The sequence below is a fragment of the Rattus norvegicus genome, chromosome 6 (assembly GCF_036323735.1).
Source record: "Rattus norvegicus strain BN/NHsdMcwi chromosome 6, GRCr8, whole genome shotgun sequence".
Taxonomy (NCBI): Eukaryota; Metazoa; Chordata; class Mammalia; order Rodentia; family Muridae; genus Rattus; species Rattus norvegicus.
In genome coordinates, this window is record NC_086024.1 from 92795494 (window position 1) to 92867582 (window position 72089).

The following is a 72089-nucleotide window of genomic DNA, read 5'->3' on the forward strand; positions in this document are numbered from 1 at the left end:
AGTATGTCTCCCACCTGAAACCCTAATCCTACAGAAGTTTTCTCTAAGAGAACTACCTAGATGAACACCAGTACATAGAGTTTACAAGAACATTCCCTCTGTCTCTGCTCTATCTTTGTCCCAGCACATCTTATATGCAGGACACATATGGGGTTGAAGGTTTTGTGGGTGGGTTGCTGTCCTTCCTTGTTCCTGACTACAGAAAATGGCCACTTAAAAGTCTATATGCCCCACTGTTAGGAGTCTCACTCCATAGACACCCTTGAGCTTCCCCATATCCCAGATCTCTGGCACAGCCTAGAAATTGCTCCCCACCCCTGCCAATTTCTGTCCTTTCAGAGACAGAGGGAATGCCAGCAATGACTGGCCCAACTTGAGATCCATCCCATGGGCAAGAATCAATCTCTGACATTATACCTGACACTCTGCTATGACTGTAGACAGGAGTCTAACATAACTGTCCTCCGAGAGACTCCACCTAGTAGCCAAAGAGATGTACGATGGAAAGATATGTAGAGACCCACAGCTAAACATTAAATGGAACTTGAGTCTTAGAGAAGAGTTGAGGGAAGCATTGAGGGACTCAAAAAGGACAGAGCCTCTACAGGAAGACCAACAGGTCAACTAACCTGGACCCTTGGGGCCTCCCAGTGACTGAACCACCAGCTAAAGACTGAGCACAGGATAGACCTGGGCCCCCTGCACATATGTAGCAGATGTGCAGTTTGGTTTTGGTTTTCATGTGAATCCCCCAACAATTGAAGTGGGAACTGTCTCTGAATCTGTTGCCTGCCTGCCTGCCTGCCTGCCTGCCTGCCTGCCTGCCTGCCTGCCTGCCTGTGGATCCCATTCCCCTAACTGGACCCCCTTGTCTGGCCTCAGCAGAAGAGGATGTGCCTAGTCCTGTACTGACTTGATATGGCATTGAGGGGATACCCCTGGTGGGGGAATTCCCCTTCTCAGAGTAGAAATGGAGGAAGGAATGGGGGAGGGTCTTCCTGAGGTAGTACTTGGAGGAGGGGGGCTGATATTGGTATGTAAAGTGAATAAATAAATACATTTCTAAATGTAAAAGAATAATATAAACGTCATTAAAGAATTCAAGGAATTTAAAGAAACAAACAAAAAAATTCATCAAATTCCAAGAGTATAATAAGAATGCTTGAGTAATGTCCAAGCAAATACAAATACACCTGAGAAAAATAATGGAGAAAACTCAAGATTTGAATTCAATTAGGAGATAGAAACATTGAAGTGAAGATTAAATGAAGATGGAATTGAAAATATCAGTATCAAGAACAAAACTTAGGGGAATGAATCAGTTTAACAGAAAGTAGATTGCTAGGACTTAAAGTAGAGGATCTAAATAAAATAGACAAAAAATGTGAAATTTTTAAATAAGTGCAGGAAAGAAAGATGTATTAATACATGAATGGAATATCATCAAAAGATCAAATCTGCAAATGATAGGCAAAATATGAGAGAGAAGAATGCCAGGTGAATGGCATACCCCAAATCTTTAACAAGATCATATAATAGAATAAACTTTTCAGAACAAAGATGGGAACTTTTTTCAAATAAAGAGATCAGTTGAGCAAAAAGATATTACAATGCTAGCATAAATGTACAAAACTTTGGTGTATCAAATTTTATAAAATGTACATGGTAGTGAAATTTTTGGTTTCTCAAAAAACACACAAAGGTTAGGTAACTATGTTTTTGTTTTAATCCCAAGTGTGGGATGTGGACTGTTTCAGATTGTCCACAGTAGCTAACTGTGATTAGTCTCATGCTCTAGTAGAGGCATGGTTTTCCAACTGGAGAGGCTTTATGTTTGAAATTCTGAGGACTCTTGAGAGGTTATAAAAATGCCAGAGCCCTGAGAGAAGCAGTGGCTGCTACTGCCCCTGCTGCTCTTGCTGTTTGCTGTTTCCTGTGTACTGGATTGTTGGCTACGGGTTGGAAATATCCTAATGACAAAGATTAAACTTTCCCAAGGAACTCGATTCCCCTAACCAGCAGTATTGATATCCCCTTTCCCTTCTAACATTCTTTCTCTTCTACCTAGTGTTGGGGGGAGAGGGGTTGGGAGGGATAAAAGTAGAGTGGTAGGGGAAAAAAAGCCAATGAAGTAGCTAAAAGTTCAGTTGCAGAACACTAATGGGATTAAAAACACAAATTAATCCAAACACCAAAATAGCAGATAATTTCGATCTCTGCTTTCTCCAATAGAGAGGTTATCTGGGCAAACCATCAAGAAAACAAATGATCTAATTTTTAAAAGGGGATCATGGCCCAGGGGTCATGAGAACATGAGAACTATCCCTGCCCCTGAACTGCTGCAGCAGTCAGGAAAGTAGGCCCTCTACTTTGCTTAGGCTGCACAGTAAAGCTTGCCCTGGATGTGGGATTTGCAAGTGAGCTTCCCTGACCCTGGGACAAAGGATAGATGCCCTTCTCCCCTCCCTGGTCCCTCAGTACCTATGGCAGTCAGTAGAGTTGGGCCCAAGATCATGAGAGTTAGAGAACTGGCCCTATCCATCACCAACTGCAACACTTAGGAGAGTGAGCCCTGCACGAGGCAGCAGGGTTTAGCTGGTCCTGGTTGCTAAGGGTTTCTGGTGAGCCAGCCTGAGGGCATGAGAGCAGGAAAGCCTGCTGAATGACTAGCTCAGATAACTCTCAGACCCAGATCCAGGGCTTTGAGTTAGCCCACCCCAACAGCTTCCCTATTGATGAACTGCTAAAGTGAAGAGGTCAGCCTTTCAGTATGTACTATTGACTGAAGACCCTTCTATGCCAAGCACTGAGGAAATGAGAAGTGTTCTATAATATTGTGTATTGAGGTTGTAAGGATTATAAGACTAAAAGATCTTTAAGGACAAAACGCAATCAATACATGTCTTATGAATATTAGCAGAGTGCTGAAGAGAGACCCAGTGTTCGAACTTTATAGTTCTTTTTATATAGAAATGGTGACTACTAACACATAGAAAACTTTTTTCTATACTCTAAAGTGTACTATTTAGTAGCACAAAAGTATAAGAAACTCTTGTAGTTAGCAAAAGCTCAGTGGTTGAGAGCAGTGCTTCTCTTCCAGAGATCCTGAGCTCATTTCCCAGCACCTACATGGTGGCTTATAGCCATCTATAACTGTAATCCCATGAGATCCAATGCCCTTCTCTGGTATGCAAGTGTACATGCAGACACAGCACTCATATATGTAAAATACACAAATAAATAAATCTTTGGGGAAAAAGAGGAAAGATTACCCTATGTCAATGGACAGCCACCACTGCTTGCCTGACCCATGGATATAGGAAGTCTCCTAATACCCTACAAAGAAATTCTACACACACCTCTTACACCTTACCAACTTTAACTTGTCAAACACATTTAAATTTTAGTCTTCTTACACTAGCTGCTCTTTGAGTAGGTATCAGACTGCATTTTGTCATTCAATTTATTATTTATATCTCAGCTATTTCCCGAAAGGATTTAGGATGGTTTGAAATATTAAAATATGATAGGCCACTAGAAATCTAAATGGACCTCACAAACCATACCAGAGTAATAAATAAACATGAATAAGCAATCTTTATTGAAAATTAGTTTCTATGAGAGGACACTAAATCTAGCTTCACAGGAGTTTATATGTTTTAATTCTTTCACAGATTCAAAGACTACATAAATATCTGCTGTATAAGCTAGTAGGTATCTACCTGTTTTATTCTTCTGTAGGAATGAAATACTAACTGAGCTAAGAGTATGGAGTGTGTTCTTTAAAGACATTTTATTTTTAATTGTGAACACAAGTATGCATCCGTGGGAGGTTTGTACATGACAGTGCAAGTGCCGTGAAGGACAAAAGAGTCTAGATCTGGAGTTACAGACATTTGCAAGCTGCCCAGTGTGGGTGCTGGGAACTGAACTTGGGTACTTGGCAAGAACAGTAAACACTACTGATGAGCCAACTCGCCAGCCTAGGGACTGAATTTTATTTATTCCCTTGCAACGCAGACAGTTAATAGGACTCTCCTCCCACCAAGCATGTGTAAGTAGAAGTGGCTCGTAGCTTTCCTGCTTCGTATGCCTAAGAGGGATTCTATGGTCCTAATTTCAGTTTTGCATCTCTCTGCTAGGTAGTATGGTAAGGACAAGGGTGGTATAGAATCATATGTTAACATATAATAATGAATCAGAGGGACTTCCCTTATCCCAGAAAATGTCACCTTTCACTTCTGAGATCCAGAACTTGATACCTTTCGAACACTTCAAAAAGTTCAGTCCAAACAGGTACCTCTGAGGAAACTCAGTTATCTGCCTCTCAAACAAATGTAAATGGCTATCAGAAAAGATGAAATATGAGGTCACAGCTGGTATTTAAGAGAAGTCCACTTTAAAATTGGGAACATTTTTATTAATAGTGTACTTTATTTGACACCTGTTACCCAGGATAGCACAACTGGGCATTGTGGAAGCTGCCCACGTGGGCTGGTACCATTTACTGCATGGCTTTCCAGGCTACTACTCATAAGATTCCTGTGGGTCAGCATGAGTGCCCAGTGATTGTCGCATCCAATTAACTTGATCCTGGATAAATGTAAAATTGGTCAAAATTCATATGTCCTTCTCTTTCCTATTTTATATACCCACCCCTATGTGTTCTTGATCCCTGGGCTGAATCCCGCTGCAGCACACAGACTGCCTCTCATATCAGAGCCGTGTAGCATCATTCTTTAATTCCCACTAAAATTTACTGGTCTTAGGCTACCATGTATTTAGACACTTACTATGAAATAATTTCTGGTTAGATGATAATCCAACATCAAATAATGTTGCTATAACTCTTGTTAATGTGTCTTCCTACTCAATATTCTATTTAAACTGTAAATTGATTTAAATTCCACACAATACACATACAGAGATTCAAATACAGTATAGGGAACATTTGGAAATTAGAGCATGTTGGCCAGTGAGGTGAAAGTTTGGATTCAAGGGGAAGAGGGGAGACTAGTAAAACTAGACCATTATTATTATTGGTTTCAAGATCCCATTATGACATTTTAAAGTATATGGCAACATTAGATAAGCTTTGTTCATTTATGGGAATCTTGGGAGGTTTTATTGAAGCTCTGAATGGCCCTTAAAATAACTGTCTTGGCTAGCTTCTGACAGTCTAAAAAATGCAAGTAAAAAATAATAATATTCCATTTCTCTATTTTACTATGCAATGTAGACTTAATCTTTTCTAAAATAAAATCTTTATTGATAAATATTTCACATTGCTTATCAATTTCCCCATTCACACAATTCAGTGATTTTAATGCAGCTATTCATGGGATCATGAAGCCTTTGCCACTTTGTATTTTAGTACACTTTTTGACAATTTCATATATACATGCAAAGTATTGTGATCATATTTGCCACAACATCCTCTTACCCACTCCTTCTTCCACTAATACCAATATTCTTAGGATTACTGCCCCTCTTACTTTCATGTATGGTTGGGGGGTGTTACATTTCCACATCCTTCCATAGCTTAGGTCCCAGAAACCTAACCTTGGGTTACCAGAAAATGAAGAAAGGGCATGCACATAGATACATGGCAATTGGGATTGGGTGGTCTATGCTCTCTAATGGAGAACCACTTTTCTACCTTCCTCATCCCATACCCTACCATATCCCCACACCAACCCTGAAGGCAGAACATGTTTATTATTTGCAGCTGAAAAAGAAGGTAAAGTTATTAAATATGGATAAGCAAGAAGGTGATGTTATTATATACAGTTAAATGAAGGAGGGGGGCAAGCTTAGCTAATCTCAGTAGGAGCAGTCTCTACACAGGAAGAGTCTTCACAATGTAGACATCCAGAAAAAGAAAGCTACTGTGGACATTTTCTGCATACTGTCCATATTCAGACAGAAGGAGGGCTCTTTTAACCCTCTGAGATTCATTCAAGAACCTTGTCTCTTTCAGAAGGCATTGAGGTCCTTGATATGATTGTATCAGTGTTCATACTCACTGAGGACTTACTTTATTTACAGAAGGTATTGTGCAGGTAGCCACTGCTGATGTCTATGGGCTCATGGTTGCAGCAACCATATCCAGAATATAGCATCTCAAAGTACTCCTTGTCATCTTCTGGGTCTTATAATCATTCCACACCCTCTTCAAAAGCATTTCCTGGACTGTGAAAGTGGTAATATAGATGTTATATTTATAGTTAAGAACTCAACAGCCATTTATTCTCAAAGTTTGACTAGTTAACAATATGAATTAGCTGTTATATAACAATAGAAAAAGATTCTGTCATCAAGGTTGAGATTTGAACTAGTCTATGAGTAGAAACCAAAAAAAAAATTATAGAAGACAATTTGACACATATCTATCAGTAATAAAATATCGGTAATATGCTCCTTCTTAGGGCCTGTGACCTCCCAAGCCACAGCCCTTTTATTGTGTGTATAGAACTGGACAAGGATTCTCTCTCAATGAACCAGGCTGCAAATCGAATCTGAAAGTAGTTGGTTACCCCATCAACACCAAACACTCATGCCACTATTGCATACTCTTCACTGTAGGTCAGATACAGCACACAAAATCCACATCTGGGTAAAACCATTGGTTGATTTTTCTCCCACAGATGCCTGCATAGCATCTTCCAGCAGTAAGTACATAAGCTGCAGAGAGAGAAACTGACAATTTGATTAAAGCTGTTTTCTCTGTGTCCTGAAATCTAAGTATGTGATGTCTTCATCAACAGAGTCTTACCATCTAGTTCTAATGGGAAACCAAGAGCAGTGGTGATAAACTATATTGTTTAGAGGATCTCTAGGACCTCTCTAAACAATAACTAAAATGGAAATATCTCACGAGTGGAATGAGAATTTTCTCATTAGTAACCTTTGACTCTGGGACAACATGGTCTACTCATGTAAAATACTCTATCCAAATGCTACCTGCCATATCCTCACAGGGATAGTCTCTTTCTAAACCAGTGGTTCTCAATCCACAGGTTGAGACCCCCAAAAAGACCATCAAAAAATACAGATATTTATGTTACATCTCATAAATGTAACAAAATTACAGTATGAAGTAGCAACAAAAATAATTTTATGGTTGGGGTCATCACAGCATGAGGAAAGATTGAAGCGTTAGGAAGGTTGAGAACCACTAAAGGTTTAGAAAGACTAAAGTGGATTCAGAGCAACAAAACCAAGAAGCATGCACCATATCACATTTAATCCCCAAACATATTGCAATCCCTTACACAATATGAGATCATTTCTCTTGGCATGTGAAGGCATCCACGTATAACGAATAACACAAATCCTGCCTAGGAAACACCACCCAAACTCTGATGAATTCAAAACTTATAAAGAGCACTCATCAGGTTTGGATATGGTTCTTTAACACCCTGAACATGATGTCCAATCATGTAATTTCAGCTTCATTTGCAAATATAGAAAGAGAATATCCCCCTTTGTGAATAAGAGAAAAAGAAAACAATATTTAGTGATTAGCCTTCTAGTGCATTGCCAATTCTGCTAGACAGAGGTGTCACAGTAAGGATCCACTGCCTTCCAGGTAAAGTGATACCTTCAGCCATGATCCATTCAACGGTAGTTACCTACAGATGCTGCTGTTCTCCACAGACCTCCACAGGAACAGCTGACAACATAATGGAAGAACCCCCTCTTTTATATAGAAAAGTTCTGGGCCTTATTTGAAGCAATGGTTCCAAGGACTTAGACAATCATAAGCTATACGCCAGGACTGGCTTCTTTCAGTGCATTCTCCTTAACAGCCTAGAGCATCCTGTGACACATGGGACTGCTCCATGCACCTCTACTTGAGCCCTCATCTGAGCCCTTACCACTAACACAATAACATTTTTATGTCATCCCCAGAACTATAGAATCTCAGAATCAAAGGGCAGCACCCCAGTATCGACTCCTTTTTTTCTTCTCCCTTTTTTCTTCCTCTCTTCCTCATCACTGTTCTCCACTGGTTTTCATGCTGGTGATAAAAAAAATCACATAGGGATGCTAAGATCTAAAATCTCCTGAGTACTTTAGACAATGCTCTTTAAAATCAGCTGGGAATTGTTTGATTAAATTTACCCTGCTCCTGGTAAACAACGCCTAGATTTTGGTTTGAAAGCCAGGTCTCCACAACCACCAAGGCAATGGAAACCCAACAATTTCCAAAAGCGAAGGCCAATATGACTTCAGTCAGGATTTGTCTATAAATAACACCCTTGATTCCAAATAACCTGACTTCCGTTTCTGTGAGACAATTTTGCTTGTGTTCATTTTCTTTTCTAAGCTAAGCTGTCTGGAATGATCTCCAGCATTTGGCTTGTAAAGCACTGTTTTGCTAGGGAGTTAATAGTGCCTCTACTCATTCCAATGAACAGTGCCTGCTACACAAACCCAGCAAAAATACTCCACCTTGTTTCCATCCTTGTAAGCAGAGTCTTTATACCTCCAGTTCGTTTCCACTCTAACTTGTTGAGTTGCTTCATTTAGGAGAACTGCTTGGCAAAGTTGCAATTTTCCTTTTGTACAATAACCGAAAACTTTCATTATATATTGCTACATTGGGAGCTGCTAAAAAAAATGCTATCTCAGGAAAGAGGAAGCTATCTAAGCATCCAGAAATCTTTAACTATGCACCCTGTGGTCACATTAACTATGTGCCCTGCAATCACATTCTTCCCTTAGAGACACCCATCAATTTTTCATGCAGAGAATGTGTTTGGAGCTGTGTTATTTACATTATATTTACCACATCCCAATAATGGAAAAACAATGCTTAAAATTATCTATCTCTTCTTGTGGGTTGGTTATAATTAAAATAAAGTAACAGTTATTTCAGTGTTTCAGAGAAGACTAGAAAGAAAGGTGAACTTGATTTGAGGGAAGGTTGAGGAAAAATCAGAAGAAAAGATATTGTTGGGTATGGAGATGGGTATGGAGAAGAGTGGGAATAAACACTGAACCTAATTCTGACCTTAATGAAGTTCCATTCCACTGTGCTTGGCTTTGGATTAGTATATGACATTAGCTTCTCAGAAACTTCAGGTTGGAAACTGAGCAATAGAGGTTCATTTGTCAGACCCTGATTTGTTCAGACCCTGTACATTCTAAGGAGTCTATGTTTGGGAAAGTCTGGCTCTTGATCTGTGCCAGGAACAAACCTCTTGGAATATCTAGCCTTATAGCATTGTCTGCATTCCTGATGCCTAATGCCACCTTATTTAACCAGATAGCTTACACAACATGTGTGACTTGTATAGTAAATGTTGATTTTTCAATACTGTCTGTATTGCTTTGACCCAGGTAAAAAGGAAGCTTGGGTAATAGATATTCAAGTAGGTAGATCAATTGCATAGGCACCTCATAATTATGTGATTGTCTCCAGCAAGAATCCTGGCCATCAGGCTCTAGTGGACTTCACTGGTTGTCATACTTTATACAAATTGTTTCATGGAGTTGATAGGACACTTGTGCAACTCTATGGAAAGGCCACTTGCAAGTTCACACTAGCTTACTCTTGGACATGGACATTTTCCCTTTATTGATATTGACCTGAGTTCCTTCATTCTTAAAACAGAAAAGAACCATAAGCTTCATATGAAAGTTTTCTCAACCCTTCTAGAGACTACTCAAGTCTAAGGATAGTTTTACAGCTTCTGAATACAGAAGTGATCAAAAGGAATTCTTTAGAAAAATGTGTCCCTGAATATTTATCATAGAGAAATATTTTGGGCAATCCAACAGGAATTGCAAATGTTGAAAGGTTCACTTCCAAATGTCCCCTTAGAGCCACTCTACTTTCATAATGGCTTGTTATGAAAATGAAAGATCCACTGACCAAGACAGGTATTCATATGTCAGTTTTGTTCCAGCAAAACATTTTATCGTAGACTCTTTTCCTCTGCTAATTATAGAATCATCATACTCCAGTACTCTCAAAATACTGGCTTGCAGGGCAGAGGGGGTGATGCTATGGAATAACTCCAATTATTTTGCAAAGTAATTAACACACAAATAGTACACAAAATAAACATTTCCTCATTTTTGTTGTTGTTGTTGCTGCTGCTGCTGCTGCTGTTTTGTGGTTGTTGTTTGTTCGCATGCTTGTTTTGGTTGGTAGGTTAGTTGGGTAGGGTGGTTAGGGTTTTTTTTTTTTTTTTTTTGGCAAAATAACTACAATACCTAAACATCTCTACTCTTTCTAAAAAAAAAAATCCTAATTTTTAGCTAAAAATGCCATTTAGCTTTTATACTAAATCTCACTATTCCTGCCCACCAGTCCCTGATTTGCATTTATTTCTTAGCCCTAAAATTCCTTGAGATGGTTTTTGTGTAATGCACATTTTAAAAATCCCTAAATCACCTAGTACAGAATCCACCATCATCTCCCAATTGGGACAAAGTATAAAAACCCCATCTGGTCTAGCACATCTTACAAACCCTGTAACTTTATCTTAAGCAGCCCAGTTCCACAAGCTGGGTAACCCCATGCCCAGAGCAGTCTGTTAACACTGGTCTCATGCCAGCCACAACCAAGATGAGTGTTTCACACAGAAAGATTACAATTTCTTCCCAAATGGAAAGGCGTCTTTGAATTATTATGAGTAGAGGACATGATAAAGAACCATCAAAACTTCACAAACTTTCTTCCAAATTCATCTATGAAAGTTTAATATTAGCTAATCATTTCCGAGCCTTTAAATTCTGGCAGCATTAAATTCACCCCAACTAAGCCATGCATAGAAGCAACAAACACCATGTGGGTTGGGAAGCCTGTGAGTTTGTTTTATGAACTCAATAAGAATCAGCAGCTTAGCCAATCTATAGGCCCATTACCACTTAATAAACTTACATTTAAAAGGCAATAAACCTGATGCTAGGGAAGAAACTGCCTCTTTCTGTGAAGCAGTTTCTAAAGGTGCACAGGTGTAGAACCCCATCAGCTAATTTGCCTATAATCAGTTGAAGCAAAACTTCCCTTGACTAAAAATGGAAAAGTTAAGTTGCCTTCAAGATACAGCCCTCAATTCTTTTGGATAAAGGTAAAGAAAAAAAGTTTGGATATTTTTTTAATGATGCTTGGTTTTGTTCTTGTTGTTTGTTTAGTTTAGTTTAACTTTTTTGAGACTACAATATCATTACAGCATTTCTTCCTTCCTTTTCCTTCCTTCAAACCCTCCCAAACACTGCTCCTTTCTCTCTCCCAAATCCACATCCTCCTTTTCGATTGTTATTGTAAGCATATATGTATATTATGTGGATGTATATGTATGTGTATGAAGTATATGTGTATATGATGTATATGAAGTATATGTATGTGTATGTACATGAAGTATATGAGTGTATGTGATGTATATGTATGTATATGAAGTATATGTATGTGTATGTACATGAAGTATATGTGTGTTTGTGATGTGTGTATGTGATGTATGTGTATGTGTATGTATATGAAGTATATGTGTGTATGTGATGTATATGTATATGTATGTATATGAAGTATACATATGTGATATATATGTATGTATATGTATATAAAGTATATGTGTGTGATGTATATGTATGTGTATGTATATGAAGTATATGTATGTGATATGTATGTGTATGTATATAAAGTATATGTGTATGTGATGTATATGTATGTATATAAAGTATGTGTATGTGATGTATATGAAGTATATGGGTGTGTGTGATTTATATGTATGTGTATGTATATGAAATATATGGGTGTATATGATATATATGTATGTATATGAAGTACATGTTTGTGTATGATATAAGGTATATATGTATATTGTCATAAGTGTGTGTGTGTGTGTGTGTGTGTGTGTGTGTGTGTGTGTATTCCTAAATGGAAACTGCTCAATCTGTACAATGTTACTCATATGTATGTTCCCAGGACTGACCATTAGGTATTGGATAAATAAGTAGTGTGCTTTTCCCTAGGGAAGATTATTTCTCCCACTCTCGGTATTTCTTAGTTGCCTTAGTTCTTTGCCTGGGGTTGCGGTTTTTCCACCTCTGCCTTGGTAAATCTATTGGTGTTGTCTGTGCTCAGCTCATGCTTGGTCTGATGATACTTTATAGGTGAAACTTCTAACATTACACAATCATGCAGGTTATACTTAATAAGTAAAGCTTCTGACATTTCTAGGAAACACAATACCACAGTAAAATCCCTGTTCCTCTGACTCTGACAGTCTTTTCACTCTTGCTTCTACAATATTTCCTAAGCCTTACATGTTAAGTGCAGAAGTGTTTCACAGATGTATCCATTGGAATAGAACTCCACAATCCTGTATTTGGTAGGCTGTGGTTTTCTGAAGTGGTCTGCATCTGTTACAAAGAAATGTTTCCTTGATGAGTAAGGACTACATTTATTTATGGACATAAGGACAAATGTTTAAATTGTTAGGGATTATGCTGGTTTAGTAAAGTAGTGATTGTAGGTTTTCAGGCATGGTACCCTCTGGTTGAGCAGGTCTTAAATCCAGTTAGAGATCTGTTGGTTACAGCCGAAGTGCACATGCCTTGTAGTATTGATGTGAGTTTACAGACGTCAGAGCTCACTAGGATTGCTGGTTGTCTCCATCCCTTGGAAACTTGCATGCTGCTTTCTGGTACACTGAAAGATAATTCTCAGGTAGTGAGATATCAAGTCAGTTTCATCTCAGAGAGCTCTGGGTCCTGCTTCAAGGTGCCTTCAGAAGCAGGAGAGACAACCAAGGACAACAGAAACAATCTGTATGTTTTTGGAGTTTATTGGGCAGCCTGGGCAACAACTCAAAAAAGGCTTTCTTATGTCTGGTATCAGAGTTTTGTTAGAAGGTCTCTTGGGGGAACACTGTCAACCTAGATGGTAAAATTTTATTAAAATTCTACATGTATGTTATACACAGAATTACATGTATTATAGGTTTTTTTAAAAAGTAAATAGTTAACTATATTATTTCTTACAGCTTTTTTAGATATCATTGTTATTTTATGCCCCTCCTTCCTTATTCTGTATCTAGCACCTCCCTCCTTCCTCCCTAAAGAACCAACCCCCTTTTCTTTTGGATTTTAGAGATAAAAAAAACAGCAGGAGAAACTGATAGAGTGGTAATAACCAGGGCCCTCACAGAGTCATTGTTGAGAACGGTGTTGCTACAAAGCCTTTGAATCATAGTACAGCTCAATATTCAGACAAGAATGTTTTCAATAAATAGCAGAAGAATTTTCAGTATGTTCACTCAGATCTCTAACGACTAGAAATCATGTCCTGGTGTCAGATAGCTCTCAACATTCATGCATTTGAGTTGTCTCATCAGTGTTGATAGAAATCCTTAGAACATTGAAGGAGAAGAAAGTATCTGCATGACATAAAAAGTTTTTGTTGCCAGGGTCATGAGAAAAGAGGAACCGGACAGAGAGAAGGAAGCATAAATTTGAAGCTTAGAATAATATGCTGACCTCAGGAATAAGACAACTAACAATGCTCATGGAATAGGAATTGCAAACTTGCCAGGACACATATTCAACCCTTAAATACATGTAGAATAAATGTTAAAATCCTGTGGGCTATTTTGAAGATAAAGATCAGAAAATCCTAAAACAAATGGGAAAATTCAAAAGATCTAGCATCGATAAGATCTTATATTTTTAGCTTCTCCAGAGAAAAGTAAGAATGTGTGCTCATTATGTTCATTTGCATGTGTATGTGCTTGTGTGTGTCAGCATTTATGTGTGTACACTTGTGTATATGTGTGTATGTGTATAAGTGTGATATGTATCTAATTCCAACAGGTTTATTATGATACCTTAGTCACAGAATTATAGAAAACAAGAACTTCTACCATTTCCCATCTAAATCTTTACTCAATCCAAATGCTTAATATATAGTGGTGAAAGAATAAAATGTTTAGATAAATGTTCACTATCTGAAGGGAGGGCACTATGGCAGGTCATAATATGTCCAACTGATTAAATATTACACAATAAATATTATGATTGTAATTATGGTTGTAATTATAGTCATTTAAAAAGGAAAAAATCTATGCATGTTGCTCAAATATTATTTAACATATGTAGCATTTTCATATGCAAATATTAATAAATATATAAAATAATAGTAAATTATTTGGTGGAGAGATTATAAATCTGGGAGGAAGTGATGATTAATCTCATTCGTTAATCTGGTTAAATTGAAAATCAATTAAAAGCCACACCTCTGAGGAAACCTGTTTGAATATATCCTGAAAGAATTAATAGAGAGGAAAAGACCCTTCCCCAGAGTGGGCAGCCCCTTCTAAAAACCTCCTAGATGGAATGAGGTCTGAGAAGAGAGTTGTACATTTTTTGTGTCTGTCCATCGTGCTGGGTTCTTAGATTTCCCAGCATGCACACAGTCATTGTTGTAATATTCAATCCAAAAATTGAGTAAGGCAATTTAATAAGTCTCCCCAGTTTTTTCTTTGTATATATTCATTCTATCAGTTATATACCTCTAAAGACCCTGGACTAACTTGGGCAGTGGCATTTTGTTTTTCTTTGCCTTTTCAATTAGAGTTTTATTGCTATGAAAAACACCATGACCACAGAACTGTTAAAAAGGTAACATTTAATAGGGGCTGGTTCACAGTTCAGTGGTTTAGTCCATTATCATCATGGTGGGAAACCTAGTGGCATGCAGGCAAACATGGTATTGGAGAGGTAGCCAAGAGTTCTACATCTGGATCCATAGGCAATAGGAAGGCAGAGAGGTGGGGGTGGGGAGGGAGACTGGGCCTTGGCTTGAGCTTGTAAAACTCTAAAGGCCATCCCCAGTGGCACACTACCTATAACAAGGCCACACCTACTCCAACAAGGCCACACCTATTCCAACAGGGCCACACCTACTCCAACAAGGCCACACCTATTCCAACAGGGCCACACCTACTCCAACAAGGCCACACCTATTCCAACAGGGCCACACCTACTCCAACAAGGCCACACCCCCTAATAGTGCCACTCCCTATAAGTCCATGAGGCTCATTTTCGTTCAAACCACCACAGCATTCTTATCCTAATATTAGAAATGTATCTACATTTTAATGTGTATTCCAGTTTGTTTGTTCTTTTTATTCTATGGCTAAAGTTTTGAGACAGATTAGATGCTGCTGGCATTGCAGTTGGATGACAATACAACACTGACCAATGGGAGTTTATGATGCCATTGTTCTGGTGTTACCAGGGAAATTGGAGTTCTCTCTTTGGGGTTCCTAGTCTTGTTAATAAGACAATTTGAAACATTTGTAAAAAAAATTAAGAATATCTTTCTTAGCATTTAAGAGAAAAACAACAGGGGAGGCAAGGTGTAAATTTTAGGAGCTGCTTAGATCAGGGAAATTGAGAAGAGCAGAGAAAGTCATGCTTTAAAAAAAAATTAGAGATAATTTTTCAGAGAAAGAATCAGAAAGCCCAAATTCTTAAGGAAAACAGGTTTAGCTTTGGCCAGTATCCACAAGAAGAGAAAGTGTGGTAAGGGACAAGTTATGCTTTTCTGATAAAACAAGCAGTCTGCGGTGTACCACATAATGAAAGCTCTGTAAGCCACTGTATCAAAGAGGGGGCTTTGGTGAAGGGTAAGTACATTGTGTCTTTTAAGAGATGAATATCCCTCCTCTCTCCTTAGCACATCCTTAGATAAATAAGATTTCCTAGAGGGTGGACTCCCACCCATGTAACTGACAGGCTCAGCTGGATTAACTCTTAAGGGAGGAGACAATAATATGTGATGTTCTAACCTGTGGGAGAACATCAGAATGTCATGTCTCCACCAAGGGCCAATGGGATTCATTCTTCTGATTGGAGGCCTAAAGAGTAGTGAAGCTGATGATTGCCTTTCTAGTGTTACCATGGAAATGGGAGGTAGAGTCCAAAGCAATGAGGGAGAGGTCTATGCTCTCCAAGGCTACTAATCCCTGTAATACTGGTAGAGATGTGGGAGCATGAGCACATATGCAGGTACACACACACACACACACACACACACACACACACACAAAACAGAGGTATGAGAAATAGTACACAAGTGGGACTGGGTACAGCCTAGTGACTCCTTGTGAAAAGGTAGGAGATAAAAATAGTAAGGCAGTTATGGAAATGTTGGCCATCACCTCCTCCTCCTCCTCTTCTTCCTCCTCTTTCTCTTCCTCCTCTTTCTCCTCCCCGCCTCCTCCTTCCTCTCTCCCTCTTCTCCCTCCTCCCCTCCTCTTCCTCCTCCTCTTCCAGTTCTTCCTCCTCCTCCCCGTCCCCCCTCCTCCTTCTCCTCCTTCCCCTCCTCCTCCTCCTCCGGCTCCTGCTTCTCCTCCTTCTGCTTCTTCCTGTTCATTGAAACAGGTTCTTATTCTGGAGCCCAGGTTTGCTTCAAATTCCTGGCAAGCTTCTTGCCTCAGTTTCCTGGGAGATAAAATTGCAACCAGGAGCTACCATGCCTCTTGACATTTCTAATTAGTGTTCTCAATTATGCCTGCATGTGAGAATCATCTGAGAATCTTCTTGAAAATTCCCACCAAGCCTCTGTCCAGACCATCAGCATCCGAATCCTTACAGATGGGACTGGATGGCTCCTATGCACTTCTGCATTGAAAGCCTCTGTTCTGAAAGGTGGCTACAGCATTCAACCCTGACCCTGGATTGGAGGCTTCCACTGCCTCTGGAACAGCCCCTCTAATCCTCATTCTGTCACTGACAAGTTACCTCTGGTAATAGCCTATCTATTGGCAAGAACTTTTCATGCCAATCTTTAAAGACTACCTGTGAGAGTAAGTGCAGCTATACAGGTGAATGTCTATATACCAAAAAGCTCTCCTATCTGACAGCTTTCTGAAGCCACATAAAGCAAACTGAAACCATCTCTGACATAGCAATCCTGAAATATCTACAAACAGCCAAAAGATACCTCATTACTATTAGGCAGTTTAAGCTAAAGTGAGAACGTATTGGGAAGTAGCAATCAAAAGGAAATAAACACAAGCAGTTTGGCCTGGTGTACATCAGTAGGATATAGCAAGGACACTGTCATTCATTAATTTCATAAACACTGTCCTAGTCTATTTTCTGTTGTTATACCTGAATGCCACAGATGGGCTATTTGTAAGGGACAGGGAGTTATTTGCCTTGCAAATTCCGGTAGCTCCGTGCCAATATTAAGGTGTATCATCTGATAAAATAAGTGGCTTCCTCTGCATCATAACACTGCAGATGGTAACACCTGGTGAGCAGAAGTGTGTCCGCTGAGTCTTTTCATCTCAGACAGTCACTAATATGATTACGAGGACCTCATTCTTCTGCCTTCATATTACCTTAATTATCCTACTTTGTGCGATTTTATCACAGCCACAAAAACCATGTCTATTTGGTCATTAGGTTTCTAACCCATGATGTTCTGGGGTCATAGTCAAACCATCACTGTTACTAATTATCTGTGATATGCCAAACACCTCTAGATGGCAGGGACATAGCATCAAAGAGGGACATTGAAAACACTTATTTTCCTCTTCTCAAATGCTACAAGGTTTCACTGCATTCTCTTGGGCTGTCATTCAAGCTATAGTCCCTGATCATGACCCCTTGGTTGCATATCATTGTCAAGGTCCATGGAGTCTTACAATCAAGGTATCAATTGTCTCAAAACTATGACAGTATTCTTTCTTATTTTATACCATTTACTACTATGGATCTTCTGAGGTTGCCAGGAACTCCAATTTAAAATGTTTGGGCTTAGTCTGATGTCTTCTTTCTCTATGTTAACACTAGTTGTGCTTCATATGGGCATTTATTGCAAAGTGTGTTACTGGTCCAAAGGTACTCTCAGGTAAACAAGCTACATAAGACAAATCAAAAGTAATTCCCAGTCCCGCAGGTGTTGATAGTCCTGTTTATCAGCCTGATTCTTTACTCCAGGGTGCCAACTCGATGTCCTCTTATCTACAGTGGGCACATCCTAGAGGTTCAAGTTTTGGTCAACAAGAGAAATACTTTTGAAAAAGACACACAAACATTCAAAGGTACTTTGCAAAACACAATGGAAGGAAACAGGATAAGGTAGACAGAAAAATTCTCTGTCCACCTCAATTCTGAAGAAGTGTCTAATGCCAGATGAGCTATTAAGACAGTTCTATGCAATATAAGGTTTCATAGGGTCAATATATGGATGTACATCATGGGGAGCAGTGGTCAACCACAATGAGGATGGCAGGGTGACAGATGATGGTGTAACAGATGATGGCAATATATAAAGGCTAAATTATAATTGGAATCTAATAGTAAAACGTTACCATTTTCTATTAATCACAAATTGCAGTAAAAAGCTGTATCATTGCATGCATTGCCCAATTTTCCACCATCGTGACAAAAAGAAAAAAATCAGTGTGCAATTCTTTCCACGCTTGACCCAATTTTCCTAGCAGAGTGAGGGCATTTACAAGCATCCCTTGAAAGATGGTGAATTATGCAGCCTTAACCACAGCTGTGATCAAAGAGTGACCCTCTGGTAAAACTGGACCAGGCACAAAAGTCTAAACTGAACCCTCCCATGGTAAATCTTCCCTGAAGTGATATCTTGCCTCAAGCCCTTCCTTCAGCCATTCCCCAAGTTCAGAGGATAAGTCTTAGGCTGTCAGATAGCTTTTGATAACTTGGGAAAGAATAATAAAAATTGAAATGCACCAAAGTCCTGTTTCTCCATCTTTCAAGAGAAAACATGATGTCCCGTCACCTTCAGGAGAGGCAGAAGACCTGCCAGTAATCCAGTATTCTACCTGTATTCAAACCAGCTCGTTTCATCACATCAGAATTTATTTCTATTCCTGTGCCCTCCTCATCAGTGTTCCTAAGCTTTCAATATGGCGCAATTACATGGCTGTTACCCTAGAACTCTGCAGAGCAGGTCCTTGAACACACTTCCGTTGCTCTCAGATTCAGACTGTCTGCTGTGTCGTGAATCTGCATTGCTGCTCTTGTCTTTATTTGACGAGGATTATGAGTTTTTGAAGAACAAGGAATATGTTAACGAGCGTGTTAAATCTACAGTAAATGAAACTTTAACTCCAAGTACAAGTAGTAGTATTTGCTGAACCATAGACATTAGCTTTCTGTAACCACACTCGGAGTTATTAATATTAGATTCCCCAACTGTGGTTTTAGGATTACCATTGCAATGTAATTTCACTGTGTGTGATGATGTAATTGCAGCAAACCCATGTGGTTGGCAATTACACACTGCAATGCACGGAACTGAGCTAATGGCCTGAAATCGATTTCTTGTTTGATTATTTTTTCCTTTTTATTAATTCTACTGCCTTATTTCCACTTTCAGTTTAAATACAATATGCAGAATCCTATGTAGCCTGTCGGTAAGCCTTTGTTGAGTGAGAGACTGTGAGCGTAGATAAAGATACAGTTGACTTTATTATTCTCTGTTATAGCAGAAAGCACAGTAAAGGTCTGTCACACTGAGTCTGTGTCACTCATCCCTGCTGCCGATGACTTGGTGCTAACACTATGTTCAACTACCAGTGAACTGTGCTGAATGTGTATAGATAAATAGATGGTAGATAGATGATAGGTAGGTAGGCAGACAGACAGGCAGACAGACAGACAGATGAGAGGTATACAGGTAAGTTGTTACAGTCTATCAGATTCCACACATGCTCTTGTAATTCATGTAACAGTCAACTGGAAATGGTTTTTTATAATTTAGGAAAAGCTATAATAGACAATTAGTCATTAATTACTCTGTCATACTTTTACTTCATATGCAAATTAAGATATATTTCCACACACTAAAAGAATCATAGTTGTAAAAATCAGTGCAACACTTTGATTTCTCTTGGCACCAGACCATGCCTCTTGCCAAGCCGTTACATCTTTGGGTCAATCATCTATGTCTGCACGTCAGAGGTTGAGTAGACAGAGAGAAAGTCTGCCAGGGCCTACATCCTGGTCCAGTCATTCACCATGTGCTTTGGTGAACATCACATAGGATTATAAATTAGACATGGAACTATGCATCTGTAATCCGAGCATTCAGGCAGCTGAGACAGGAGGATATTGAGTTTAAAACTAGCCTGGGCTATCTAATGATAACAAAATGGCAGTGTATAATTTGTTCATGGCATTGCTGTGCATACTAAATGAGTTTTGTCTATACCATGCTTTGGACATTATAGAGGGATTGTAGACGCTCGTTCACACTTGTTATTCGCTATAAGTAATAAGATAGGCTCTGGCTCACTCTGAAATTAATATACTGAAAGTACAGGACAAAGTATGCATAATTGAAAGGTGGAGCACATAAAACAGGCAGAGAAGACAGAAGCGCACACACATAGGACAAATACACACACATACACTCACACACTCGCACACACACACACATACACACACACATACACACACATATGACAAATACACACACACACACACACATAGGACAAATACACACACATACACTCACACACTCGCACACACACACACATACACACACATATGACAAATACATACTCACACACTCACACACACACATAGGACAAATACACACACATACACTCACACACTCGCACACACACACACATACACTCACACACACACATACACTCACACACTCGCACACACACACATACATACACACACACATACACACACATATGACAAATACACACACACTCACACACTCACACACACACATAGGACAAATACACACACATACACTCACACACTCGCACACACACATACACACACATATGACAAATACACACACATTCACACACTCACACACACACACATAGGACAAATACACACACACTCACACACTCACACACACATATGACAAATACACACACACTCACACACTCTCACACACACACACATAGGACAAATACACACACACACACACACACATAGGACAAATACACACACATACACTCACACACTCGCACACACACATACACACACATATGACAAATACACACACACTCACACACTCACACACAAACACATAGGACAAATACGCACACACACACACACACATATGACAAATACACACACACACTCACACACTCTCACACACACACATAGGACAAATACGCACACATACACACACACACACACACACACACACACACACACACACACACATATGGAGGCAGTCATTTCAGCTGGTCCAGTCTCTACTACATTTCATGCTCTTGTAACCCAGTATCGCAAGGTATCACCCACAGCATTCAGTTCTTAAAAGGGCTCTGTCCTCGCCGCAGGATTCAGAACTATGGAGAGCTTCCAAATTGGGAAGAGTCTTTGGACAGAGAGTAGAAAAATGCAAAGTCAAGCCAAGCAGAAGTCTACTGTGTTGAGTTGCCTAGAAGAGAGTTTTCTGGGTTGTAGGAACCACCAAGGAAGAAAACTAAGAATGAGTGATGTCAAAAAAAAAAAAAAAAAAAAAAAACCAACAACAAAGTCAGCTGCATCCTGGGAGATCAGGCCTGGATCACAGAGGGGTCAGAAGGATATAAGCTAGCACTTAGCTAAGAATCAACAGAGCTGTAAGAAGACAAGCCTGTAGGGTTGGGGTGGGGGGTCCCCGTGTCTGCAGGCAGGATGTAGAAGTTGACTGAGCTTACCCCACGCTGTAACCAGATGGGTGTTAGGATGTAGGGAAGCCCTGAGACACCACTAGGGGTGGGGAAGCACAGTCTGAGGTGCTGGGACTAGCCGGAGCTGGTTTGGGATTCGGGCCTGCAAGGAGGCCAGGCTGTCTGGTTTTCAAGCTCTCAGACACCCAGGCGCTGCTGGGAGCCATGAAAGAGCTAAGAATGGAGTTGGGGCCCACGGGCTGGATCTAGCCTAGGGCAGGGAGAGTCCTTGACTTGACTGCAGCAGGCTTGATCTTGTTTTTGGTGGTGGCCGAGAGCACAGAGGCCTTCTACAGGAGATTAGACAGCGGCTCTGTAGGCGAAGACCTTTTCCGTGGCTCCCCATGGCAGATCCTAATGAAAAGACGCAGTCCATGGTTTTAAGGCATTTATTGTCATGGCGGAAAGTGCATGAGTAAAACCGTACCCCACTTCTCAGGTGGGCCCGAGGTTAAATACTTTTTGCAGGGAGAGGTGTCTGAGAAGGAAAGCTTATTGGCTAAGCCTCCAGGCCTTTAGGTACCTCATTAGAATGTTGATCTCTGTCTTGAGCCTATGTGACCACAAGTCACATCCTCTACCTGTGGAGGGGCTTGGGGCATTGCCCTTATGTGACTGATTGCCACAAATCTATGAGGGCTGTGGCTAATGACAGAGGCCTGGTGCCCAGGAATCAGGTGAAGTGCCTACCGTCCCTTCAGGGTCACCAGGTTTCTAGTCTTAGCTCAACCAGGAACCAGGTTGCCTTTCACCGTCCCACCACAGCCAATCTGAAAAGCAGCAGATTTCCCAGGTTCAAAGTCAGGGAGCCCATCTCTAGGCCTCAGATCCCTCCATAACCTTAAAAGGCACTGAGTATTTCTAATGTTTTTGATTTAGGTGAGTTATCTAGGGGTTCTCACCATATTGGAACTTAAATTGGAAATTATATTATAATAATTCATTTTATAAAACCCATTACATGCTAAGATAAAGGGCAGATTTTTAAATTTTGTGTATGTGTTCTGTGTCATGAGTATATGATCTTGTGTGTGTTCATATGTGGTTGTGTTTGTGAGTGACAGCACACATATGCCACAGTACACATGTGAAGGACAGAAGACAACCTCACATGTCCTTCCTTGCCTTGTTTGAGACAAATTTTTTCTTGTTTACCACTGCTTAAAACAAAACAGCTAGCCCATGAACTCGCACAGATGTTTCTGTCCTGCCTCCTATCTTCATGTAGGAGCAAGAGGATACTGCATCCATATTTTATGTGTGTTCTGGGGAGCAGAACTCAGACTATTAGTCTTGTACAGCAAGGACTTTAACCACTAAGTCATCTCCTCAGCTCAGTGACAGATTTTCATATTATCACTGTCTTCTCCCAAAGATATACTAGGTGACAGGCTTTAATGGAGACTTGCATATCTGAGTAGTGTTGCAAACCTCACAACTGCCTGTGTATGCAATGTGTTGTAATAACACAAACCTTGTAACATAGAAAACTCCAAATATTTGAGAACAAGTGACACGAAAATAACACATTAGTATTATTATAAAACGAAATTTGACATCGCAGGCCCTCTGAAAGCTTATTGGGGTAATAATAGCGTAGAGTAAGGATATTAGCCTTTAGAGTTGAAAAAGCAAATACAGACTTCACGAAGAAATACAAATGACAACCTATGATTATAATTATAACAATATACTCTTATCCTATATTTATGAAACACTTTGTTGTTGGCAAATAGCGTGTGTGTGTGTGTGTGTGTGTGTGTGTGTGTGTGTGTGTGTGTGTTGCCTCACCACAGGCCTGGGAGGCATTTTTTCCATTTTTATGAACAAGAACTCCAAAGTTTAGGGAGATCCCTTAACATACTTAGCATCGCATGGCTTTTAATTAGAGAGCTTAATACATTTTTTTCACTGCCCCATATTGAAAATCACCTTTTTCATCAGGAAGTATAGATACTGCCATAACATTCTCTATTTGCTATTTGCAAGTTTGCCAAATGGTTTGCCTTGGATCTGTAAATGGAATCGAGCTAAGGCTGGATCCAGACTTGTTGACTCTAGACTGGGCACCAGCAACTGAGGAAGTCTAGGTTAGAGTTAGAAACATCTATGTGATTCTTTAAACAAAGACAAAGATTCTGAGACCATATAACCGGTGAGTGGCTGCCTAGCAGATATGGGCTGAGGATTGATTTATTCATCACCCCTTAATCATTTTAACATGTTAAGAGTTTTTAATGGGCATCAATAACCGAATTAAAAGAAAACTGTTTAAAGGGTTCTAGCTAGCTCCTGGACAGAGGCTTGCTATAATCTGGTCCCAGGGACTTTTGTTGATGAGGCCACCCCCATCGTGGTTGTGGGAGTGGAAGAAGTAAGGAAAGGAAGGGTGGGATTGACTGAACAAAATTAAAGGATACAGCTATCCTCTTACCTCAGAAGTTAGGTACGTGGAGGCGACACTTCCAGGAGAGGCTGATCCAGAAGGAAACAGCACAGATGTGGCTTCTTGTCCTCTTTTCAGTCTGCCACATTCAGAATGAGAATTCTCCTGGTGGCCTTAAAACAGTTATTGAGTTTCAGCTGTCACATGTAGGCATTCCTTTAAAGACTGCTTCCTCTGTTTCCTCGTTATAATATGGGTCAAACCTAAACACCTCAACTTTTTGAGAGTATAATAGAATTGTAACATTTCTCCCTTTCCTTCTGCCCTCTTTTTTCCCATAAATTCCTCCCCATTCTCCTTCAAACTCATGGCCTTTTTTTCATTAGTTATTATCGCATGTATATATGTAATCTACAGAGATATATATTCCTAAATATAACCCGTACAGTTTGTAGAGTATCACTCGTAAATATGCGTATTTTAATTTTATTTTTCCAGAGTCCACCTGTGGACTTTGCACATCCCTCTATTCTCTCCTACCCATGACTGACAATGAAAGCTGACTGACCTAAAGACGCACAGACATCTAAGATCTCCCTCTGGAAGCACTGACAGATATTTATTCTACCTATTTTAATTTTATTTGGGAGAAACTGTGAGTTTGACTGTAAACAGAGCCACGAGGAAAGCAAGGGTACCAAAACCTATATGAAAGCCATGCTTTGTGGATATAACACTAATAAATGTACATGACTGGCTTGATATAATGGAGCTAAGTAATTGTTAATTTACTAAATGTAACATGTTAATTTTTTCAGTGTCTTCCATATAAAAGTTGTCACTGAACAACACTCTAGAGCCCCATTAAAATCACTGAATGTAAGCAAATTCAATTAGTGCTCGCTTTCAAGGCTGAGCATGCTATTCATATTAGGTCTGTAGATGTGGTAATGCAAGCATTAAGGAGTGCCCAAAAGCAATTTGGAAAATAAATGACCAGACATGGGGCAACTAAGAATGGAGAGAGAAATTAGAAGAATTATTATGAAAGGAAAACCATCAAAACAAAGCTAATGGTGGCATTCTAAAGCCAGCCCCTCAGAGGACCATAAGCCACTCAGATCCTTAAGTAGAGAAATAGCCATCATCTCGACTATAAATCATAAACAGCCATAAACATTTTCAGTAAAAGCCTCCTTATTCCTGGGGTCAGTGAATTTAGTGCCTTTGATTGAAACTAATTACCTCTACTTTTAATACGTATATGCATTTGGTTCTTCAAAAGATGTTAGCTCGTGTGGCAATGGATACATCTGAGGAGATCTTTGTAGATCAGTTCTTCTCAGTAGCTGAGTAAGAACTGTACCACATGCTGGCACACCAAAGTCACTTTGATATAATTCAAAAGAACACCTATTATCCTTCCATTGAGAAAATCTCAAATAGATGGAAGCAATCCAGGACAGATTTTAGTTCATTATGATTTTCTCACCCAACAAACCTCTGAAGATAAACACAGCAATTGACACTAAAAAAGTCAGATATAAAAACAAAATGTCTCAAGGATGTGACCTCCTTTCCTGCCGAGCAGACTGAACAGAGACACATGCATCTGGAGACACTCTCTTACCCGAGATGGAGCTGATTTCATTACCTCACATGACTCAAACGTCCTGACCAAGTGTGGAGAGAATGGAGGTTTCCTTGTTTTTTTTTAAGAACCCGTAACTTGCATCTTAGTCATAGGTGATGTCAAGCTCATAGAAGCTCACTCCTGAAAAGATGCTTTGCTAACAGTTTTGCTGCAGTCTCTGATTTGCCTCTCCCATCAGTGGATGCCAGTGGCCATAGGCTAACAGGCCCTATAATGAGGACCATGGTAAGCAAGAATAAGATACAGCCTCCAGAATCTTTGATGAGCTTCTGAAAAACGTCGGCAAGATTTGAGAGCCTTCATCCTTTTGGCTCCAAAAGCAAGATACTTCTCAATGGCGCAAGTACAACTGAAACTGGCCCACTGCCCTGGCCAATGCCTTAACTATAGCATCATCGAAGACCCAGCTTGGTCTTGTTGGCCCTCCTACTCCACAGAAGGTGTGAAGTAGTAAGCAACCTCTGCTTGCAGTCATTTGCTACACAGCAGTGCAAGAGCAAAACACTATTTGCACTTGAAGAAAGCAAGACTTTGGGTTACAAAGAATGCCAAATGTGCACAGTCAGAACCACATAGAAACCCAGGGTCTTCTACCCATGTCCTGTTCCTCGGAGTCTCCCTGCCTCTCAGTTGCTAATCTAAGCAACCCCTTTGTGGCTTCCTTCTGCACTGTCTTCCTCCCCTCACAAGCCACCTCTCTTTTCAGCTAATGGGAAACCATTTCATGCAATGAAACAAAATTTATTAAACTGTGTCCAAATGACTTGATAGAATTTATGCACCACCAAAGTGAACCAATTTATTTTTCATTCAGACACATCATTTTCATTGTCCTTACACCCATTAATATGGTATCCATCACTGATGTTTCAATCCCCTCTAAGCTGTACCATCTCTCTGCGATATTTTATGATGTACGAATGCTGAGAGAAGAACACCACAGATGACTTCCAATAATTTTTTCTGTCTCTTTGTTTTAAATATATAACTACAGAACCATTAACAAAAGCTCTATTATAGATGTGGCAAAATGACACCGTGTTGGCTTTTATACTATGTGTGCTTTTTTATTCAAAACACCTTTTGTAAGTGATAAATGAGGTTGACTTTTAGGTTCAAAAAATAGAATTGGATGGGGAGATTTTTTAAAAATATATGGCTATCTCATGTCTTACTCTGCAAATAAAATAGTATGTGAATGAATTTAAGTTAGAAGGACAAACACAGAGCCACAAATAGGAATGAGGGAGATAAATATTCATGGAAAGCAGAGAATCAAGTTTAAATAACCTACAAATTGTAAATCTACCCAATTTGTTATGTAAAAAGACTAAAGCAAAGTTTACAACAAATCAATGCACCATCTTAATTGATCTGTGATGGACCTCAGTGCAGCTCATTTCGTTCATATAACTCTATTGCAAGAACTCGCAGAACAGGGACAAAACTCAAAAGACCCGGGCTGGGGATTTAGCTCAGTGGTAGAGCGCTTACCTAGGAAGCGCAAGGCCCTGGGTTCGGTCCCCAGCTCCGAAAAAAAAGAACCAAAAAAAAAAAAAAAACTCAAAAGACCCAAGGACACTCTAACAACCAGCAATGCTGCAGAGCTGCAAACTCATCAATCCCTACAAGCCCAGTGACCAGAAAAGGGGGAACTTAGCTTGCAGAACACAAGAAACACTAAGAAAATGCTATACAAAGCAAAACTGCCCCATGTCATCAAAATGTGACTTTATCTATAAACTCTGACTCTCATTCAGTTGAACCAACATGTACATAAAAATCAAAATATGTATTAAAAAGTAATTGCATGCACTTGCTAATGCTTGGTCTCTCTTCTCCGATTTCTAGGATGCCCAGTTCATCCATCACTTCCCTTTCCTGGAATTCTCATTATCTTTAGAATGAGTTTCCAATCCCTGTAAGAAACCTGTTTTCAAGACCAAGAATTCTAAAAATAAAGAGGAAAAGAAATACCATAAAAGCTCAAATGAATACATCTTACACAATAGAGACCCAGGCTAAATCCCTTCGGAAGTCACTTTCCTCCACCAGTTTTCTAGGCTACGCAGGGGTGGCTGAAGAACTTCCTACAGTGGAACAAGAGGTGGGCCAATGGCTGGCAGGGAAAAAGGTTAGAGTCTTGTCTTCTGTTGTGTTTCCCTACACCTTAGAATTCATACAAATATTAAGAAGCATCACTTGAGTGTAGAGAGAATGGCAATAGATAAACCCAACTGATAAGGCGAAATTGTGCCTTCGATGCCCAAATTTTAGCTGTGTGGCAGGATGAGAGGAAGGACTCCTTGTCCACATGGTTCTTGTCAAAGTGGTATCCTATCAAAGTCAACTAATAACCAGTGCAAAAATACTTCAGCTGAGAATGAACAAAGAACAGGTTTGCAATCCAAAACCCCTATCCAAAAGCCCTTGGAGTGTCCAAGGAACAAAGAAAACTTTGGGAGTTTGTTGGCAAAAGAAAAGCCATACACTGTGGGTTTTATTTGTTTATTTGTTTGTTTTGCTTTTTGTTTTACATCTTACCTGCAGCCACAGCATTTCCCAAGACCTCGGGAGCTCTGATTTAAAGGGTGCCACAGTTGCCAGGTGAAACCTGTCTACATTGCTGCTCTGTGGGATTCAATTGGCAAGATGGGTGCAGTCAATGTCCTGTGTGAGCAGATGTCTGTTTCTGTGACTCATATAGTAAACTGAAGCCTAGGAAACTTTAAGATAATTCCTGTCATCAGAAAATTATTCCTGAGAATCCATCTCCCCTTTGTGTTCTTCTCAAACTCCACTTGCCACAGTTTGACATAGGTGACTCCATTTTGAACCTACCAACTTTCACAAGACATCTATATACCAGGTAGTATCAAATATCCCCAACACATAGCCTCGGTTCCCTCAGATTACCTGAAGATGAGCCATGAGGCCTGGATCATTTTAGTGCCTTCTTGGAAGACACCGTAATCTTTGCTAGGTGGATGAATTACTCTCCTATTTCCTAACTGGCCATGGGAGTTCATTGTAACTTAACTTTTCCTCAGTGCTGTACATGCTCCTCATCAATCTCTTCATCAAACAGAAGCTGACAGAAGAAGGACATCTATCCTCTCCACGCTGCTCTGGAACTCTGCCATAGAAGTACAGGGTTTTAAATAATGCATTGCTGTCATAAGATGCACTTGTAAAAAGGAAAGCCAGAGATGAGCATGGTAGCACACGCCCATAACACCTGCTCACAGAAGTATCCTGAGTTTGAGGCCAGCCTGGATTACATCATGGAGCCGTATCTCAAAATATATATGTGAAAATAAATGACTGAAGTAAGAAAGATGTGTATCAGTCTTTCTCTTCAAAACGTTGTATTGTTCAGCGATGAAAATTCTAACTTTTACTTTGGAGAGCTCATACAAACAAGTTCTAAATACAATAACAAAAAAAACCTTGGGCCCAGCCCTGAACAAATCCTACGATGGATAATAAAAATCTTGGGAACAAAAGCAGCCACTAAAGTAACACAGAAAGTTCTTAGGGTAATAAGCACCAAATAGGAGGTAAAGGGAAAACATGGGATTCAGTAACACCTTGTGCTCACTGAGTGGCATCCTTGCTTCTGGGTAAATGTGGCGTTTTGAAAGTAAGAGCAAGATCTTCCTGGTTGCTGCTGCTGCGGAGAGCTCGTAGGCAGCACCCCATGAGCAAACTTGAGCCTCGGACCACAGGTAAGACCATCTTTTCTGCTGCAAGAGACCTGCCTGGTGAACTCAGGACACACAGAGGCAAAATTCCTCTAGGACCGGGCACTTCCGGTGTTTACCAGGAGTCCCAAACCGGCAGATCCCTGCCTGCAGCAGCTCTCTGCTCCCAAACCCCATGGGAGAGAGACCTCACTGCCTGGTCAGGTGGGCACTCCTGAGGCTGCAGAGCAGAAGAGACCACCAACACTGCACACCCCTGCTCACATCCCTGGCCGAAGAGGAAAGTGTATAAGGCCTCTGGGTCCCCGTAGAGGAGGGCCCAGGAGCAGCAGATAGACTGCGTCTGAGACACTGCCAGAACCGGAAGGGACTGATGAGATAAACAGTTCTCTGCACCCAAATCCCATGGGAGGGAGAGCTAAACCTTCAGAGAGGCAGACATGCCTGGGAAAACAGAAGAGACTGCACTCTGCACACATCTCTGACACCAGAGGAAAACACCATCTCCATCTGGAACCCTGGTGCACGGAGGCTCCTGGAAACTACGGCGCAGATCTTCCTGGTTGCTGCTGTCGCAGAGAGCTCGTAGGCAGCACCCATGAGCAAACTTGAGCCTCGGGACCACAGGTAAGACCAACTTTTCTGCTGCAAGTGACCTGCCTGGGGAACTCAAGACACAGGCCCACAGGAACAGCTGAAGACCTGTAGATAGGAAAAACTACACGCCCAAAAGCAGAACACTCTGTCCCCATAACTGGCTGAAAGAAAACAGGAAAACAAGTCTACAGCACTCCTGACACACAGGCTTATAGGACAGTCTAGCCACTGTCAGAAATAGCAGAACAAATTAACACTAGAGCTAATCAGATGGTGAGAGGCAAGCGCAGGAACCCAAGCAACAGAAACCAAGACTACATGGCATCATCAGAGCCCAATTCTCCCACCAAAATAAACATGGAATATCCAAACACAGCAGAAAGCAAGATCTAGTTTCAAAATCATATTTGATCATGATGCTGGAGGACTTCAAGAAAGACGTGAAGAACTCCCTTAGAGAACAAGTAGAAGCCTACAGAGAAGAATCACAAAAATGCCTGAAAGGATTCCAGGAAAACATAAATAAACAAGTAGAAACCCATAGAGAGGAGACACAAAAATCCCTGAAAGAATTCCAGGAAAACACAATCAAACAGTTGAAGGAATTAAAAATGGAAATAAAAAAATCAAGAAAGAACACATGGAAACAACCCTGGATATAGAAAATCAAAAGAAGAGACAAGGAGCTGTAGATACAAGCTTCACCAACAGAATACAAGAGATGGAAGAGAGAATCTCAGGAGCAGAAGATTCCATAGAAATCATTGACTCAACTGTCAAAGATAATGTAAAGCAGAAAAAGCTACTGGTCCAAAACATACAGGAAATCCAGGACTCAATGAGAAGATCAAACCTAAGGATAATAGGAATAGAAGAGAGTGAAGACTCCCAGCGCAAAGGACCAGTAAATATCTTCAACAAAATCATAGAAGAAAACTTCCCTAAACTAAAAAAAGAGATACCCATAGGCATACAAGAAGTCTACAGAACTCCAAATAGATTGGACCAGAAAAGAAACACCTCCTTTCACATAATAGTCAAAACACCAAATGCACAAAATAAAGAAAGAATATTAAAAGCAGTAAGGGAAAAAAGGTCAAGTAACACATAAAGGCAGACCTATCAGAATCACACCAGACTTTTCGCCAGAAACTAGGAAGGCCAGAAGATCTTGGACAGACAGATGTCATACAGATCCTAAGAGAACACAAATGCCAGCCCAGGTTACTGTATCCTGCAAAACTCTCAATTAACATACATGGAGAAACTAAGATATTCCATGACGAAACCAAATTTACACAATATCTTTCTACAAATCCAGCACTACAAAGGATAATAAAGGGTAAAGCCCAACATAAGGAGGCAAGCTATACCCTAGAAAAAGCAAGAAACTAATCGTCTTGGCAACAAAACAAAGAGAAGAAAAGCACACAAACATAACCTCATATCCAAATAGGAATATAACAGGAAGCAATAAACACTATTACTTAATATCTCTCAACATCAATGGCCTCAACTCCCCAATAAAAAGACATAGATTAACAAACTGGATATGCAACAGGGACCCTGCATTCTGCTGCCTACAGGAAACACACCTCAGAGACAAAGACAGACACTACCACAGAGTGAAAGGCTGGAAAACAACTTTCCAAGCAAATGGTCAGAAGAAGCAAGCTGGAGTAGCCATTCTATTATCAAATAAAATCAATTTTCAATTAAAAGTCATCAAAAAAGATAAGGAAGGACACTTCATATTCATCAAAGGAAAAATCCACCAAGATGAACTCTCAATCCTAAATATCTATGCCCCAAATACAAGGGCACCTACATACGTAAAAGAAACCTTACTAAAGCTCAAAACACACATTGCACCTCACACAATAATAGTGGGAGATTTCAACACCCCACTCTCATCAATGGACAGATCATGGAAACAGAAATTAAACAGAGATGTAGACAGACTAAGAGAAGTCATGAGCCAAATGGACTTAACGGATATTTATAGAATATTCTATCCTAAAGCAAAAGGATATACCTTCTTCTCAGCTCCTCATGGTACTTTCTCCAAAATTGACCATATAATTGGTCAAAAAACGGGCCTCAACAGGTACAGAAAGATAGAAATAATCCCATGCGTGCTATCAGACCACCACAGCCTAAAACTGGTCTTCAATAACAATAAGGGAAGAATGCCCACATATACTTGGAAATTGAACAATGCTCTACTCAATGATAACCTAGTCAAGGAAGAAATAAAGAAAGAAATTAAAGACTTTTTAGAATTTAATGAAAATGAAGGTACAACATACCCAAAATTATGGGACACAATGAAAGCTGTGATAAGAGGAAAACTCATAGCGCTGAGTGCCTGCAGAAAGAAACAGGAAAGAGCATATGTCAGCAGCTTGACAGCACACCTAAAAGCTCTAGAGCAAAAAGAAGCAAATACACCCAGGAGGAGTAGAAGGCAGGAAATAATCAAACTCAGAGCTGAAATCAACCAAGTAGAAACAAAAAGGACCATAGAAAGAATCAACAGAACCAAAAGTTGGTTCTTTGAGAAAATCAACAAGATAGATAAACCCTTAGCCAGACTAACGAGAGGACACAGAGAGTGTGTCCAAATTAACAAAATCAGAAAAGAAAAGGGAGACATAACTACAGATTCAGAGGAAATTCAAAAAATCATCAGATCTTACTATAAAAGCCTATGTTCAACAAAACTTGAAAATCTGCAGGAAATGGACAACTTCCTAGACAGATACCAGGTACCGAAGTTAAATCAGGAACAGATAAACCAGTTAAACAACCCCATAACTCCTAAGGAAATAGAAGCAGTCATTAAAGGTCTCCCAATCAAAAAGAGCCCAGGTCCAGACGGGTTTAGTGCAGAATTCTATCAAACCTTCATTGAAGACCTCATACCAATATTATCCAAACTATTCCACAAAATTGAAACAGATGGAGCACTACCGAATTCCTTCTATGAAGCCCCAATTACTCTTATACCTAAACCACACAAAGACCCAACAAAGAAAGAGAACTTCAGACCAATTTCCCTTATGAATATAGACGCAAAAATACTCAATAAAATTCTGGCAAACCGAATCCAAGAGCACATCAAAACAATCATCCACCATGATCAAGTAGGCTTCATCCCAGGCATGCAGGGATGGTTTAATATACGGAAAACCATCAACGTGATCCATTATATAAACAAACTGAAAGAACAAAACCACATGATCATTTCATCAGATGCTGAGAAAGCATTTGACAAAATTCAACACCCCTTCATGATAAAAGTCCTAGAAAGAATAGGAATTCAAGGCCCATACCTAAACATAGTAAAAGCCATATACAGCAAACCAGTTGCTAACATTAAACTAAATGGAGAGAAACTTGAAGCAATCCAACTAAAATCAGGGACTAGACAAGGCTGCCCACTCTCTCCCTACTTATTCAATATAGTTCTTGAAGTTCTAGCCATTGCAATCAGAAAACAAAAGGAGGTCAAGGGGATACAGATCGGAAAAGAAGAAGTCAAAATATCACTATTTGCAGATGATATGATAGTTTATTTAAGTGATCCCAAAAGTTCCACCAGAGAACTACTAAAGCTGATAAACAACTTCAGCAAAGTGTCTGGGTATAAAATTAACTCAAATAAATCAGTTGCCTTCCTCTACACAAAAGAGAAACAAGCCAAGAAAGAAATTAGGGAAACGACACCCTTCATAATAGACCCAAATAGTATAAAGGACCTCGGTGTGACTTTAACCAAGCAAGTAAAAGATCTGTACAATAAGAACTTCAAGATACTGATGAGAGAAATTGAAGAAGATATCAGAAGATGGAAAGGTCTCCCATGCTCATGGATTGGCAGGATTAATATAGTAAAAATGGCCATTTTACCAAAAGCGATCTACAGATTCAATGCAATCCCCATCAAAATACCAATCCAATTCTTCAAAGAGTTAGACAGAACAATTTGCAAATTCATCTGGAATAACAAAAAACCCAGGATAGCTAAAACTATCCTCAACAATAAAAGGACTTCAGGGGGAATCACTATCCCTGAACTCAAGCAGTATTACTGAGCAATAGTGATAAAAACTGCATGGTATTGGTACAGAGACAGACAGATAGACCAATGGAATAGAATTGAAGACCCAGAAATGAACCCACACACCTATGGTCACTTGATTTTTGACAAAGGAGCCAAAACCATCCAATGGAAAAAAGATAGCATTTTCAGCAAATGGTGCTGGTTCAATTGGAGGTCAACATGTAGAAGAATGCAGATTGATCCATGCTTATCACCCTGTACAAAGCTTAAGTCCAAGTGGATCAAGGACCTCCACATCAAACCTGATACACTCAAACTAATAGAAGAAAAACTAGGGAAGCATCTGGAACACATGGGCACTGGAAAAAATTTCCTGAACAAAACACCAATGGCTTATGCTCTAAGATCAAGAATCGAAAAATGGGATCTCATAAAACTGCAAAGCTTCTGTAAGGCAAAGGACACTGTGGTTAGGACAAATCGGCAACCAACAGATTGGGAAAAGATCTTTACCAATCCTACAACAGATAGAGGCCTTATATCCAAAATATACAAAGAACTCAAGAAGTTAGACCACAGGGAGACAAATAATCCTATTAAAAAATGGGGTTCAGAGCTAAACAAAGAATTCACAGCTGAGGAATGCCGAATGGCTGAGAAACACCTAAAGAAATGTTCAATATCTTTAGTCATAAGGGAAATGCAAATCAAAACAACCCTGAGATTTCACCTCACACCAGTGAGAATGGCTAAGATCAAAAACTCAGGTGACAGCAGATGCTGGCGAGGATGTGGAGAAAGAGGAACAGTCCTCCATTGTTGGTGGGATTACAGACTGGTAAAACCATTCTGGAAATCAGTCTGGAGGTTCCTCAGAAAATTGGACATTGAACTGCCTGAGGATCCAGCTATACCTCTCTTGGGCATATACCCACAAGATGCCCCAACATATAAAAAAGACACATGCTCCACTATGTTCATCGCAGCCTTATTTATAATAGCCAGAAGCTGGAAAGAACCCAGATGCCCTTCAACAGAGGAATGGATACAGAAAATGTGGTACATCTACACAATGGAATATTCCTCAGCTATCAAAAACAATGGCTTTATGAAATTCGTAGGCAAATGGTTGGAACTGGAAAATATCATCCTGAGTGAGCTAACCCAATCACAGAAAGACATACATGGTATGCACTCACTGATAAGTAGCTATTAGCCCAAATGCTTGAATTACCCTAGATGCCTAGAACAAATGAAACTCAAGACGGATGATCAAAATGTGAATGCTTCACTCCTTCTCTAAAAGGGGAACAAGAATACCCTTGGCAGGGAAGAGAGAGGCAAAGATTAAAACAGAGACTGAAGGAACACCCATTCAGAGCCTGCCCCACATGTGGCCCATACATATACAGCCACCCAATTAGACAAGATGGATGAAGCAAAGAAGTGCAGACCGACAGGAGCCGGATGTAGATCGCTCCTGAGAGACACAGCCAGAATACTGCAAATACAGAGGCGAATGACAGCAGCAAACCACTGAACTGAGAATAGGACCCCCGTTGAAGGAATCAGAGAAAGAACTGGAAGAGCTTGAAGGGGCTCGAGACCCCATATGTACAACAATGCCAAGCAACCAGAGCTTCCAGGGACTAAGCCACTACCTAAAGACTATACATGGACTGACCCTGGACTCTGACCTCATAGGTAGCAATGAATATCCTAGTAAGAGCACCAGTGGAAGGGGAAGCCCTGGGTCTTGCTAAGACTGAACCCCCAGTGAATTTGACTGTTGGGGGGAGGGCGGCAATGGGGGGAGGGTTGGGAGGGGAACACCCATAAGGAAGGGGAGGTGGGAGGGGGATGTTTTCCCGGAAACCAAAGAATCATTATTAAGTATTAAATAAAACAAAAAAAAAAGAAATACTCAAGTTAATAAAAAAAAAGAAAGAAAGAAAGAAAGAAAGAAAGAAAGAAAGAAAGAAAGAAAGAAAGAAAGAAAGAGCATCCGGGTTAAAGGTGTGTCTTCACCACTTCTGAGCTGTGGCTCTGAGCATGTCACCTCAGCCCCATCAGCGGAATGCATCCATATGTTACTAAGGATCCACAGTAGAATAAGCAAAGTAGTGTTAAATGACAAGCCCTTGAACTGTGCTTTATACAGAGTATTATTATTTTTAACTCCATCCTTCTATCTCACCATATAGAGAATATTATTATTCTCGCTTCACAGTAAGGAAATTGAGGCTCAGAGACATTCACCTGCTCCTAAAAAAAAAAAAAATAGCTAAGCTTTACCCCAGGCAGTCCAGGTCAAAGCTAGTGCTTGTGACATGTGCTAACCAAAGCCTCTTCGAAAAGCATCCATGACAGAATCATGGCTAAGTGATCTGAACAAGCACTTGGAGCCAGGCACTGTGCTAAGCATCTGGCTTTCATTATCATATTTCACCTCAACAGCAAGCCCTTGAAGTGGGTATAGCCCCGCATCGCCTCTAATTCCTCATGTGGCGCCTGGCACCATACAGAAGCTCCGCAGAGGGCAGTTACCATTACACCACTTGTATTAATGTGTCTTCAGGCACGAAGCAATGAACGATCCTGGACCATCCAGTCGATGCTGGATATAAACTTACTTTGTAGAATAATGTTTTCTCAGCGTGTTAGAACTGCACGCAAACCCAAGCTCGCATCTTCCAGACCTCCCGCTGTGACAGCCATCTCTGTAACTAGGCGGCTCTTTCCCTTCTATTCCTTAAAATAAGTATGGCTGTTTGGTCAGGGCTGTTTGCTGCCACTGTTTAGAAAATGAAATCTCTCGCTTCTCTTCAATGTATTGAACTTTGCAACCATAGCATCCACTCCTCACACACCTCTCAATCTCCATTTATTATGTTTAAAAAAACACAAAGAGATTGGGAGCCACTGCAGCAGGAGAGGTAAATGATGAATAAAATGAAAACTCTACTTGGTTCACGAAAAAAGAAACTCCATTTCTAATGTTTAGCATTGTGCTACTGCACTCACCGAAAGCTGGTGGCTCACATTCAGCAGTGTGGCTTTCTGTCCCTGAAACAGTTAGAAGCAGGTGATGAGAGATTCAAGAGGTCAGGGAGAGCACAGCAGTGACAGCTGCCAGTGCGCCAATCTACCTCCTTATCAGCAGACTGTCGACACACACTGTCACTGAGGGGGCACCTTCCATCCCTCTGTGGTCCCAAAGGAGACAGCGACACTGAGAAACAGTGTTCACATGTCCTGGTGGACAAAAGACACTGCAGAGAAGCACGGAGTCCTGGCAGAGGAGTAGATTCATGTGCAGTTGGTGACAGCACAATCACTGAATTACCTCGGGCTGACTTCAGAATTCATTCCTGTGTCTTTAGTGTGTGTGTGTGCGTGTGCGTGTATGTGTTTCTTGTTTGAGAATGAACATCCATGTAGAGACCAGAATTCAGTCAGTGTTCAGGCTGGGTGTCATGTCTCAGTCACCCACATTGGCTTTTTTTTTCTTTTTTTTGAGAAAAGGTCTCTCACTGGCCTGGAGTTCACCAGGTATGTTTGTTAGGCTGCCCAGTGAGTCTCAGGGATCTATGTTCACGAATCTCCCCCAACAATGGGATTACAAGCATCTACCATGGGCCACCACATCGAGATTGCTTTTCTACATAGGTTTACTACTCATGGAATCCAGCCTCCTGCTTCCAAAGCAAGCACTTTATACACTGAAGTCTCTCCCTGGCCAATCATTCACATTGGTTTTCATTTTGATGTTGTTGCTATTGTTGTTGTTGTTATTCGGTTTGGTTTGTTGGGTTTATTGTTGTTTTGTTGTTGTTGTTTTTGGTTTTTTGGGGTTTTTTTGTTTTTTTTTGTTTCTTTGTTTTCAAATGCAAATGTCTACTAGCAAAAAAGAGGTATGTTTAGCAGAAATATAGTGAGATTGTCATCTAGCCATGGACTGCTAGTTCACTTTAGTAACTTTCCTTTTTAAAAAAAAATTTCAAAGTACGGACAGATAAAATGTGTAGAATCACCTAGGCAGGTATTCATAGGCGAAAAACATCCAAGTCCCACTGCTAATGATTCCGGTTCCACTGGCCTGACAGCTTCTCCCAGACAATGCAGGAGAATTGCATCTGTGGCCAATGACTAAGATGTACTAAGGTTGCCAAGCTCTAGGTCCAGTGAATGATGAGCCTCCATTACATACTCCCCTGAGGGCCTGGACCTGGACCTCTAAACTCCACACAGGGAAGAAGAAGGATCCCCTCAAAGCTTCCAAACTCTAATATACTTACTGGCATTTCCTTAAAAACTGCTCTAGGCTATTAATACTAACTACTATGTGGCCAAAGCAAAAGGAGGTAGACTTGGCTAGAATCATGGATATTTGCTGTGTTTGCATGAAGTATACTGTAATGGGATTGAATTCACGGTCAGTATCTGCTTCCTGCTCCTTACAGCAGGATATGCCCTTCACTGCTTGGCCTAGGATGTCTAATAACTGCTCATTTACATATACACTGAATACACTCTACAGAGTCTGGTATTCAGTTTCAGTAAATATTAATGAAAATTAGGAGCCTATCTATTACTAGGAAAGGTTTTGAAAAACTTTCGTAATAACCTTAATATTATAACAACCATTTAGAATGCTCCTCAAGTGGGCCCACAAAGCAATAAAAAGCAGTATTAAAGTGTGGCATCCCTCTTTTAGTTTCTATCCCATGTACACTGAGCCAGACACTGGCCTGACTCTATACATACATATTAGTTGCTGAAAAATGTCTATATAATTTGTCTCATCCACCTTCGAGACTGGCAAAACAAACTGTCAGGACCAAAACTGCAGGGGCTTTGGATCCTGAAAATAGTAAAGGCTAGAAGGGCAGAGCCTCACCTCTCAAATGAAATAATTCCCTACAGGGCAAAGCTACACACTGAAGCAGACCATCTTGTGGAAATCAGATCATCCCCTTGACATAACGTAACCTACTCATACCAGCTACAACTTCTTATCAACCTTACAGGGTATAGCTGAGATAATGGCCAATGGGATCACATATTCCAGGACTGACACTATGTGTGTGTCTCTTGCTCCCAGCTCATCCCTAAAGATGAGCTTGTGGTCACTGGGTCCCTTTATCTGCTCCTGTTTCTCACTGTGATTGAAACCTTCCCTCAGCTTTTCACCATTATGTATCACTCAACTGCTGTACTGGGGTCTATGCCTGAGCCTAGCCAGTTGGGAAGCCTAGAACAAAATTATTTCCTCTAAAACTGGAGGGCTGCTGAAACCAACCTATCTCTTTAAAATAGAAGTGGAAGAAGAGGAGGAGGAGGAGGGGAATGGAGGAGGAGAAGGAGGAGGAGGAGGAGGAGGAGGAGGAGGAGGAGGAGGAGGAGGAGGAGGAGAAGAAGAAGAAGAAGAAGAAGAAGAAGAAGAAGAAGAAGAAGAAGAAGAAGAAGAAGAAGAAGAAGAAGAAGAAGAAGAAGAAGGAGAGGGAGAGGGAGAGGGAGAGGGAGAGGGAGAGGGAGAGGGAGAGGGAGAGGGAGAGGGAGAGGGAGAGGGAGAGGGAGAGGAAGAGGAAGAGGAAGAGGAAGAGGAAGAGGAAGAGGAAGAGGAAGAAGAAGAATTTTTTAATACATGCCTATTCTCTCCCAGGCATCTTGAGATTTACATATACCACACATTACATTGAATAAGGTAGTGGTATAGGCATACAGTTTCTGCTCCCACTTCAATGATGTCTTTCTAAGCCATTCTCCTCCCCAAGATAAATAAAGGAGGGGAGAAGGAGAAATTCAAGGCAGGCATTAAGATTTCAAGGCAACTGGCAGAAGAAAGACTCAAAAGCTCAACCAACCTAAAAATACTCAGAAATGAAACCCAGGGATTTTTACACTTACTCTACATGATATTTTCAATTTATAAATTGAATATTATTTTTTGTTTAAACACCTAACTTACAAAAAACCAAAACAAAACAACAACAAAACCTTAAATTGAGCTGTGACAGGTTTCCTCAGAAAAGAAAATGCAGTGATACATTAAAGTCTAATATGGAGCCTGGCACACTGGGGAGTCCACAGCACAGGTTCGGTTCTTGCTTTGTGTGACTGAGTTCTCAGAACACCTGGGATGCTTGTGTTAATGTCACTGATCACCATTGTCAACTGCCACAAAAGAAGGCTGTTTGTCTGTTAGGAGTTTTTGTTTGTTTGGCTGCTTTTTATTGAGACAAGATTTCATGTAGTCTAGGCTAACCTCAGATTCACTGTGTAGCAAAAGCTGGCCTTGAACACCTGATCTTATAGCCACTATCTCTTAACTACTGGAATTATAGTCACAAATAGTCATTTTCTGCTAAAAAAAATAAAATAAAACAAAATAAAATAAAAAAGTTTTTAAGAAAGTGACTTTCAAAATAAAACCTCCTGCCTACCCAGAAACCTCTGCAAAGGTAAGAGAGAAAGAAGCAAAGTTTTATTACTGAATAGGTGTTGACCCAGAGTGTGATAGGCATCACAGGCAGTCTGCCTGAAGATTGCAGAGACAGAATGAAAACTGCCCCGGACACAGACAAGCAGACACAACCCATTCCATACATCTTCTCAGGGTGCACAATACCAGACAGTGAGTAAGAAGGCTTGACAGCACCATTTGTCACACAAGTTCATCCCAAGCCCACTTGATAATTGGGGTGACCATTTGTGTAACACAGTTGGCTTTACCCAAAGGAAAAATAAATTTCCTTCATCTATATGACAAGAAGTAGCTTTGGAACCTGTCACCATCTGAAGTTAAATTTCTATCATCTGCAGACACTAGGGGGACTGTCCTTCTTGGTAATTATTGTTCAAAGAAATGGTTCCAAGGTCCTTGAAAAGACATTGTTAAATCATAAAAGTACTAAAGGTCAATTTCATTTTTAAAAGATTCAGGTGCATTTCAAAATGACAGAGAAAAAAAACCTAAGATTGCATGTGAGCTAAAGCCAATCCTCTTTAAAAGGGGTGGGGGGAGAAGAGTCTCTTCCCTTTATTTTTGTCAGGGAAATTTAAGCTTCTAAGTTCTAATTTGCATTTACCTGTAGAAAGGGAGAAATTCCAAAATCACTCTGGTTGGTATCCTTCCATATCAATTATTTCCTAATGATATCTCTCTCTCTCTCTCTCTCTCTCTCTCTCTCTCTCTCTCTCTCTCTCTCTCTCCAGGAATTTATTATGAGAGTTATTTATAATAAACATTTAAGTACTGAAGGTGAAGAACATATCTATTCTTTAATTAAATAAGAATATAACTATTAACTCAGAAAATAAAAAACTGAGTTGGTCTGATTTTAAGATATAGTAGTAATGCTTATTAAGGGCCATTTAAAAGTCAAGTCCTGATCTCCTGATCATTACAAACTTCTTGAAAATGTTCTGAAAGAGGTTAATATTGATATGGTGGTCAAGTTGGCTAAGTGTCTGCCATTGCTTCAAACCTCAGACCTGACCAACTGTTGTTACCACCCTGTCTTTAGTGGCTATCAAACTATGACCTTCTGGGTACTAGTGTCACTCTCCCAAGAAATGCCTACAAGACATAGAATAGACATTCCTGGAAGCATGTGCTCAGGGCATTCTGGGATCCTTCAGGATGAAAGTACCTTGTAAATGTGAGCTATTGCCACCATTATGAAAGAGATCTAACCCTGGACGACATCATAAACTTAATAGTGGGAGTTAAACCACCATCATCTCAAAGCATTCCAGCCAGTGTGTATTCCCCTCATAGCTCAAAAGGCTTGGGCTGTCATTATCAGAATATCTGCCTGCAGACTCCAAACTATATTTTTCTGATCATAAAAATCCAGAGCACTGTAAGCCAAGCTTATCCCTATCAAGTAGTAGATTTAATGTATTAACCTTTGGGGAAAAAAAACACATGTATATCAAAATGATTTTACAATGCCACTTAAAATGGGCAAATAAATAGTACTGACGGGGTAACATTTTTAACACCGTACTTTGGTTTTTATTAATGCCATGTGTAATAAAGGTGAGTTCACTTTCCCTTATTAAGCAACTAAATTTCTTTTATTTATCTACTTACTTCAGAGAATATACATTTTAAGGTGAGATGCTGTGCCCAAAATAATACTGTTCCTAAAATAAAAAGATCGTATGCTGTACGGTCATCTTTCTGTACTTTCAGGGTTTGTTGCCACAGGTGAAAAATGAGACCCCAGTAACCGGAAAACAAAATTTACACATGTAATCTAATAAAGGGGCAACATTGGCAGAACTACTACCATAGCTAATAGTATCAATTTAACAGGTTCTAGAATCACTGTGGAAACAAAACTCTGGATTTTTCTGTAAAATATAATTTAGATTAGATTAAGATGAGATGATTCCATAAATGTGGGCATTGGCATTCCATGGGCTGAGAGACCCTTGGCTACTTTAAAAGAACAGCGCTAGCTTTCATCTCTCCTAGCTTCCTGATTGTGGCCGCAATACAGCCAGCCAACTCAAGTTATGGTAGCTATGATTTTCCTGCCACGGTGGACTCTTGGGGTTTCTTTCTCTTTCTGTTGCCTTTGGGTCCAGATGTAGAACTCTCACCTACTCCTCCAGCATCATGTCTGCCTACACACTTCCTGCCATGATGACGATGGACTAAACCTCTGAACTATAAGTGAATCCCAATTATATGTTGTCCTTTATAAGAGTTATATAGACTCTTCACAGCAATTGAAATCCTAGCTGAGACACCCTTCATTCCTTAAGTTGTTTTTATCCTGTATTTTGGCACACCAATGATAAAAGTAATTGAAATTGCCAAGCTACTTGGCTACTTGGTGACCTTTGATACTACTAGCACATCACACACTTCCCAGATCCCTGACTCGATCCTACCCATAGTTAATGTTTCAGGTGTTGTTTAAAGGTTCTCAGAACTTCTAAGACCAATGAAGTCTCGATGAACAAGGGAATTCTTTGTTTTCTTCTGACTGATGGAATGTGTGAGTCAAGTAACTGAACAGGTATCTCATGGGGAGAGTGTGCTGACAGAAACACAAGCTCGTGCTTCTGAGACGAACTTTGAGCGCTTCTCTGAGCACCCCTTACCAACTCTTTTCACCTAACTAATTTCTCACATCCTGCTCTGACACCTATACCTGTTTCTTATTTATGCACCAACCTTCTGCTCCAGACCAACTGACAATCCCATGTATAACTGAAGCTCTTACCCCAAATTAACACCGAAGAAGGTTTTCTGCTTCCATGGGCATGTTTTTTGTTAAACAAGATAACGTATCTCAGGGATCAACTAAGTTACATTCAAGTTGAACACAAAGTCTACCTACAGAATAGACAATAATCCTCTAACCAACCAACCAGTCAAACTCAAATTTCCACTCCACAAAATCCCAGGGTCTCCTAAAATAGTGTAACATTGAGAGTTAAATAATACTGGGAATGTGACAAGGTGGGCTTGAGACACACTCACACAAACAACTGCTTAGATGACCATGAGAAAGCCACTGCCCTCCATCCTCCATCCTCTCACTTCAAAAGATGGGAATAATAAACCACATCTGCTTCACGGGGTGCACAGGTTCAGGAAAAGCTCTTAGCATGGGGCCCTGCAGGGCTGCTAGTGCTCTCTAAATGTTAGCAGCTAGTACTGACGTTTCAACCAAGAACTCAGTCAGTTGACAAGGAGACAAATGATCTCTCTTGTGAAATTTAACTTATAAAATCTTAAAAGCCAGAGGCCTCAGGGAATACCTATCCCTGATAGAAATACACAGATGACTGGATTATCTTCCCCCAGTTTGTATCTCATTATCTTCCACAGGCAGCCAGAATGACAGCCCCAGCTTCTCACTTGATGTTATAGCTGAATCCCCGGTGTCAGACCTAAAGAAACATTCCCGTTAAAGGCTTTCTGACATGCATTTCTGTAAGGCATATTTATCAGACAAAGCCAGGTATATACAGTTCTGTTATTCATGGTTACTCTGACCCAGGTAGAGAGGTACATCTATGATCCTCTTCTAAGTTACTTATGATGTAGGTAACTTCAGATACACTCCAATAGGTCACTTCTTTGATTGTAAGAATCTTGAGATCTTGTCTGGGGCCATGAGCTTATTATTAAGATCAAGAGGCACCTAATCACTGAAAGGGAGTGTTTTAGAGTAGAAAAACCCTGCTTGGACCGCTAGGCAATCAAAATGTAACTCAAGTACCTTACCCTGGTTATACTGGCACAGTTAAAGGAATCTCTCTCTACAAGCAGCCTCATCCCAGGCAGAGTCCGAGAAACAAATAGTATCCTCCAAGTGACTGTTCTCCCCAAAATGCCTAACAAGATGAGGAATTATGAAGACCCAAGGCAATGCATTGGTCTCACACATACTATTACAAAATACCTGAGAAAAATGAAGGAGGGAAATTTGTGAGTCGTGACGTCAGAGACCTCTATCTACTGTCAGCTGACCCTGTTGCAAGGTAGTGTATGACGGAGGAAAGTATCAAAGCTGTATAATTCATGGTGGCCAGGAACCAAATAGACAAACAAGAAGTCAGTGGCAAAACCCAGCCTTCAAAGGCACAAAATCCACTAACTTATTTCCTCCAAATGGCTCCCACCCCCTAAAATATCATAGAACCATGAAATCATCAATCATTTAATTCACTGACTGAATTAGAGCCTTAATGATCCAATCATCTTTAAATAGCACTCTCTGCTAGGAAGCACATCTTCAATACACGAGCCCTTTGCAAGAGGCTTCATAGCTAAACCATGACAGTAGGATTAATGTGATTCTACCCACTGAGCCTTTACCCAGCTGAGCACACCCTGACTCGTCAGCTCCATCACTACTGCTGTCTGCCCCACACCCTATCGTACACCCCTACTGAATCAATGACATATTCCCTATAGCTTTATAACTCCCTCTACCTGAGCAACCTTTCCCTATCTAAAATCACCGAATTCACACGTTCCATTTAAAATGCAACTGAAGCACCCCTATCCCACATGTTGCCTCTATCACAATGCTTAAGATACCATATTATAATTGTATGATATATTATGGTTGCGGGTTTGCATTTTTATCACTCTCATTAACTAAGCTTTAAGCTCCTGGGGGTGGGGTCCCCAACAGTTTAATGAAGGTACACTGATGGACCCATAAATAAATAAATAAATAAATAAATAAATAAATAAATAAATAAATAATCTGAAATCATGTTTCTGTTCTTAATTGTAGCCTTACTCTAAATTACTTATTTGTGTATGTATGTGTGTTGTGTGTGAGTATGAGTGTGTGTGTGTGTGTGTATGTATGTATATTGTGTGTGAGTATGAGAGTGTGTGTGAGTGTGTGTGTGTGTGTGTGTGTGTGTGTTATGGGCATTTGTGTTGTTGTTATTGTTGTTGTTTATTTACTGACTTTATATTCCAATATCATACCCTCTTTTCCTCCCAGCATGTGCATATTAAAGTGTGCTTTGGCAAACTTGTGGGGATCACTGGACAACTTTGGGTACTAATCCTCATTTTCGCTTTGTTTTTAAGGTAGGGTATCTCTCGTTGTTGGTCACTGTATCACATACTCCAGGCCAGCTGGCCCACGAGCTCCAAGGGTCCTACAGACATTTCACAACATACAGCTTTTACATGAGTTCAGGAGACCCAAACTCAAGATTATCAGACTTATGAGACAAACATGGATACCATACTCCATGAGCCATCCTCCAGAGCCCCTTACTTATATTTTACCAGTTTCCTTTAAATTAGTTAATTACAAGAAACCTATTGCCTATCTTATTTTTAATAGTTCCACCTAATTATCTTAAAATTTTTAAATATATGTGCATCACCTAGATAAGATATTTTATTGCTTTTTTAAAATGGACTTGTTACTTCATAGCTGTATCTTGGAATTCATTGTATTATCCATAAATTCAAGAATAGGATCAACTAGTGATGGTTATCTCAAGCTTCTATTTTATTTCTGACTTAATAAAAACCACTCAGATTTTCTTTGCTATGATGAGGCTAAGGTAGGAAAGGTACAGCAAGAGAGGATAGGGCAGGCTAGGAGAGGGGAGGCTAGGAGAGGGGTGACTAGGAGAGGGGAAGCTAGGAGAAGGGTGACTAGGAGAGGGGAAGCTAGGGCAGGGGAGGCTAGGAGAGGGGAGGCTAGGGCAAAGGAGGCTAAGAGATGGGAGGCTAGGGCAGGCGAGTCTTGCATTGTATTCGCACACCCCTTGCCCTAACCTCAGTTTATTTCACACTCAAGGAAAAAGAAGACAGAAGGAAACTGGCTACACCTACAATTGTTCCCTAGGCAGATTCAAGGTTTAATGTGGATCCCCTCCTACTGTAAGTTCCAATGGGTCAACAATCTGATTCATTCCCGACTGTTTTGAATGTACCTTTAAGAAACTGTACAAAGAAAGATATCCAGATGGTGAATGTGTTTGTTTATATTTATGATATTTAGACAAGTATTCAAGGGTACATGAAATATGATGAAATATTTACAAAGGAATAGTAAAAATTATGGAGCAGTAAATTGTAGCTCTAAAAACATTATGTAGACACGTTAACCTGTACGCAAGCCCACAGATGTCCAAGAAACCAAAATAGCAATGAACTTTAAAACCAAAATATTATTTCTCCGTCTCGCAGGCCTGTGCTAGATCATCCATCTTATAATTTCAAGTGTTATCTCTATATGGGCATGCACATGGTTTGAGCTGGAGTTTCTTTAAAAAATTAAAAGTAAACTGTTATGTAACCCATCTATCTCACTTCTGGGCATTCATCCAAATGAAATGAAATGAACGTAAGAAAGAAAGACCTGTCACGTCTGTGTTTAACTGAAGTATTATGGGCATCAACTACTGTGTAGAATCAGCCTCAATACTCCTCAGATGAACGGGAAAATATGAAATATATATATGTATATGTATGTATATGTATATGTGACTATATATAGTCACATAAAATCAGAATAAAATTAGTTAATTATAACTAATTCACAATATTTGTATATAACGGACTGATATTGGTAAAAAAGAAGGAAACCTTGTTACCTAAAGCAAAATAGACAACTGGAGAATATTATGTTAAAGGAAATAGGAGACACTGAGAAAGAAAATTTCCTGCATTCTGTCCATATCTGGACACCAAAATTTAAAAATCAAGTTAAAGTAGAGAAGTGACCGATTACCAAATGCTAGCTAGTGGATGGGAAGAGCAGGGTGGGGGAAGGGCAGCTGGAGGTAGTCAATGTGTATTGGATGTATGTGTGGAAATAATACAGTAAATTCCACGAGCACGTGCAATTAATATGTGTTAGTCAAAATGTGCAGGTCATGAATTAAATTTTAATTTAATTCTTAGACCAGACCGAGACCCTTAACATTAATATGAAAATGAAAATTAATTACACTCATAGCACAAGTATATTTTGCACAGGATGAAGAGAAAGAAGTTTAACCTTTCAATAATCACAATAGTTTATATTTAGTTGCTCAAAGGGGTCCTTAAAGAGTGAAGAAAAGAAAGAGACAGTTCCTGAATGTCAGTGCTTATTTTTCAAATAAGAACTAAGAGCAGACAGTGTGATTTTTCAAATGTAAAAGAAAGGCATCACATACCACAGGAACATCAGGTTAATGCAGACTTAGCATGGGCCACCAGTGACCACACTTAACTGCTCCTGTCCCTGTCCCCAGCCTGTGAAAAAGGGTCAATAATTTAAGCTTACTCCTCTCAGAGAGTAGGTAGCTTAACCATAATAACAATAAACTAATGTAAACCCCAGATCATGAGACTATTTTACCAGAAGTGTAAATTTTCATGGCAAGAAATGTGAATTTCTTCTTCCCCAAGACCATTTGGAAGCTTGAGTAAGTCACTTAGGAGAGAGACGCACCACATCCTACCCTTTCAGGTTCTGCAGATATTCTCTCTAAACTGTCCTTTAAAAAAAATAATAAAAATAAAAACTTGGCTATTTTGTGTATAAAAAATGACTTTGATCCTATCTCAGCCAGTGATTCAGTGGGCGACAAGTCAACCAGAAAGATTTAAGAGCTCTGTCCCCAGCTTACAAGACAACACTAGAAATTACTCACTTAGCAGTTTGAGAGTTACCTTGACCTAGAATTTATGCTAGAAACAACAAGGGCATGAAGGTAAAAGGCACGTTATCCCACTAATCAAATGAAGTCTTCCTAGACAAATTTGTTGAATAAAAGGGGCAGGCCAAGTCGATTGTCTCCTCCACAGTTCCAAGAGCACGAATACCACATTCTTAAACGCCTGCACTAAAATAATTGTTGTGTCTCTCCAGAGATTGAAGAACTGAGAAGTCATTGAAGTTCGTTGTCAAGCGTTCATCACAACAGTTAAGTGATCCTGCATTTGGGTTTTCTAGATATGTGCACCTCCCCAGAGTTCCCACAACGCCCAAATTCTAGAGCAGAGAGCGAGTGGGGCAAGCAATCGTTAAGAGAATGTAAAACCATCCAATACATAATGGTGCTAAACCCAGTCAGGCTACAATTTATTAATGCCTCCAAACACATTACTTCTGTTGAAGTCAAACAGCCTGGCAAAGAAATGGATTTCCTATAATCTAGCTACCCAGTTTCCTTTCAATTTTCTAAAGATTACAACTTCTATTTTACGACATGACCACATTTTTTTCCACCAGAGGGTAAAAAGATAAATCATGCAGTGGATAACGGGGCAGGATCGCAACACCGGGGACTCATAAATCCTTACTTCCGGACAGTTGTAAACCCTCCCGCCTCAAAATGGAAGCGAACTTGAGGAGCGAGCCTTGTGCTTACCTATCTGACCACACAGCATACGCAAAGAAAGTCCAACTAAAGCCGTTAAACAGGGTTTCCAAAGTGACGAAATAACACAATTTTTTACTGGTCTTTCTTCCAACTCAGAGAAAAAGAACTCTCCAATTTCAGTAACAAGAGTGCTTCCTTTTGGGGGCATTCCAACCTATTTTGGTGAACGATTTCCCAGTGAGAAGTTAAATTTAGAGAGGGAATTTTTTTTAAAAATGAGCCAAACATCACAAAGAGTTTAAAGCTGAATGGTTTTCATTTCACATTGTTAAGAGAAAAAAAAAAGACCTTAAATATGTAAAAACAAGGCCCTTTGGTTGTAGTACCAAAAACAAAAACAAAAACAAAAACAAAAACAAAAACAAAACAAACGAAAAAACTGAGGGATTATTCCGCTTGGGCCTTCTCAATGCTTCCAGAATAACTAGAGTTGAATTGAGGAAATTCTTTTAAATTAAAGCAGCATTAATCATGAAATAAAATTATATTCTTGCTATTCCGAATAGATATTTGAGAATAATGAAAATCTGAAAAGAAGAAGAAATGTTTGGATTAGTTTCTCATAAAATGTAAGGACATAAAGATAAGTCTTTTTAATAAAAGTGGAGCAGCCTTGGGGCTGGTACTCAAACAAAGGCAGATGGTGTGACATTGGTATGAACCGATCTGCTTCCTGCGGTTCAAGGAGGAATGTTACATTCACTGGGAAATTTACATAGTAGGAGAAGACACAGGCAGTCCAAGCAGGAAAGAGATCAGAAAAGGGGATGGAAAATTCGAGATGGCATTAGCATAATGTTGGGCTGCCTCTGTGTACCATTCTCCCTGTTCTGTCCTCAGCCTAGCTGAGCAGTGTTCCGCCTGAGGTCCCTGCTACAAGATTGATCAGGAAACTATCCTGAATGAAGACCCTTTTACCTTTCTCAGGGGTCTGTTTGACTACAATTTTCCACTGTGTAAATGTGAAAGTGCGTTAGCAAATATGATAAAAATCGCCAATTAGGGCATTATGGCCATTTCTTCAGTGTAAAACGATCATAAAAATAGCAATTACAGGCCCTAGAATGCTGCGAGTTCATAAATCAGGTCTTACACATTTAGAGAGACATGCGAGGCATGTGTCGTTCCCTTTACTTAAAGCTGGCGTAAGTGCATCACTAATCTAAATATGTCAGTCACCAATGCATAACCAAGGCCATTCCAGACACCCAGCAAGGAGTAGTCGTGATAAAACAGTTTTAATTTCTACATTTAGTTCTGATAGGGACTGGGTTTGGAGGTATGCATGAAAACCAGTGTCCGAGTCTCCCTTTGTTCTGCCAATTGTAAGAGATTAAAATTAAAAGTTAATTTGCCAGAGTAGAAACAGACAAGCCTCAACACCTCCTACACTGTCCCAACATGAGACTCTGTAGAACCAAAATACTTGGCCTTCAGAGCAGGATTTGGATTAGCATGTGCAGGGCCCACATCTGAGCAGCAGCACTGAAATTAACTAAAAGAGGGTTTTCTCTCTTTTTTTTAAACTTGGTTTTCAAAAGAAAGCAAGATCCTTTTATACCAAGGATAGATTAGTTAAAAATAATAGTGTCAGTTTGTTAGAGATACTGCTCCTTGAACAATCGCAGCTGAAAACCTTTCTTTCGTAAAAGAAAAAGGTTTAAAAGGTATTACTTTTAAGCATTTTCATTGGCTTGCCATTGGTTCAATGTCACTGCTGCAGAAATTATAACCTTGAATTCAGAATTTGCTCAAACCCTTCAATAATCCATTATTTGTGGGTATCGTAAATAGAAGTATGTATTTGGGTCAGTAGAAAGACTACATTTTCTTTTCCCTTCTTCCCTCCTTTGAACAAGTCCACACCCTTCTATAGCACAGAATTGAGAAATAGAACCCACAAAATATATTTTAAATACCAATTAACTTCTTTATAAGGCTTATAGAAGTTCATACACTGTTTCTATCATGTAGTCTATACTGATAGAATAAATTTCTATTTATTGTGAACCTTTATAACCTCATCATTATACTGAAAATTTCTATAAATATGTGTTGATTATGGGCTTTATGGTAGGAAATTTAAACAAGCTACTCATTTTTACGGTCCTGCGCACAAACAACTGATCCTTTCCTTCTGTGTTTATTTCACCATCCACCTCTCACACCCTGCAAAGCTGGCAAGAAAGACAGCCCTTCCCATTTCTGGACTTAGATATGCCTCCATAAACCAGAGAACCTTTAGTGACAGCTTCTATATCTTGAGCACTATAAAGCAATGCTTCTCAACCTTCCTAATGCCGCAACGCCTCTGCATGTGTGGTGACCCCCAACCGTAAAATTATTCCCATTGCTACTTCATACCTATGACTTTGCTACTGTTGTGAATTGTGATGTAAATATCTGTGATTTCCAGTGGTCTAAGGCAGTTCCTATTAAAGGGTCGTTCTATCCCCAAAGGGGTCATGACCCACAGGTTAAGAACTGCTGCTACAAAGGCTCAGTAGCTACCATATATTATCCACTACCTTCTGCTACCCTGGACCTTATGAGGCTGAACTATACCATGTGTGTGGTTCAAGTCCTGAGATCCCAGGTTTTTGGCCCATGGAGTCCTCAAAAGACACAGGAAAAGCTTGAAGCAGGTAATCACCCCCACATCTGCATTCAGGAAGAAGATGGTGATGAGTGCTGATGCTTAGCTAGATTTATTCTTATTCTGTTACCCTACTACCCCCGGGAAATGGTGCTACCATTAAGGTGGTCTTTTACCTCAGTTCACTTAATCTAGATAGTCACTCCCAGAAATACCCAGAAACTCTGCTCCTTATTAATTCCAGATCTTGTCAAGTTGACAATCAGTATTAGCCACACTAACTCTACCTGACACCTAAATATCACTTTAAAGGCAAAACCTTCTTTCTACCCCTTGTCCCCACAGGCATATGATCGATCATCTTACAACTCAAAATGCACTCAGTCCAACTTGAAAAGTCTTCATACTCTTCAATATTGTTCAAAAATGTATGTGTAGAGACTCTTCTGAGACTTAGAGAATCGCTTAACCATGAGTCCTATAACATCAAAAACAAATGATATATTTCTGACATATAATTGCACATTCCTCCACATTTCCATCTCGAGGAAAGATTGGATCAGATCAAGAGTGAAACTCAGTACGGCAAACATTCAATTCTGCAGCTCTGTGTCCAGCATCAGGGGCTTGTGATGCAGTCAACTTAACTAGCCCCTTACCTCCAGCTCTACTGCCCGAAGCACATATAGCCTCTCTTTTAGGCTGCCTCCACCCCTATATGCTAATATGCTCAGCAGATATTCCAGGGTCGTGGTGTTCTCAATACTCTGAGATCTTTACTGCAACCTAATGTAAACGAAGCCTCTTGAAAAGCAGCTGTGGATGCCTAGAGCGATTGACCTATGAGAATTGCAGTGCTGTGGAGAAACCAGAATATTGCAAGTCAAACACTAATTCCCTTAGGTTAGTTCTAGCTCTCCAGAGCAGCCATTACACACCTATGTATCTGAACTAACATCCTGTGTCTAATAGATAGAAACCTTTTGGAATCTATTTAATTAGCAGACTACTAGTTTCCAGTAAACCAAAAACAAAATATCACCAGATAGCATCCTGAGCCTATAGAAAAATCGCTTCCATCTTGCTGTGCCTGTCTCTCTGGTGTACCTACGAATGTACTTTAAATTTGCCTTTATTTATTTTACTTTGTTCTGTAAAACTATACAACTTCATGAAACCTTTTCCACATTGGAACACAGATTTTGGGGTAACTTAATCTGTGTTCCAGAGCTGAGATCATGGCTTCAGAAAAAACTATTACTCCCTTTAAGATGAGAGCAGTCGTTTTCACATCTACACTAGGCTTCACCTTCACAATCTCACACAGTTGAGGAGTGTTATTACATACAACTAAATCAAGGGGACAAGGCTTATGGTATACAACTGAATCAAGAAGGCAGATTAGCTAATCTTGGTAGGATTAGTCTCTAAGAAAGAAAATTTCAGGCTATAAATATCTGGAGGAAAAAAGCTACAATTTCTGCTCTCTGCACATACTATCAACATTGGCACTCAGATCAGAAAGGAAGGTTTGGACATTTCTCTGAGACCATAGAAAGCTTCGCTATTTCCCATGAGTCTAAGGCCCTGAGCTCTTTGACATGGCTATGCCCATATCAATAACTCAATCACTCAGGACATTGTCCATACCCCATACCCCTACCCAGGAATGTGAATGATCCTAGCCCTTTAGGTAAGAGACTGGTGTCAGGATGAAGAAAGTTAGAGGTGTTCGAGGCTGCACAGATCTACCTTGAAAGAACAAAAGATACACTGGAAAAGGCAGCAAGGCAGGCAGGGCTGAATTTTGTATGGTCCCAACTCATACAAGGCACTATACCCACCGTCCAAAGAAATATGGAAAATAAGTGTTTGTCTGATGATTACACAGTTGTTCATAGTAATTCATTTTACAGGGAAAGAAAACAAATGCAGCACTTAATAAGAATTCTGTTCTGGGCACTCAAGCTTCAGGAGACCTGAGGTCCAGACTATGCCTGGATCTGAAGGGACCTGGTCAAACAGCTCCCTGCACCCAAATCCCGTGGGAAGGAGAGCTAGACCTTCAGAGGGGCAGACACAGCTGGGAAACCAGAGACTACTCTCTGCCCACATTTCTGACTCTAGAGGAAAAGGCCTAGCACCATCTGGGCCCCTTGTGCACAGGGAACCTAGAAAAGAAGGGGCAGGCCCTTCTGGTTGCTGCCCTTACAGAGAGCTGAAACTGAGCCCCAAGGAGCAACTTCCTGCCCAAGACCACTGGTAAGACCAACTTTTCTGCTCCAAGTGACCTGCCTGGAGGACTCAGGACACACTCCCACAGAAACAGCTGAAGAGCAGTAGACAGAAGGATTACATGCCTGAAAGCAGAACACCCTGTTCCAATAACTGGCTGAGAGAAAATAGGAAAACAGGTCTACAGCACTCCTGACGCACAGGCCTAAAGGACGGTCTAGCCACTGTCAGAAATAGCAGAACAAGGTAACACCAGAGACAACATGATGGCAAGAGGCAAGCACAGGAACCCAAGCAACAGAACCCAAGACTATATGGCATCATCAGAGCCCAATTCTCCCACCAAAGCAAACACAATATCAAATCACACCAGAAAAGCAAGATCTAGATTTAAAATCACATTTGACCATGATGATGGAGGACTTTAAGAAAGTCATAAAGAACTCCCTTAGAGAAACGCAGGAAAACATAACTAAACAAGTAGAAAACTACAGAGAGGAATCACAAAAATCCCTGAAAGAATTCCAGGAAAACACAATCAAACAGGTGAAGGAATTGCAGTGCTACCGAATTCCTTCTATGAAGCCACAATTACATAAACTACACAAAGACCCAACAAGGAAGGAGAATGTCAGACCAATTTCCCTTATGAATATCAACTCAAAAATACTCAATAAAATTCTTGCAACCTGAATCCAAGAACACATCAAAACAATCATCCATCATGATGAAGTAGGCTTCATCCCAGGTATACAGGGATGGTTTACTATGACGAAAACTGTATTAACAAACTGAAAGTTAAAAACCACATGATCATTTCATTAGATGCTGAAAAGCATTTAACAAAATTCAACACCCCTTCATGATAAAAGTCCTGGAAAGAATAGGAATTCAAGGCCCATACCTAAACATAGTAAAAGCCATATACAGCAAACCAGTAGCTAACATTAAACTGAATGGAAAGAAACTTGAAGCAATCTCATTAAACTCAGGGACTAGACAAGGCTGCCCACTCTCTCCCTACTTATTCAATAAACTTCTCAAAGTCCTAGCCAGAGCAGTCAGACAACAAAAGGAGATCAAAGGGATACAGATTGGAAAGGAAGAAGTCAAAATATCACCATTTGCAGATGATATGATAGTATATTTTAGTGATCCCAAAAGTTCCACCAGAGAACTACTAAAGCTGATAAACAACTTCAGCAAAGTGGCTGTATATAAAATTAACTCAAATAAATCAGTAGCCTTCCTCTATACAAAAGAGAAACAAGATGAGAAAGAAATTAGGGAAATGACGTCCTTCATAATAATCCCAAATACTATAAAATACCATGGTGTGACTTTAACCAAGCAAGTAAAAGATCTGTATGATAAGATCTTCAAGCCTCTGAAGAGAGAAATTGAAGAAGATCTCAGAAGATGGAAAGATCTCCCATGCTCATGGATTGGCAGGATTAATATAGTAAAAATGGCCATTTTACCAAAAGCGTTCTACAGATTCAATGCAATCCTCATCAAAATTCCAATCCAATTCTTCATAGACTGAGACAGAACAATTTGCAAATTCATCTAGAATAACAAAAAAAACCCAGGATAGCTAAAACTGTCCTCAATAATAAAAGGACTTCCGAGGGAATCACTATCCCTGAACTCAAGCAGTATTACAGAGCAATAGTGATAAAAACTGTATGGTGTTGGTACAGAGACAGGCAGATAGACCAGTGGAATAGAATTGAAGACCCAGAAATGAACCCACACACCTATGGTCACTTGATTTTTGACAAAGGAGCCAAAACCATCCAATGGAAAAAAGATAGCATTTTCAGCAAATGGTGCTGGTTCAACTGGAGGTCATCATGTAGAAGAATGCAGATCGATCCATGCTTATCACCCTGTACAAAGCTTAAGTCCAAGTGGATCAAGGACCTCCACATCAAACCAGATACACTCACACTAATAGAAGAAAAAGTGGGGAAGAATCTCGAACACATGGGCACTGGAGAAAATTTCCTTAAAAAAAAAAAAACCACCAATGGCTTATGCTCTAAGATCAAGAATCAACAAATGGGATCTCATAAACTGCAGAGCTTCTATAAGGCAAAGGATACTGTGGTTAGGACAAAACGGCAACCAACAGATTGGGAAAAGATCTTTACTAATCCTACAACTGATAGAGGGCTTATATCCAAAACATACAAAGAACTCACAAAGTCAGACTGCAGGGAGTCAAATAACCCTATTAAAAATGTTGTTCAAAGCTAAACAAAGAATTCACAGCTGAAGGTCAAATGGTTGAGAAGCACCTAAAGAAATATTTAAGATCTTTAGTCATAAGGGAAATGCAAATCAAAAAAACCCTGAGATTTCACCTCACACCATGGCTAAGACCGAAAACTCCAGAGACAGTAGATGCTGGTGAGGATGTGGAGAAAGAGGAACACTCCTCCATTGTTGGTGGGATTGCAGACTGGTACCATTCTGGAAATCAGTCTGGAGGTTCCTCAGAAAACTGGACATTGAACTGCCTGAGGATCCAGCTATACCTCTCTTGGGCATATACCCAAAAGATGCCCCAACATATAAAAAAGACACGTGCTCCACTATGTTCATCGTAGCTTTATTTATAATAGCCAGAAGCTGGAAAGAACCCAGATGCCCTTCAACAGAGGAATGGATACAGAAAATGTGGTACATCTACACAATGGAATACTACTCAGCAAAACAACAACTTTGTGAAATTCATAGGCAAATGGATGGATCTGGAAAATATCATCATGGGTGAGGTAACCCAATCATAGAAAAACACACATGGTATGCACTCATTGATAAGCGGATATTAGCCCAAATGCTTGAATTACCCTAGATGCACAGAACACATGAAACTCAAGAAGGATGACCAAAATGCGAATGCTTAACTCCTTTAAAAGGAGAACCAGAATACACTTAGGAGGGCATAGGGAGGCAAAATTTAGAACAGAGGTTGAAGGAACTCCCATTCAGAGCCTGCCCCACATGTGGTCCATATATATACAGCCACCAAACTAGATAAGATGGATGAAGCAAAGAAGTGCAGGCTGACAGGAACTGGATGTAGATCTCTCCTGAGAGACACGGCCAGAATACAGCAAATACATAGGCGAATGCCAGCAGCAAACCACTGAACTGAGAACGGGACCCGGGACCCCCGTTGACGGAATCAGAGAAAGGACTGAAAGAGCTTGAAGGGCCTTGAGACCACACATGAACAACAATGCCAACCAACCAGAGCTTCCAGGGACTAAGCCACTACCCAAAAACTATACCTGGACTGACCCTGGGCTCCAACCTCATAGGTAGCAATGAATAGCCTAGTAAGAGCACCAGTAGAAGGGGAAGCCCTTGGTCCTGCCAAGGCTGAACCCCCAGTGAATGTGATTGTTGGGGGGAGGGCAGTAATGGGGGAAGGATGGGAAGGGGAACACCCATATAGAGTGGAAGGGGGAGGGGTTAGGGGATGTTGGCATGGAAACCGGGAAAAGGAATGACTTTGAAATGTAAATAAAAAATACCCAGTTTAATAAAGATGGAAAAAAAGAATTCTGTTCTGAACAATATCAAACAACCAGACCCCCCCAGAGCTCCCAGGGCCTAAACCATCACCTCAAGAGTACAGAAGGATAGACCTTTGGCTCCAGCCACATATGTAGCAGAGGATGGCATTGTCAGGCATCAATGGGAGGAGAGGCCCTTGTTCCTGTCAAGACTCAATGCCCCAGTGTAGGGGACTGTCAGAGCGGGGAGGTGGGAGGGAGTGGGGGGAGCACCCTCATAAGAGCAAGGGGATATAGCAGGTTTCTGGAGGGGAAACCTGAAAAGGGGATAACATTTGAAATGTAAATAAAAATATCCAATAATAAAAAAAGAATTCTGTTCTGTCTTAATCTCTGGATGATACAGTATTCATTTATATCCATAGTAATAAGCTATTTCTAATCACACGAGACTTTTGTTATATGCTAACTATACAGACACAGGAAGAAAACAGCAATGTTCTAGATCCCACAAAAAGACAAGAACATTGGCTGACTGGAGTCTATACTTTCCCAATTCCAGGTCTATGTTCTCTGTCTTCCTCATATGCTGATTCCACCTGGAGAAGCAATAAGCTCCTCTCTCTCTCTCTCTCTCTCTCTCTCTCTCTCTCTCTCTCTCTCTCTCTCTCTCTCAGTGTGTGTGTGTGTGTGTGTGTGTGTGTGTGTGTGTGTATGTGTATGTGTGTGTATCTGTCTAAAGGGAGATTCACGTGTTTCATTCTGATCTGTCTTAAGTTTCTATTCCATGTGCCTCATAGATTGGGAAAAGTAAACTTAACTACCCTAGAGGAAAATATAAGGATCTGAAAGGGTCAAGCCAATAAGTAAACATAACGGATGCCATAGTGTTTACATGTTTTCACCCAGTGGGAATTCTCCATGAAATATAGCAAAACATCCAGTGGAACTTCCTTGAATAAAATGCAAAGAAGCAGTGACAAGAACAGCTGGATAAAGATGTGAGCTCTCAGCTGCTCTTGTAGACATGGCCTTTGCTCCTCCACTATGGACTCTAACCCTCTGAAACCATAAACCCAATTAAACATTTTCTATCAGTATTGACCTATCAATATATTGTTTATCAATATTAACCACAGGTACAACACTATATATCAATCTTCCACATTGAAAGTGTTAAAAATATCTCTTTTAAATTCTTTGAATATAAGTAATAAAACATAGCACATTTATAATTGCATGGCACAAGATTATACAAATGTATGAACTTTATAGGGATCACATCTTGTTCTTTCAAATATGAAGGTCAAGAACAGAACTGAGTTTTTGTTCTTGTTCTCTGGGATATGGTGCATATGTTCTTAAATCAGTGCTTAGTTTTTTCTGGCTACAGTGCGTCATCCCGAGGTAAAATCCACTTTTATACTATTACTTTTAAAGTTTATTATGTAAATTGATCATAGCATAAAACACACATTAAATAGACTTGAAGAAACCCAAGTGTATGAGGGATGGAGAACTCCATAATTATTTTTCTTCTGTGCAAAGAACAGCTGGATTCCAGCTTACTAAATGGAGGTACTAATGCTTTTCTTTAATGGGGTAATTTTGTGTACTTTAAAGAAACCCATCCTTTTTAACTATTTGAAACAACTAGCCTGGCTTCCCTTCCATTCTGTAGTTCAAACTTTTTAAAAGCTTTCCAGACCTTAAACATTATCTGCATTAGCAAGTTTGTATTGTCTTGAAAACTGATTTCTTAACTTCATTTGAATGAATTATGGCTGAGAATATTAAAAAATCTTTGTCTTCCTTAGGCATCTTGATAACTGGCAAGTTGTACAGTTCTGGTTCAATATCCTTTTTCTTTCCTCCAATTCCTGTCACTGTTTCAAAATTAGGTGAACGGCTGGCTAACTCCTTTCATAAATCAAAAAACATTCTTCCTGTGGTTTCAATGGAGTAAGTCAAGCTTCGGAAACCAGCACGGATACTGAGAATAACGCTGTCCCAGGGACCCCGAGGAATGAAAGACTATGAAATTGGTCTCCCTAAATCACAGCCCACTCAGCATAATCGAGAGCTCTGCTGCAGTTGCAAACAATGAAAGGCTTGAATGCTAAATCAGTTCCTCAATTGTCAGAGCTGTCTGTCCTCTCCTAGGCAGTTTTCTCTCTGCCCCAGCAAAATCCCAGTTGCTTTGGCTGCAGGGCTCTCCGATTCTTGCTCCCAATTTTCCTAGAGAACTGAAAGTTTTTGTGAAACAGGCAAAACTGTAGGCAAAAACTGAGGCAAGAGAAGGTCTCCCTGCAAAAATATTCAACTTTTCCTTCCCTCTACAGACTTTCTTCATAGAATTTCAACCATTCAGAAATCAGTTCAATGCAAAAAAAAGGCACATATATAGATCTTTGACTTAGCGTAGATTTTCTAAGCAAATTTGTAATCATCTTTCTACCACTGAGCTGTGTACCTAGCCTTCCTTCCTTTCTTATTCATTAGTTGATTTTGGCCCCTTCTTCCATTGTTTTAGCCAAATACTATTTGCTAAAATTATCAATAATCTCATTGCTAAATACAAAGAATTTTCCTGCCTTCATGTGGCCTGTGCCACTAAATATGTGCTGATGTCAAAGGACAGCTTGCAAAAGTTGGTTCTCTCCTTCTATCACATAGATCCCAGGGATGGGAAGGTTGTCAGTCTTGGCACCAAGAACCTTTACCTACTGAGCAATCCTGCCTATCCCCCTTTTTTATTTAGTACTTTAAATTTCCCTGGCCTCTGAATAGTGCATTTCTGTTTTGTTTTGTTTTTTAATTTATTTGGCGTGTGTGTGTGTGTGTGTGTGTGTGTGTGTGTGTGTGTGTGTGTGTGTATTGACTATATTTGACTATATCTAGATGCACTATTGTAATTGGTGTGACTTTTTATTGTTTATTCACAGCTTGCCCCCATTTTTAAATTAAATTTCTTCCAACAAAGAAGCTATGACTCTTTGGTTCAAAGTTGGAGATTGGCAAGATGGCTCAGTAGGTAAAGGTCCTTGCCAAGAAAAGCCTGATAACTTAGATCAACCCTCAGAGCTCACAGTTGTAGAAGAGAACTCCTAAAATTTAGCCTTTGACTTCCACAGCCATACCCACGCTGATACATACATCACAAACACATTTAAACACACTTGCACACACAGAGAAATAGACACACATACAAATACATAATACAAATACATTTAAAAAAGGTTTTAGAATAAAGTCTTGGTGCCTAAAAAAAAATACAGTCTCAATATACTCCTGAAAAAGTGAGTGAAAGTCATAGACGGGAAACTGGATAGATCTGATTCTCTCTCACTTCCTTCTCCCTTGAGGAAAGTAATGTTCTGCTTACTCAACTATTCATCCAAAGTAGTTTTAAAAAGATGACCCAAAATTTGTTAATTAGTAGAACAAAAGGCAGGCCAAGATGCCTGTGTATAAATTGTAATGCCACTGTCTTAAATGTGCCAGAAAGTAGTGCCATATCCAGTACCAGTCAGTCACCTTGTTTATCCTGTGCTCCTGTCCAGAAGACTCTATACCAATCAAATCTCACCCATAGGATAGAGAGGGCATGAAGCTTAGAAGATAAGCCCCACAGAATATGTCCTCCTATCCAGACATTAAGCCTCTTGCCTAAATTTTCCAGAGGTATGAATAGGTGCCTCTTCCTAGATCTGTGCTGATGACAGACGGTAACACTGACCCTGTGTATAATTCTAGCTCATGACCATAATACATCTGTCTGGGGGTAATGTGCAGATGGCTGTCAGAATTTGGCTTTGCATTAGGGGTACCCACAGGCATAGTTCAGAGTTTCCCTCTACAAGAGAGGAGTGAGACCAGGATAAATACTGTGGGGTCAAGAGCCTCCCTGTGTATCAACTGAGTGTAAGATAATAAAATTAAAGCTGTACCAATGTCAGGCAGGGTCATTAATTAGTTATTTATTCCTATAATAAAACTGATTTCTGCCTCTGCCCATCTGCTCCAACATCAGGCTAGAACATTCTTCATGCCCCACTCCCTTCCTCAACATTCATAATGTGATCTCTCTCTCTCTCTCTCTCTCTCTCTCTCTCTCTCTCTCTCTCTCTCTCTCTCTCTCTCTCTCTCTCTCTCTCCTGAATACTAACTGTCTGGTAAGGCCTCGAAGTCCTTCACAGTCTCTGCATTTGCTGGAAACCCTTTCTACAAAGCTATTTACAAACGTGTGCATCAACTCACGCACGGTTCCAGTTCTGTGCTTTCCCTCTACGGTTCTGTCCCCAGCTGCAGCCATGTCCTCTCAGTTTACTCAGAAGAGAATCCAAATTGGGAGGCCTTACTGACATTTGTCTATCTCATTAACTACCTGAGATTGCTCAAAGAATATTTAAGTCCTCTTTCCCCTGGATTTCCATAGCAGAAATGTCAAGCAATTTTACTTATGGGCCACATAGTCAGAAATTAACTGTATAGGCCACATACATTTTTTATTACTAGGGCAAGAACTTATCTTATTAGCTATGCAGAAATATAGATTTAAAAGCAGTCTCAAGAAAAGTCAACTTTATTGAGAGGTAAGTACTGACCTAGGCTTAGCATTAATCATTAATCATTTTTTGTCAAGTGAATGAGAACTGTCATTTAGCAAATTGAACAATCCTTCCAAACAGCAAGATGGAATCAATCGAGACACAGCTAAATTCCGACTCAAAATTTTTCTCATGCATGATGCTGTGAAATTTCTTTTGCAAGAATCTCACAAAAGAGACTAATAATTTAATAAAATTATCTTTTGTAGCTTCTCTTTTGACAGAGATGATAAATCTTACCCAGGATTGATAGCCTACCTAGCCATAGGTGGTTGTCCTGATAACAGTGCCAGGTGGGTTTCATCTTGTGGAGTGGGACTTAAATCCACTCAGAGATGAGTTGGTTACCCCTTATTACCCATGCCACTATTGTATCAGTCAGCATGGCTGGCCAAAACAGTCATTGCTATAGCTCTCAGGGTTCACAGCTGAGTGTCACTGATGATTACTTTAGTCCTCTGGGAGCTTGGGTAGCACTTTCAAGCACTATGAAAGCTAGTCTGTACGGATGAAGCTTCCAGATCAATACCAGCCTATGAGTTGTTCCATAACTCAAGGATGTATGTTATTCGGCAATAAAATCCCACTGTCAAGTTCTGGAGGGTAACCAAGGGAAATGCCAGTAGCCTGTAATATGGGAGAAGTCTATATGACCTCACTAGCCAACAAATCCAAAAGAATAACTAGCACTTGGCACTTGGCAGTTTTTTCTTTAGTCTCTAATATTTAACAGGCAAATCCATGTTAACCCCTTTTAAGTATAAGCCTAAGGAGAGAACCTATTACTATTGTTTTAGTACATGAACATGGTATTAAACTGACTCCTAATTACTTATTATACCTATGGATCATTTCATCTCTACACTTTCATCTGAGAAACTTCTTATTTGAGGTAGATGGTGGTTGATACAGAGACCCACAACTGGCCAAGATGTACAGAATAAGAGATTGTAGAATGCTCAGTCCTAAAAGAAACATACTTGCCTCAATCCTTGCTCCCAAGGTTCATGAACCATTGCATAAGAGGGGAAAGAAAGAGCGTAAGAGCCAAAGGCAGTGGAAACTACAAGGAAACTATCTTTTCGATAAAGCAAGTCAACTACACATATGAACATATGTGCTTGTGACAGCATGTACATAATCTGTGAAAGACCAACATGGCGATGGACGTTGGACATACAAGTCCACCCATATTTATGGAGCTATTAGAAATTATTAGCTGCTTCTAGAGCAGGGAGAAAAGTCTTCTCCAGTATGTAGCCCTTAGGAAACCAATCACTCTCCAGTGGAAGGCCACACATCCAAGAATATTTTGGCAGCATGAATTGGTCTTAAGAAAAAAAAAAGACACAGATTTAGATGGTAGAGAAGTAGGGATAGATCTGGGAGGAGTTGGGGGAAGGTAAGTGCGTGTGATCAAAACACTCAAAGAACTAATTTTTTTTAGTTCTATTGGGCTTTTATTGAGATAAATTAACAAAAAGAAATAATCAAGATTTTACCAACCATCTTTGCTGAACTATGTATAAATTTCCTGAAGACTCAGGTCCACAGACATGTACATACAATGTAACACAATGAAAACATACACACCACACACACACACACACACACACACACACACACTGGGACATTTGCTAATTAAACAAAAAGCCAACTACTAAAAAGTTTTAAAATAATTTTCCTGGAATGTACTAAATAGCGAGACTTTCAGGAAAGTACTAAGACTTATGGCCTCATCTCCCAAATTCTGTGAATATTTCTGAGTAGACACAGCTGGGTTTTGGCCCTTTCAGGTCACTTCAGTCTGGCACTCCTTGCCTTTCTACATCATATACATGAAGTCTTATCCAAAAGTCTGAGAAATAGCTGCTGCTTAATCAATGAGACATTTGTGGAGGTATTTCTATGCTTCCTGTAATTACAATTACCTACCAAGAAATAGTACCGTGTGGACTCAGCTCTTAATATATTTGCAAACACATAAAGTCAAATCGTGAAAATATCTTTGCACTCTCTCCCCCCAGTAGAATCACTAATCGTCATGGATGGTCTTTTAATCAGTGTTTCCTGACATATTATGTGGTATATTTTCAGTCATAAATATATGAAACAGTCACCCACTGACTACAACACATAATTTGCTGTTTAATATCTAGTAAAGAAAATATGGTAATAAAAAAAAAACCACTGGATGGGGTGATAAATGCCATTAATTCTATTGTAGAAACAAATTCTCCTATTTTTTATGCATCTGTCAATTCTAGCCTGGCATATTATGTATACCTAAATTCTAAACTTGGACTTTAATGATTTTGATTAGCTGAGTTACAGCCAAAGGAAGAAACAATAGCAAAGAAAAAATCCCAACAGAAATCTACAAAAAAAAGTTTTATTTATTATGAAGTAAATTAAGGATATTGAGATTCCATTTAATTTTTCACATACAATTTTGATGAAAAAGCTACCTGTGGTCGACTCTGAATCTAAACCTTTCACCGACAAGAAAATGGATTTAATCTTGCTGTTTTTACTCTGACAAGATAGTTTACTGCTTTATATTAAACTACCTTAGAGAGCATCTATGCTGTAACATAAAATAATACATAGTTTTCTATTCTGTAGCCCAAATGGTTGGGAATCACAAGCTGGTGAGGCATTGCTATTATGAAAGGGAGGAAAGGGAAAGCATCCTGCTAGCCAAAGAAGGAAAGGGGGAAGTAGAAATTGACTAATTTTTAAATTGTCTTCTGAATCTGACATGTTTAATAAATATCTTTTTTCATAAATCAGTTATCTTTTCTTAGAAATTCCTCTTTAAATTATTTTCTTTCTCTTTTTTTAAAGACTTTAAATTAAGAAGAGGCAGTAAAGTGAAGCCATAAATAGTGTCTGTGTTTTTTAAATGTAATAGTGTTACGAGATGGTTCAAAAGAGAAATTTACATTCAGACTGGAGGTAAAAAGTCATGTATTTACTGGAGGAGGGAGAGAAGAACCTAACAGCTGGAGCAAATGAAAAGAAACTGAAATCAGTTTAGTTAAATATCTTATACCACAGAAACGAACAGGATAGCCCAACATTTTAAGGGTGTTACAAGACTTTGTCATAGTAAGAAAGCATCCCTTGTATACAAGAAGAATGCATGCATATGTTAAATAAAAGACAATTTTTATTTTGGACAATTCAAGTTTTGGCTTACCTCAACATACTTGTAAACACTGTACCAATAGATACAACATGAGTTGATCACATTACAAAATCAATACACAAATAGTTTTTATTAAAAATATACCATAAACAATGTGCTACAGCTTGATATAGAAGGAATATTCTAGAGCATAAAAGCAAGACCAGAAACCTTGCATTCTCTGAAATGAGAAAAGAAAAATCTACCCTCAAAGCTTTGGATAGTCTTCAAACGGAATCAGGTGGTCAAGGTTAATACGAGGCATCAATGAAAATGTCAGTGGAGCAAGTCAGTGAAGGATTACGGCATTAGACATTATACAATCATTTTCAAATATGAAGCAGGAAAAAAATCACAGACACTATAGAGAAAAGAGAGAGGCACTTCACTTAAAAATGTGTCACAATTTTTACAAATTCACAGGACAAGGTACTCTTTTAATAAGCACAGATATCTTGGGTATGAACAAGAATGATCCACCACACTGACCTAGATCAGTGTAAATGCACCTTAAGATCTGTAGAGGTTCTCAGTTCAGAATCATTGATTCACCTGTTCATTCAAGAGTTATTCTGCAAATACTGACTTTTTAGTAAGGACTGTGGTCATGAAGGAGATTCCAGGAGCGAGATGCTCTGAATTTACTCTAGTGAGAGAAATAAGACAAAATACAATTACAGACCAGTTCAATATCTCTTTGTTAACTGAATCACTTGTCCTTGCTACTGTGAAATGTGCATTGTAGTGGTCCTGGTTCTAAAATAAGACAGAACCTCTACCCTAAGTTAATAAGCAGTAGTTAGGTTTGTGTGTTAGTCTGTTGTAACATTATTAACATGATCCAGGTTCTTTATAAGTTAATGTGTCCAGTTCAATACCAGTATGGGCAAACTACGGTCTAAAACTGTGAAAACCTCATCCCGTGAGACTCTGACTGAAATGGCTATTTGATCCCTCTTTTCTTTTACAGTAAATACATGCAAGAAAATCAATTTCCCCAAAACACCCGTCCTTAAATGACCAGGTGCCTGAAAACATTTCCCTAGGGGATTTTTATCACAGGAATTCATAAGCTTCCAGCTGATTTTATACTGCCAATTCTCAAGCTTCATTGAGTATAAGAATTTCACAGGAAGACTATTTAAAATGCAGATTCCTAGGCCACAGTTAGAGATTCATATCCAAGAAAGACATGGAAAGGATCCAGAAATTGTTACTTTTAAATATCCCATATGGTTCTAATATAGTTATATTCAAGACCATATTTTGAAAAAGATATTTCAAAACAAACAACAAATACTGCCAAGATCCAAGGGAAATTATACACTACTTACAACTTATACATTACTGGTCATAATGTAGATTGGTCCGGCTCAATGGAAATCATATGGATTCTCCTCAAGAAATAAAAACTAGAATTAGGATATGGTTCAGCAATGCCACCTCCGCATATACACCCAAAGAATCTAAGCCTTTGTACACCCATGTCTACTTGGTGCTAGTCACAAGATTCAAGTATGGAATTGGCTTAGATGCTCACAAATAAATGAATAGATAAAGGAAATTTGGCATATACACAAGAAGGTTCATTAGGATGTGAAGAATGAAATTATGTCAATTGCAGAAACATGGGTAGAACTGAAGAGTATCATGATAAGGAAAATGAGTTAGGTTCAAAAAGACAAATATCACCTATTTCTCCCATATGTGGGATCTAGATTTAATATATGCATACACTCATACATATGTTAACCGTAAATATTTGAATATGTATCATATTGAGTATTAGTTATATGCTCTGCAATTATACATGTATGTATATGCTTATATATATATATACATATGTATATATACCTTCGATTATCAATGTATATACTAAGTACATGAAAGTAGATTAGGGAAAATTTAAGATGAGGAATGAAAGCAGGAGGAAAGGGGGAGAATATAGATACATGGACAGTGAGTAAGAGAACAATATTTTATACAAATACATTAAACTGTCTTAATAAGCCCATCATTGCATCTAGTGAATATTTCACAGCATAGCACTACAAATGGTTTTCCACACACTTAAGGTTTGTGCATTGCTGTAAAGGTAATAAGTGCCCTCCACAGTCTAATCAGTAGCAATCGCCGAGTCAGCACAATCACAGCTTTAAAACTGAGTTTTAGCAGGAGGGTAGCTTAGTCCCAGAATTTCGCTCGTGCATTTTGTCATCATGACCAAGAGGTTCCAGTCACCTGTGCCATGCTGTATTCCACGGCATTAACCGTCACTCCTCCAAGGAGCCTCTCTCAAATGATCCGAACTCATACAGCCTTTTTCTTATCCTGATTTTCCCTAGCCTTTAGTTAAGTGGACTATTACACACACTATTCCTGCATAGATGTCACTGACACTGTCTCTTTATTACAGCCATGATAGATGCTCAAAATTACATACCAAACTTTATTATATTCTTATTAAATCCAGGTAATGCCTAGACATAGAGTGAATCCAGTGGCCAAAAGACACACCCTCATGACGGTGTCTCCTCCTAAACTAAAATGACTTTGCTCATATAAGTTGTACATTTTCTCTACATATGAGTATGGGTAAAACTGTAAAGGACTCATATGTTTTCAGAAACTTCCATATCTAAAGACAGTTGATAGAATACCAGCACTCCAAGTAGACGTCACAACCAGGCTCGGCATTTATGAGGGGCATATGTGGATATGAAGGTTTGGTCATGGAGAACCCAACTTGTTGCCTCACAAGGGTGGCACCAAGTCAAAGCTGATGACAGAAATACCAAATCTCCGCCATCAAATGATGGCCACAGAAAACCCAGGCTTTGACTCCTCTGTGTCTTATATGAGACAGCAAGCCAGTCCCGTGGCCTCCTCATGGATCACTCTAGCACCAAAGTCTCCCCCTCAACCTATTCTCCAAGCAACAGACTAAGGGAAAGAGAGGAGGATGGACGCAAGATGCCACGTGAAAGAGTAGCTTTCTAGCAACCTATTTGTTGTCAGGTTCCCCCAATGCCCTTTGTATACAGCGTGATGCTTGGGGATTAGATGTGACTCAGGTGCCAGTGGCTCACTTTCCACTGTCTCCATCATTGCCAATACAGTATCCTAACACCTGGATATTAACTCCTGCAGTCAGAGATACAATTACCTCTTACACCAACTCTGCATCCCTGAGACTGAGTCAAAACCCTTAACAACTATTTTTAGCTTTCCTGAATTCATTATTGTACAACCCTCTCCTGACAGTTAAAGTCTTAAGAATAAATATGCCCTATGCGCTTTGTAAATTAATTTGAAGTCTAGGCCACTAAGTGTGAATGTTACTTCAGAAATGGGGCATGGCTCTTCTGAGACATGCCAACTTCTTGAAGCTAATGCAATGTAAGCTCTTAGACGAAGTGAGGAAAAGAAGTTGGTACTCTTACCAGCCTTTACCTTAAGAGAGTAAACAGAAAAAAATCTCATGTTTAGTATTCCATGGCTCCAGATGGGTCAAGTAATTCAGTAACTCACTCTGCATCACACAGAAAGCAAAAACCACTCTCAACCTTTAAGACATAAAGCCATCTGTCTCCATCACATCACTCACATGTGCAAAAATGAGAACCAGCACCCATTTAATTTCAGAAGATTTTTGTTGAATTTTTTTGGGCAGAGGGGCTGGTTGGTTGGTTAGTTGGGTTAGTTGGTTGGTTGGTTGGGTTGGTTGGTGGGTTGGTTGGTTGGTTGTGTTGGTTGGTTGGTTGGTTGGCTGGTTGGTGGGTTGGTGAGTTGGTTGTGTTGGTTGTGTTGATTGGTTGGGTTGGTGGGTTGGCTGGTTGGTGGGTTGGTTGGTTGGTTGGGTTGGTTGGTTGGTTGTGTTGGTTGGTTGGTTGGTTGTGTTGGTTGGTGGGTTGGTTGGTTGGTTGGCTGGTTGGTGGGTTGGTGAATTGGTTGTGTTGGTTGTGTTTGTTGGTTGGGTTGGTTTGTTGGAGGGTTGGTTGGTTGGTTGTGTTGGTTTTTGGTTGGTTGGTTGATTGGTTGGGTTGGTTGGTTGGTTGGTTGTGTTGGTTGGTTGGTTGGTTGATTAGTTCTAGGCTTGATGTGATGTGCAGTGCGGTGGGTGGTTAATGAATACAGCAATCCATGAATGGCTGTGTTTGTCAAGAAAATGTACAACTTCAGGCAACATAAAACAGAGAAGACTCTTGGCCATGAAGTCCAAAGAATGACCATTTCTATGAATACCTCCTGTGGTCTGTGGTTCATCTGTGATGAACAAACCATTGTAGAGACAGGGGTAAACTGTGCTCTGTTTCCATCCAGCCACAGGCTCAGCCACACCATGTTTAACCAAACTTAATAGAGCAGCTATGGCAGAAAGCACCAGGCTTGGAATAATCTACACTAGGTTCATGCTCTGGTTCTGCCATCTGCCAGTTGGGTGGCCTTGATCGGGTACCTTTAAAACCCTCATCACATCAGTTTACTCACCTAGAAAATTTGTGAACAATATTTCAATTCTTAGGAGTTTTAAGTCAGAACCTATTTGTGAAAACACATAAAGTAGGTGTCAGGGAAGAGATACCCATAATCATTAACCTTCTTGAAACTCTACCAATGATGTTCTCTTTCCCAGCCCTGCTCTGCTTCCTATTTTAATTGTGACAAAGTCCCCAAACATAAATGAAGTGACCCCCATCAGCAGCACAGAAACAAATCCTGGAACATTTTCTTCCCGTCTGACAGTTGGTATGCACATGCTTCGCTGACTTTACTGGTTAGCCATGAAACCTTCATCATAAGTGTCACTTGGCTTTAACTTTGCAATAAGGTAATTATAGTGCTGGGCTTATTAAAAACAGACACCATCACAGGAGACTTTGACAGATGTTGGCTGAAGTTCTAACTTGACAGGCAAGTGGGATGAGCCAGTACACAGCAGAGCTAAAGACATTATATTGCAAATGCTGTTTATTTTCTGTCAACCATAAGCTATGCAGTAAATAACACATTATGAAAGAGATCCAGAAATAACATTAAGCCAAAATGGAACCATCAATTATTCTCTCTTCTTTAGCTTTCAAAAGGTTTTCTCCCTTCACTGTTGCTCCTTGTCCCCTTATTCATTAATTGCTTTTTTCCCCTGACTCCCCTGCTCTGTTTCAATGCCCATAAATCACTGTTTAAAAAAGGATAAAATGTTACTATTATGAAGCGAATGTAAAAATGGTATTTAAATAAATTTCCTTTAGCTGTTCAGTCAACTCTCTCTCTACCCTCTAAGCAAGAACTTGAAGCTTCCACAGCAAATTTTTCTTGGCAGAACGTGTGTATTTTTAGAACTCACACTATTTTAGGCACTGGGCAGAGTCCAGCACTACAGTAATCCCCTCCATAGCAACTTGGATGTAAATTTCAAGTACACTTGGGGAGGAAATTCAAAGTTTGCCTGAACAAAGTATCTTGAATAGATTTTCTATGGTGCTGAGTCACAAAGGATCCAGATCACCTGACTCTGGCAGCAGGATGACAATGAGGAGAGGAGGAAAGAAAAAAAGACATAACGAAAATCTATCGTATAACCCAAATCAGCCACACTGGCAGGCACACCTATGCTAATGTCTTAGGAAGACATTTAAGTTGTAATGGATCTCTTCCCATGATTCTCTCTGAGTCTGTTTTTAATAACTATTGATCTGTTATGTCCAGCATCATGCTATATACATTCATATAAGAGAGTCATTCATTCAAATATTTTGAGTACCTGACATGAATGACATAACACAGATTTAATTGTGACTAACACAGGAATGTAACCAATAATGCATTCCTCTGTGGATTCTCTAGTTACTAAAGAATAACTTAGAAAACCCTTGGTTTCTCCAGCATGAAGCCCATTTGGTATACCTAGGTTTGTCAGTCTGTCACACGTTTCCTGATGAGCATCCCACTGTTAGAAGTGGAACAACACGGCCATAACACCTTCTGGTTACTTTCCCACTACCTAAGTTGGTCAAAGCAGAACTGACGGAATTTAATGAAATAAAATCAAGGAATGTTTGATTCCATCAATGAGTAATAGAATTACTATTTAGAGAGTGAGTCTATACATAATAAAGACCCACAATAACAAATGCAGCATAATGAAACCCATTGAATGCAGGCAGTATTTCAACCTCTCTAAGATACCAGATTTTTACTGACTGTATTACCTGACTGAAGACTGACACTCAATGCAAGTTCAATGGACACTTGAGTGCTTGACAAAGTTATCTATTGATGACAATGACAATGACAAGATAGGGAAAAAACGCTATTTGTTGCCTTGTTGAATTTTCTATTGATACTTAGCTAACTGATTTCATGTTATGAATAATAAAAAATATAATGCATCTTATTAGATGATTTTAGATTGTTCTCATCCCTGGAGATAAGTCGAAGCCATCTAAAATGTCTAGGATACCAAATTTGGAATAAAAATTTAGGTAGTAAAGTATTAATTAAACTATAAGGTTTTTGGAAATGTGAACAGAAACACATGTCACCCTCTTAGAGCTCTCAGCTGGTGTGGAGAATAATGGGAATAATCACAGGAAGCCACTTGAAACCACTGCCCATCACCTCCATCAGTGGGGATACAATATTAAAATGGAAAAAAAGGGTCTACTCACAAACAGAATCCAATTTCATTGACGAAGTACCATAAGGAAATTCTCCTACATCTGCATAGCAAGAGCACCAAGTCAACATATCTTAAACAATCTGAGCACTAAAATTCTCTAAAACCATTGAAGAAGATAATCCTTTGACTATTCTTTAATGAGAGAGTTAAGCACTGTTACTTCAACTTGACATGGGAACACAAGATATACCTTAGTGGGAATAAGGTGCAAGCAGAAGCCACTGAGGTTCCCATTGGCAGGATCTTGTTAAAGCT